Raw genomic sequence first — 67,958 nt, 5'->3', positions numbered from 1 at the left:
GGACCAAGGTCCAGACAGCTGCCTGGGTAGGGAACAGCCCCAGCCTGGGCTCACATTTTGGAGGATTTTGGATACAGACACGTCTTCAACTCTTTTGTGCATGTAGGCCTTGAATGAAGTGAAGACCATTTCACTGCTGCTTGTGAAATGGTAATGTCAAAGCTAATAGGTGAGATCTCATCTGGAGGGTCCAGTCTTGGCACTGATTTGGGAAAATCCTGATGACGATGCAGTGGAGAGCACAAAGAAGCATGCTGAAAAGTACTATCAATCTGGGAGGACATATGGAAGGATCTTGGGCAGAAGAGAATATTTATGGAAAGTGTAAGATCAATCCTTCTAAGTGGTCTGCAGGCTGCGTCTATCAGGCTCTGGAGTTTCTCAGGTGATGGATGCTTATCACTCAGCAAGACGAAGCAAAAGTCTAATTAATGACCTTCCCTTTGACATCAGCCCAGTCAATCCAACTCCTCCAGCAGGAAATTAGGAAATGTGTTAGCAGCAAACTCCAGCAGTTCAGTAAGCAGCTGGATCAGAACCATCTCAGACACAGAAGGTCCCTGTGCAGTTGGCAGAAGCGCAGCTCTTCCTGAAGTACTTGTGTGATGTGCATCCTTCTCTGCTGGCCCTGGCTCTGCAGGGTCTGGCTCCAGAGCCAGGGTCTAAGCCTGACTGTAGAGCAATGCATCGCTCTTGCTCTCTGCTCTGAGAAGGCTGGTGGCCACTGAAGAGAAGCCTGGCTCTGAAAAGAGACCACTATCCATTCTAGAGCCACAACACCGTGCTTTGAGTGCAAGTGTGTTTCGGGTGTGATGTGCAGGTGCTGGTCCTGAACATGGGATCTGTAAGATCAAACCTCTTGGAAAAGCACCTTAAAGTTAGGGGTGGCAATGGCAGTGGCGTTAGGGAGAAACATGCTGATGCTGAGGAAGGACTCTGTCAGGCTTGGGCAGCATTGCCCTGGGGAAAGGAGATACAGGAATGGAAAGAACGTTCACCAGAAACCCCTTGAGCCCAGTACGTTACCTCTAGCAATGGGACATGGCAAGGTGCTCCAGGAGAAGACAAGAGAAACCTGCTGCCTCCCACACAGGCCAATTTCTTTATTGCTCATTTCCTTCCTACCCCAAAGCTGTAGGTTATAATTTTACCCTGTCTATCCCATTGTAATTTTACTCTTTGTCTTCATCAGTGCTTTAACAAGCCCTACTCAGCCCTTTCATAGGAAGAAGTTTTTAATCCACAATGCAATACGGCTGCTTATTCATTCCTGGCTCCTCTCTACTATTTTCTCTCACAGGAAACGCTTCTGCTTCCCAGTAGGGTGCAATAACAGTGCTTAGCACATCTCTCTGCTGCACTGGTATGAGTCAATGTGAGTTCAACCTTTGGAAAATTGTTTCTTGAAGGCCAGAGACATTTATTTGTCCTATACTTAAACGTCTTTCACTGACACATCAGAGCAACCACAGCCCATCACTTAGCATCCTGAGTGACAGCCCAGCATAACCAAGGGCCCAATGAATGTCTAACAGGATAAAAAAGAACATGAAAATACCCTAATGTCCACAGTTAATAGGGTCAAAGGAAGCTTACTATGGAAAACTTTGTTTTCAGATTACTTTTGACCGCTAGTACAGTGCTTTCTTACCATCACAGTCCCTGTTAGTGTTTTTAAGGCATAAAAATAATTTCCTCCATAACAAATCTTACAATTTTTTTTAAAGCCTGTGTGTCATAGTCCCTTATAGTTTCCTATCTTTCTTCATCTTTCTCCCAAAGCTTGGTTTGAACAAAAAATATTCAGTGTCCTGCACTTCTTTTGAGGCGCTGTGTCCTGATACAGTCTTAATTTTTTCCTTTCTCCACACCCCAGTCATCTTTACAGAAAAATAATCAGATGAGGTATCTTCTGCTGTTAACCAAAACAATAAAAACATTAGTGCCTTTTTGTGCCAGAACCGTTCCGTATTTCGATGACTTGTAACCCAAATTTGCCAAGAGGGTGCAAGCCTAAGAACCCTTGGTTTGCAGCCCCTTCCCAAGGAGACAGGACAGTCGCAGGCCCTGCTGACAGCACCACAGTTCCTGTGTCAGCATGCAGGCTGCAACTCCTCAATCACAGCCTGGCTCTGTGCTTGGGAGCTAGCTCTTTTTTCCAGAGACATATGAGTGTGAAGTCAATTTATTACCAAAGGCAGAGTGGAGACCAGTTCTGCCTGCTTGGTCATATGATGCAGTGAAAGCCTTGGGACACACGGGACACACCACCTGTTGTCTCAGTTAAAGCCAGGTTTGAATTTAAGGACAAAGCAAGGTGAGAGAGGAAGGAAATATGCGGTGTATAAATTCCCAAAGTCTTTCTCTCTCTAGGTATTAAAAAACAAAGGTTTGAAGAAGAGAGAGAAAGTCACTGGCAAGCAAAAATCAGCTTTTAGGAAACAGATTTTGCAACTAAAACTGCTTCTTGGGAGCTGCATCACTAAGAGATGTTGCTGAAGGCTGTGACATCTCCAGAGTAGCAATTACTGCTGCCTAATACCAGCCTTCTCCTCCAGCTTTTTCTCAGTAAGGCCTACAGAGAAGCACTGAACTATGTCCTGTGTGGTATCAGTATGGGCTGCCCCAAGGAGAACTGGCTCTTCCCGTGCCACCTCATGTGGGACAGGTGATGCAGAAACTAAGGGTGATACAGGAGCCAAAGACAATGCAGAAATGAGAGACAATGCAGGCGGGAGAGGAAGTTCAAGAGACAGAGGTGATGTAGGAGGCAGAGGTGTTACTGATTTTATTATCGACTGAAATTAAATTGTGTTTAATTTTAATATAAGTATAGAATTAAGGGATATTTTAGTAAAAATCATTTTACATTTATTGTATTTTGAATCTAGCAACCAACTGCTACTCTAAAATCCCCTGTACAGCCCTGTACCAAGGCTGAAGGGATTGGTCATAATTGTTTAGTAGGAACGGTTAGAACCTGGGTAACAAAACACGAGGTGATTTGTAATCTGATTTATAATACATGTATAGGACTAGAAGAATGCAAGTAGTTGTCAAGGTCCAGGATTAAGGGGAACTGCGGGAAGGAACCGTAACAGCTTGCAGGTACCTGCCAAGAAAACCGTGTCCTTAAGCAAAAGGTAATTCCGGCAGGGGGAGATCGCGACCACCGACTCATGGACCACCTACTCACATTACACCCCAGACCCATTTCTAGACATTTCTAACCTCTACTGCGCAGAATCGGAAATAGGAGGAGAATATGTTAATGATTTCTTGGAAGTTGTATGTTTATGTATGAAGACTTAATGAATATGTATGAGTAAGTTCTATATAAGGTGTATGATTCTGGTGCCTGGCACGTGTTGTTGGTGAGAGCACTCCCCTACACGTCCGGCCGTCAGTAAAGAAGTGTCTGCTTATCTGCATCAAATTGGTGTCGGTAAATTATTTTTATCCTGGATTTCGGTGACAGAGGCACACATGTGCCAGGCAGCACAAGCAGAGGGGTGAGGAAGAAAGCAAGATATGCTGCAGCAGCAGCAACTTGTCTGCATTTATCCCCCTACTGCATAAACGTGGGATAAGTGAGCAGATGTGGGGGGCTCTGCCCTCGCGTGTGAGATAATGTGAGACACAGAGATGAAATAAGATGTTTAATGTTACTGAAATCCAAGCCAGATTGAAACTTCAGCAGTTTTTTCCAAGATGGTGATCTTTCCTTTGACTGAGAGCTCGGTGAAAGGAGTAACCGGGCAGCAAGAGACAGTAGAGTGCCGAGGGCCTCAGGGGAGACACCGGGGGACTCAGGGGAGACACGGGGGAGACTCCCCACAGGGGAAAACCAGGTCCTAATGCAAACGCATGAGCCAAATCACATTCTGTGTTTCTGAGGGATGTACAGCCGTTCTGGTGTTCTGAAAGGGTGACACAGAGCTGGCTCACTTTCTGGAAAGCAGTCAAGCACCAGGTTTGGGCTGTCTTACCCCCAGCATCAGCATGGCTGTGCAGTCTAGTTGTGTCCCTGTGTAATAAACTATTGTAACTAATTTGCTAAGTTAAGCAAGGTGGGTATGTTACGCTTGAATGATTTGTAAATGTTAAACCATAATATCCTGCTGTCTAAAATATAGTAAAAATAGAATATGGTACCCTGTGTGGATCTGAAATGATTTGTGATCACTATAACCTATATTATAATTATGATGAATGTTTGAATATATATGGATAAAATATGAAGTGTGCTATTCGCTTGAAACAATGTAATCGGTTCTCAGAAACCCCACCTAGAGCTGGTATGCAATCGCTTATCACCTAGAGATAATATGTCACCGCTTCTCGGAACCCCCCCACCTAGAGATAACCTGTAACTGCTGCTTGAAGAAAAGCCGCCAAAAGATGGAATCATGAGGCTTTTAAATGATCCAGTAGGAGAAAAGCGCGCCAAGAGACCAAGGCTTCGAGACTTTTGAAAGACCCCACAGGAGGAGGACAAAGACCCAAGCATCTCAAAGGACCCAGTGGAGAAAGAGCAGGACAATCATCTGATGAGAGAGGATTGGTTAAAGACGGTGGCACAGAAGTATAAAAAACGCTGGGTTTTGAACTTGGTGTGCGTGTGGTGGGGTTACGGCTCTCCATGCACCCAGCTCTGCTTTGTCTGTTGTTTCTCACCCTAAATCAATTGAACCCGATTAAATATATATATATATATATATTAAAAAAATGGCTCGTTTGATTATAACACCTGGGAGAAGCGTGGAGTGAGCTGAACGAGTTACACAGCAGTTTAATATTTCCTGATACAACAGAGACTATCCTGGCGAAGTGATAAGTCCATTTTAATATGTGAACTTCAATAATGTTGTGATAACAAATATTTGGAGACTAATGCTGTGATGAACAGAACTCATACATAAAATTTCCAGTGTAAAGGTTCAGCTGCATTTATTGTGCTTAGAGAGAAAAAAGTAACATACAACTCTGCAAAAAAAAAAAAAAAAAAATCCACCAGGTTTTTAAGCTTCAAATGAGTGAAAAGATTTTGATAATACTTTCCAGGAAAAAAAAAAAAAAATCCCAAAAAATAACTATGATGTGGTGGAGATCAAACATGAAGGATCTTTTTCCTCATCTGTGGGATTCCTAGGAACTCGCAATGTTTGGAAAGCAAGAAGAAAAGTCGTTGGTTGCTAGCTGTCCTCTTGTCCCTGGCTGTGAAGAAAAGCCTCCAGCCCAGACTGGGTAGTTTAAAATCCGGCCATGCTCCTCAGCACGGGCTGTGGGACAAAGCCTCAACATGTGCCACTGTGCCTGGGGCTGGAACCGCCCAGCCTGCCGCCCAGCTGCAGATTAAATAGCTCAGATGCCTCACAGTCCCCTGCAACCTTCCCACTGCGCCCCAGGGAGGATCAGCAAGTCTCCTGGGAGCACCTGGGAAAGTGCCTAAGATCATTTCAATGCCAAGAAGCACAAAGACGGGTGCTCAAATATGTATGGGCCAGGACAGAAATGGCATGGCCGGGGGGGCTGTGCACAAGAAGTCCTCATTTCTGAGCTATTTTACTCTTACTGTAGCATTGAAATTAGCTTCTGTACATGATTTCAGTTTTAGCATTTTAAATATGAAAGCTCTCCAGCCACTGGGTGATGCCAGAAGTGTCAGATTCACGTTGGGATTATAATGCATTTTCACAGAAAGCAAAAATCCTACACCTCGTTTTGGGGCTACACTGCACTTAATCCTTGTTAACACCTGGAAACATTCATACTTTCTCCTAAATGCCTCCCTGAGCTTTATGAGATAATTTGCACGCAGTGCAGTTTCATCTACCCATCTCTTTTTTCCTACCTTACCTTCAAACATGGCCGTATTGACTGCCCGTTCCTCCTGTTGGGGGAAAAAAAAAAAAAAAAAAAAGAGTTTATTATAACCAAAGGCTATTGTAACATATGGACACATGCTCTGCTTCTCCAACAGATCCATCTCAAGAGGGTAAGGATGGAGCAAAACAGCAGACTGTTATGGTTTCTGGTGTATCTCTGGTGTAAATATTTTACTATTAAATTTAATTGGAGGAAGTAATTGAAGAAAAAGTTTTTTGCAGGAAACCCAGTCTGGGACTGAGCCTGTCCACACTGGATGGCCTGTTCAGTGTGGACAGGCCAAACTACGGGATTACACAAGGGCTAAGCCAAGCCCACAGCATCCTGCATGCCCCTCAGCTATGCCTGCAGCACAGGCCAGCCTTGTGCCAGCATCTGCCTTACTATCTCTCTTTTCAAGAATGCACAGAGCAAGCATACTCAGTGAGGCTTTTCAAGATACAGCTGCACTGAAATTGCTTGGAGGGTGCTACAGGTAGTTTAGGACAGAGAACCCTTGCAGAATTATTCTTCTAGCAGTTTTCTCAAGCTTTGGTTAAACTTTCAACAAAGTTCAGGAGAGTTTCCAGGAGCAATGTGGGCTGTGGATTGATGCTGCTGGTCTTTCTGCCCCTGCAGCTCTCCCTCTGGCTGGCTCCCACTGGGAGCCAACTACCCCAGTCTTCAGTTTTGCCCAGTCCACTTGTGGGACTCTGTATAAGATGATGAGGGAAGTCATGCAGTTTAATTTCTTCACTGAAGAGGTTTATAAAGCCTGGATCTGTTCTCTCCGGTTCACAGAGCCACAGTGACGCCCAGCCAGCCCAGTCCCGAGGCCAGGCCCGGGGCTGCAGCCGGCTGAAACATTCCTTTGGCAGAACCATTTTGAGAAGGTTCTCTCACCATAGCCTGGAGCGTGGGAGTGAGCCCATCCCCAGAGCTGGCTGGAGAAGAAGGGGGTCACTGTCAGGCCAGCTCACATGCAGCAGTCAGGTGCAGAGCCCTGCAAGGGGTGGCATTGGCACAGCTCAGGCGAAGCACCACGAAGCCCAGGGCTTTGCGCCATCTCCGCTGCCAGCGCAGAGTATTGCGCAAAGCATCCCCCATTGCCCAGAGCCCTGGAGCCTCGTGCGTGAAGAAAACTGGCTGGCTGGAAGTTGTTCTCTGAGTATTAAAATGGGTTTGCTCCTGCGCTGGTGAAAGCTGATACAGAAAATGTGCGTCCTTGCCATTTCAGCAGGCTTTGACTACAACCTACCTGCAAGAAATCAGTCCACCTCATCATGTCTCCAACACCGCTAAATGTGAATCAGAAGCATGGCAGGACATGAAACAGTTACTCTCTAACAGGATTTTGCCAAATTAGGGTTCTTATTCCTATTCCCAAACTCGCTGGGATACACTGCTTTGTTCTCTTTGATTTGACACAGGAATTCAAGGTCAGGTCTCCATCACTGTAAGTGAGTACCATGACCACCGACTACAAGCTGCTTTGAGTACGGACTTGGAGTAAAGGCAAGTTTTTCCTGTTGTTGGTGGGGGATCAGTGGTTGTGCAGAGGGATCTTCTTGTCAAGAAGCAAAGAGTGGGAAAAAGATGTTTGGGGCAATGCAGAAGGCATGCCCTGGGAGTCAAAAATCCAGAGTGAAAAGTGTAAATGGTTTTAAATGTATACAGATGACATCTGTGTAATTAATTACCCTGATTTAAGTTACGCTGAGGTGGTTTTTTTTTTTGTGTGTGTGTAGATAACGCCAAAGGCTAAGCTGTTATCTTAGAGGAATGTTTGTGTCTGGAGATTCATCCTCACCCTGCCAATAATAAACCTTCCCTGGAGTTTCTGAAACATTAATTATAGTTTTGTAACGTGCAAGTTTTGCAACCAGCTCAAGGTAATTCTCTGTAACACTGAGCTCTGACAGAAACAAATTAATCGCTGATTTGAAAACTGACAGTTGCCTAGGCATGAGTGCTCAAGACTTTATTATGTTTGTTATGTATAAATAAAATGGGTCTCACCATACTTGCCAGCCCGCCTGCCTACATACACCCTCTGCCACAGCTAGTACCTGGGAAGAGACAGTTTACCCCAGCTAAAAAGCAAGTGCCAACAACCCCAAGCAGAAGGAAGAATTACAAGAGAAGATCTCAGATGCAGCTGGACACTGCTGGAGAGTATTTCATCCAGGGGCCTCCTGAGCACAGGGCTTCCCACTGACACTGCTCCCCACTCTGGCCTTGGCACGTCCCAAGTGCAGGGGGCTGATTTGTAACAGCATCTCCTTTAGATTCATGGCTTTTTTCTCTTCCACATCAAATCCTTTAGCTCAGATCATGAAACAAGCCTAAAGGGACAAATTTAAACCTTAAAAAAAAAAAAAAGGAAGATTTTTTATTTCCAGATTTGTGAAGTTACCACATTGGACTAAAGATAAAAAAAAGAAAGTGATTTTTAGATCATACATAAGAATATAGATTCTCCTTAAGCCCTCTTCATGTCTCTGCTGTATTGAGAAGGGGAATGTAGCTTCCCACCCAGCCACTCTAGGGCTGCCTCTCCTCCTTGGCCATCTGGGATGGAGCTAACTTCCCATTGGCGTTATATCTCTTAATTAGCACAATCCTTCAAATTATGGTGGCTTTCCTGCAAGCCACAACTTGTTCAGGTCTGTGGCAGATCTTTATAACTTGTGTAAGAAATTACTAGATACAACTTACAGCTGCTGAACAGCTTCTCAGAGAGAAGTGCTAAAAATACAGGTGGTAACATTTGCAATATTGAAAGTGCTTTCTTAACATCCTTTGCCCTTTTGTGGGTCTCAAGGGACTGGCTATCACCTCCAAAAGGAGAAAGGTGATCACAGCAAGTCAGAAAGGAAGGAAGTGAAGCTATGAGTGTCAATTAAAAAAAAAAAAAAAAAAAAAAAGAGAATAAATATTTTGCCCATGGGAGTGATGACAAGAAAAAAAAGAAATTTAAGGAGATGAGAAACAAATGCGGTATGAACAATGCTGTACTTCCAGTACCAGGTGTAAATGGTAAAAATATCATGTCACAGGAAAGACAAACTCAGGAAAGACTTGTCTTCGATTACAATGCGAGGGTGACTTATTCACAGCTGAACACAAAATGCTTCACAGCATCACAGAGCAGCTGAGGTCAGAAGATACCTCCATCTGGTCCAGCCTCAAGCAGGACCACCTAGAGCCCAGGAAATCCAAACAGCTTGTGAAAACCTCCAAGGATGGAGACTCCACAACCTCCCTGGGCAACCTGTGCCAGCGCTCTGTCACTCTCACAGTGATAAAGGGTTTCCTGGTGTTCAGAGGGAACCTCCTGTGTTCCAGTTTGTGACCACGGCCTCTGGTCCTGGCTCTGGGCACCACTGGAAAGAGCCTGGCTCCATCCTCTTTGCACCCTCCCTTCAGGTATTTCTAGACATTGAGGAGATGCCCCTGAGCCCTCTCTTCCCCGGGGTGAACAGTCCCAGCGCTGACAGCCTTCCCTCACACTTCCTTCTTCGTCTTGGTGGCCCTTGGTCGGGCTCTCGGGGCTCTCTCCGAGCGGTGAGCCCAGCACAGGATGGCATCGCGGCCGCTCCCAGATCCATCACCGACTGGGTAAAGCGTTAAGCACAAACCACAATTAACGGGTTTTTTTTGAACTGTAGGACTTGATAGCAGGCACCCGGGAATTTTATCAGCTAAGGAAGATGCCGAGCAATTAGCAGTCAATAAATACTAAGGGTCTACGCCAGCTCCGGGAGCAGAAATCTGAGGCCGTTTATGAAAAGGAAGCGGCTGTTTCAGGTCAGTTGGTTCCCGTAGGCGAAATCCCAGCGGTGCTGCCACGGGACACAAGGAGCAGGCAGTAAAGCGGCAAGGAGAAAAGCCACGAGCGCCTTTCTAGAAGACGCGTTTGGGTGAGAAAACGTTAAAAGAGAAGCGCGGCTCTTCGTAAGGCGTGCGGGGCCCGCGGGACAGGCCCGTGAGGCGCCTCCTGCCAGGGCGGCAGGAGCCACCCCCGAGGGGGAGGTGGGCACCGGCGCACACGCCCCGGCCGCCGAGGCGCCGCCGCGGGCGGGGGAGGCCGGGCCCGGCGGGGCGGGGAGGCCGCGCCAGAGGCTCCCGGTGCGGCGTTGGGGGGGGGCGGTCCGCCGTGCCCCGGCCCGGCCCCGCCCCGCCCCCGGCCCCGCCCGCCGCCGCCATGTTGCGGCCGTTGGTGCCCGGTGCGGGGTGAGGCCTGCGCGGGGCCCCGGCGGCGGCGGGGCCCTCGGAGGAGCCGCCTGCGTGGGTGAGTGTCGCCCGCCCGCCCGGCCGGGCCTGGCCGCGCCGGGGCCCGCCCCTCCCGCTCGCCCTCCGCCCTCCCCGCGCCCTCCCGCCGGCCGGGCGGGTGCTGCCGCCCCGCGGGCAGGGCGGGCGGCCCCGCCACCGGCAGCCGGAGCCCTGCGCGCCCGCCAGCCCTGCCCGCCGCACTGGCTCTTCCGGCCCGCGGGGCGCCCGCCGCCTGCCCCCCCCCCCCCGCCCTCGGCCGGGCCCCCGGCGGCGGCCCCGGGCACGGCTCCGGCCCCGGCCCCCGCGGCGGCTCGGCCCGGCCTGGCCCAGCCTGGCCCGGCGGCGCCGGGACAAACTAACTTCGACGGGGCTCGCCCACGTGCGGCCGGGGGCGGCGGGGCCGGGCCGGGCTGTCAGCGCGGGGGGGGGCGGCAGGGCCCGGGCGGCGGGGGGGCGGCGGGCCGGGGCGGCCCCCGGGCCTTTGTCTCGGGTGGGTCGCGCGTGGGGACGGCGTGGGCTGGGGGGAGGGGGCGGCCGGGCTGCCCGGGCTGGGCCCCCCCGCACCCCCCCCGCAACCCCCTCGCACCGTTCCTCTGGGACGCGCCGCGCTCCCGCACGGGCTTCCTGAAACTTTAACGGGTGTTAAAGCGCCGGCTCCCGCTGCCGTTTGAAGCCCCCGGCTTAATCTGCCACCGGCAGCGGCTTCCCCGTTCCCGTGCCCTCCCCGCAGGCCTGACAGCCCCTGGGCCGCCGCTTCCCGCGCCGCCTTGCCCGCTGCCGGTTGGGGTGCGCTCCCCGCGCTTCCTCGGCCCCCCCGACACCCCCGAGCCTTTCCCTGGCAGGCGATCCCTGCCCACCTCTGCCTGCGCCCCTCAGAACAGCCCTGGGCAGGTGTTGGCCCTTGTACCACACTCCCGTACTGCAGATTTATCAGTACTGACTATTGTTATTTTCCTTTATTATTTAACTCCAGTGTAATTGTGTGTTCGTGCTTTCCTATTAGGTGGCAATCCTGAACCTTCTCCTTGAGCAGCATGGTATGTGCTGGTTTGAAAGCTGCAGAGGAGCCGCTGCAGACCTCTGAAAGTCCCCAGCAATAACACTGCTAGTGCAAGGTTTGTCTGGTGCGTGTGTGGGACGCTGGTCCTGGGGTGCCTCCTGCCTGTCTGCAGAGTTTTGAAGCTTAGCCACAGCCCTGGGCTTTCACATACTACCTCAAGCGAGTTCATGGGGTTTTTTTTTTTGGGTGGTTTGGAGTCCTCTAGGGTGAGGTTGGTTTTGCACCTTGAAATATATGCATTCTACTCTGTAAGTCCTTCTCTGCTTATTTTATTCACCTCTTCTGTTGCTTTGCAAATCTCCACCCCATGTTTTCATAGGCAAGTAGAAAGGAAAATTGGAGTCCAAGCTTGGGTTCCAAGGCAAGTCCTTTGCACAGGAAGGATGGAGTAAGGATGAAGGTCTTTATTTTCAGCTCTTCATGCAAGCTAGTTTCCAGAAGGCTTTGACATAATTTCCTTTAATATACTTTTTCTGTTTGTTATCTGAGAACAGAAATAAATGGTGTTCAGTCAAAATTTTAAATTTGTGTCATTGAAAAATCACTTCTATTGGCAAGATACTTGGTCTTCTCTAGAATCTGGGTCCAATTTTGCTTTATTTTGAGAAATTGTAGCTTTGTGTATGACACATTTAAGATGCAGTTTTGTGGAGAAATACTTGGGTAGAGACTTGTGCTCTCATAATAGCAAAGAGCATAAACTAGTCTTTTATAGAACTTGAAGATGTACATGAAAAAAACCTTGCATTTTCAGAAGCTTTCAAGAACAGCATATTTTGTAATGCTGCAGATACCCTGGATTTATTTTGTCTTGTATTTTAAAACACTGCTGCCTCCAAAAATGTGGATAGGTGTTCAAGAGTGACAACGGAAGAGTCAAGAGTGATTGGCAAGCTCATCTTTATCTATATAAAACTTGAGCATTCCAAGTTATGGATGAAATGTCTTCCTTGTGTGCCAGAAATTTTGGGAGCTGAGTAGTGCCTAGCTCTCTCCCAGCTGGCACAAGTTTTCCCACCCAAAGGAAGAGGAAGTTTCGGGTCTACACTCTTTGCCAACTGCAGTAATCTGTGATGTTTCAGAAGCCCTTATCAAGTGCTGTGGTGATGTGAAGCGTATGGATAATCTTCTGGGCTTCCAGGGACTTGATGTGCAGCTGCTCTACCTTGCTGAGGGATGTGATTGTAAATTATTGTACAGCCCTCTGTGGACATTAATATTTGTGGTTTAATTTAAGAACAGGAACAAGTTTAAGCTAAACCACAGCGAGCCACTCTTAAACCAAGTAAATCTCCATAGAGTGTTTTGCAGGAGGTTAACCAAAGCAACACCTCCGGGGCTTGTCTGTAGGCATGGCTGAACTAAAGCTCAATGACCAGTACATCCTCTTGTTCTGTGCTGAAGTGATTTCTCCTGGCCCAGCTCTGTAAATTGTTCCCTATATCAGCAGTCTGGCAGGAGGGATTGCCCTTGATTTGGTTTTAATGTCACACTTGACAAACTTTTAAACTCAATTGTAAATGATGAAAGCAGCCTTAAATTGGTGGCCTTTTAGCAAGGTATCAGGCAGCTTCTTTCTCTCCCTGCGCCTTGTCCCAGGGTGGCCCTCTCTGCCCACACCTCTGCTCCCAGCAATCCCCTCTCCTCCTGGTCTCTTGCCATCCTCCCCCTCTCCCTCGCTTGCCACTGGCTTAGGCAGCGCTGATGCAGCCCAAGTCAAGTGCGTGTGGCAGGACTTACCTGGCCTGTGAGTGCTCCTTGCTGAGTAGGAACTGGTGCTCTGCTAGTTGAATTGAAGCTCTTTGGCTTTTTTTTTTTTTCTCCCTTCCCTGCATACAGCATGCATCAGTTCACATAAATTTGGGGTTTAAATGGAACATGTATTAAAATAATGGCTTATTAAATATTTGGGAAGTCTATATATTGAACCAGCTTGAAAATATTTTTTGATTAAATGGGAAAACTGGTATCCCTGACAGTAATGAGCACAAATGTTCAAGTAATTCTGTGCTGTCAGTTTTCATTATGCATCTCATCAGAGCTTGATTATTGCTGTCGTAGGTCTCTATGGTGAGCGTCTAAGTCCCCACTTCCCTTCTGGAGGGCTTATAAAGAGAGAGCTGGCTGGAAACATCATTTCTTGTTACAGTTTGGATATGATCCTTTATTCTGTCTTTGGGCAGTTTTGCCTCGCATTGTTACCTAATTAAGGATTGCCCCTGTTTCAAATAAACCCTGCTTGGTTTACCATGCTTTGAGCTGTTGTATTGAAATATTTACTGGAGACTTCTATTATTTAAGTTGCTTTGGGTAGGGAGTCATCTCACTTTTCAGGCCTGTTTCTCTTGGGTCACCTGTTTACTGCTGACTTTTTTTCCTTGAAGGAGGACTGAATTCTTCAGATGTGACAACCTGTTGATAAATTTGCAGTGATTGTTGCCTATTAGCTCTAAAAAAAACCCCCAAGAAACCAGTACTAATGTACTTCTGAATCTTTTGTTGAGGCTCATGAAAATGGCTGCTTTTGGAGTACGAATCATCTGACAAGTTGTCCCCTGCATGAGCTTGGTGTCACTTAAAAGGTCATGTTTGAACCAGCTTTGTTCTCGGGGGATCCTGGGAGAAGGGGATGCTGTCTCCCACCATGTTGCTCGAAGCACCAGGAGCAGCTTGGCCCACAACCTGGAGAGGGTGGGTTGTGTTGCAGGACAGGAGCGAATCACTCCTGTCACTTGTCACCTGCCCCTGCCAGCTCAAGCAGAATGGGACCTGAGCTTCTGCTGATTCTCCAGGGGCAGCTAGGGCAGGAGAGGTCCCTTCCCTGTGATGCACTGCAAAATGGTACAGTTCTGTAAAAAGCTGGGTTAATATCTTTGCGTATGAACAGTCAATCTTGGAATAGTTAAAATGGAAGCTGAAGTGTCTGCTGCTGCAGATGTTTCTTACCTTCGTACCCTGCTGCATTAGCATTTTGGGCAGTTGTGGGTTTTGTCAGATAAGGTGTTTATGCAAATGAGTCTTACAAAGCTTGTCCTTGGGGGAAATGTACCTGACAAAGTATCTTTTTGCTTTTAATTGTAGCTTTCATCATGGGGGACATGAAAACCCCAGACTTTGATGACCTCTTGGCTGCTTTTGACATCCCTGATCCAACTAGCCTTGATGCCAAGGAGACAATCCCATCAACTGGGGAGGAGAATGAGAATCACCTGAAGTCATCGGGAATCTGCATAGATGAGAATGTGGCCTTAACCCACTCTTTGCCTCCATCCGATGCTCCTGTTGTGAGTGTGATTGTGAAGAACACGAGTCGTCAGGAGTCCTTTGAAGCAGAAAAGGAGGGGAATCACCTCGGGACTGGTCTGTTACACAATGGGTTTCGTGGGTCTGATCTGCCATCGGAGGCCCACGCTTTAGTGCACAATTATGGCAAGTTTGAGTCAACTTTCATTAATGGCGACAGCTCAAGAAGTTACTCTGATAAACTGGACCAGTCCAAGTCGGAGCCTTTGCCAACATTTAGTCAGTTTAGCCCGATTTCCAGCCCTGAACCAGAGGACGCGTTCAAAGAGAACAGTATTGGTGATAAACCCAAACATGCCCAAACTCCGTATTTTCCACCACCTTCAGTGTATATACCGACAGGAGCTTCAGTACTGGATCATCTTAGGAAGGTACCAGAACCTGAATTAAGCATGTTTGATCAATACTGTAAAAAGGAACAAAAGATGGAAATCCACTGCCAGCCAGAGAATAGGCTGGAAATGAGCAGGAGAGAACAGGACAAAGCAGCAGAGAGGTTTGCGGAGTCAAGCAAGGACTTGGTAGATACCAATAGCTTTCTTGGAGAAGGCTTGGTGTTTGGAGACCTCCCTCACAACAATTTAGGAGAAAGTAAGGGGTCTGTGCCTGAGCTGAACATGTCTTCATCAGTACCTCCTCGCCAGAGGTTAAAGCCAGCTCATTCAAAGTTGTCATCCTGTGTGGCGGCACTAGTAGCTCTTCAGGCCAAAAAGGTTGCGTGTATCCCAAAAGGCGATCAGCCAAGTCTTACCAAGGAGCCTGGTCCTTTCAAGGATGGGACGAAGGGAAGTCCAAAAATGCCCAAGTCACCAAAGAGTCCCCGAAGCCCCTTAGAGGTGGTAAGGAAGGCCAGCAAGCAGCCTGAGAGTCCTCGAAGCGTGTGCAGCGACAGCAGCGGGAAAGGCTCTCCTTCCATGGCAGCTGGCTCTCCACCAGCCATTCCCAAAGTTAGAATAAAGACTATCAAGACATCCTCTGGTGAAATTAAAAGAACTGTAACTAGGATTTTGCCAGAAAATGACGAGTTGGGCAAATCTTTGGAAGAGTCGCCTGTGGAAACCTCATCTGCTGAAGAGTTTATCAAATCTTTCCCATCACCTGATACTAGTGCAGTTATGGAAAGTGAGGCTAGCAAGAATTCAACCAAAAATGGGGCTGCTGTGGCTATCCAGCTGTCAAACGTAACAAGCCCTTACGCAGACGGTGTGAAAGCAGATATTGTTTCAAACAGCACGTGTGCCGTGTCCTTATCTCCACTGCCAAACTGCAGCGGCGGTGCCATAAAAGTAGGTGTGAAGCGACAGCAGCAGGGTATTGTGGTGCAGCCGTCCAACGTGACCACCTCCAGCCTTCTTCCCAAAGCCGTGCACTTGGCAAATCTCAACTTAGTCCCACACAGTGTTGCTGCTTCTGTTACGGCCAAGTCATCCACACAGAGGCAGAATCAGCCTCAGGTGACACAGATGTCTGTGCCGCTGGTGCACCAAGTCAAGAAAGCTGCTCCCGTCGTCGTGGAGGCGTTTAATAAAGTACTACACAGTGCCAATCCAGTGCCAATATATACTCCAAACCTTAGCCCTCCGCCTGACACCAGTATTAATTTACCTGCCTCAGGGTATTGTTGCCTGGAATGTGGGGACTCATTTGCCTTAGAGAAAAGCCTGACTCAACACTATAGCAGACGAAGTGTTCATATTGAAGTCATGTGCACTCAGTGTTCAACTATGCTACTTTTTTTTAATAAGTGTAGCTTGCTTAAACATGCAAGAGATCATAAGAGCAAAGGATTTATCATGCAGTGTTCTCAGCTGCTAATGAAACCAATTTCCTTAGACCAAATGTTTTCACCTACAAGCTCTTCAGCCTCTCTGTCTCCTCAGACTTTGCACTCACCCTCTCCTTCCCGCAAGCCCAGTGCTGCTTTGGGAGGTGGGGTCGGAATTTCTGCTAGCGCTCAGCCAGCCTTGCCTCTTTATACGGACCCATTGAGACTAATCCGTCATGGACTTAAGTGTTTAGAGTGTAACAAGCAGGCGCAGGATTACGTTGCTTTAGCAGCTCATTACCAGAGAACCTCAGAAGATAACGAGAGACTGGTAAGTTGTCATTTTAATGTTATTAGTTAAATCTCTCTGAGTTTAAAGAGATTGTCCTCCAGGGGGAAAAGTAGGCATCGTAGTGGCAAATCAATCTCTTTGCCTTAAAATGTGTTTGTGGGGAGGATTTGGGACAAGCATGAGCCCAGATGTGTGCACATGAAGAGACGCTCAGTGTTGGTTTTTTTGCCCTCTTGTTTACCTTTTGCCAACAAAAAGAGGGTAGTAAGGAGACTCTGGAGATCCTAGAGCATTGAAGGAAGGTGTTGGAGATCAAAGATCACTTGGATGAGGCATGCACAACTGCTGTAGGGGAGGACCAGTGCAGCATTACCTGAAACAGGTTTTTGTGCTCTAAGCGTGGTTAGAGGAGATCTGACACAATTTAATTTTATCTTTCCTAGAACTTGTGCCAGAATTTTCCATGTAACACTTTGAACATTGGGTGCTGTTTTTACTGTTAGTGTGATAAAGTGTATATTGGGACAGGACTGGCTGAGAGGGAAGCAGTGTAGTATGTGGGGTGGAAGGCTATTTTTGGCTATTTTTGTCCTTTAGGTGGGAGAGGGACAAGTCAGTGCCATGTTTCCATAGGAGGGCTGAACAATCTTGTTAGTGGCTTCCTGTCTTGTTCCAGTGCTGCCCTGCTTGGATCTCCACTGCCTTCGCATATCTCCCTCGTAGGTGCAGATGGGGGAGTCTGAATCCCCTTTGAAACTCCAGCTTAGGTTTCTACTGATGAAGAGGAGGAGATGCTCTTCGTTGGGTGCCAAGACTTTGGTTTTGTTTTTTATTTTTGAAGATACAGTCAATCCTGTTTAAGTATAAACCAAAATGAAGTTGAACAGGAGGAGGAATCCTTTCTCCTTATCTCTTTAGATGTGAAAGCTCTCCACGCTGGTCTGGCTGCCAGCAGAGCTGGCAGGCCCCCAGGGCAGTCCCCTCTGTAAGCTCCATGAATGAGGACTCCATGCCAACATGAGACATTTGGGGAGATGACTGCCAGTCTCTGCCATGGCCATTGTAGTACCTGCATGCTCCAGAGCCTCCCTCTGCTTGTTAAGTGGCTTGCAGGAGAATTGAGGTTGCTGTGGTACAGTTTAGATGCTTTGTTAACTTTCTCTTAAATTCATCATCGAAAAAAAATAAAAAAAGGATTATGCCTGAATGGTTTTTATGCCATGAAAAATGGTGAGGCCAGAAGGGATCAGCGCAGCCACGTAATCATGTTTCTTGCCTGAGGTAGACCAGTGAGCACTGCACTCTGTCAACACTGTAACTTATTTTTCAAGTATAATACATTTTTAGAAAATGTCAGCAGTCTGGAATTAAAACCTTCAGGTGAAAGGGGTACAGAGAGTGCTCCAAAGTGAGCTAAAATGTTAATCAGCTGCATTAAAAATGTATTTCCTATTTTTGTTGTGGAATTATCAATTCAAGAGCTCCTTAAAGAGAGAAGAAATGTCTGATAGTAAATATTTTTAGCTTGTAATGAAATAATTTATTCTGTACCTTAACCAAAAAAAGAGTTGCTTCAAGTTACGTCTGCTAGATGTGAGATTATTTTTGTATTTTTCTGAATAGAAGCATTGGGAAAAACAGGAAAAAGAGGCAACATTAGAGCTTGTAAAACCATGTCCTCCTTGTTTGATCTTCCCATGTTTGTACTCAATGGGATGCATGCATTGCTCTGGAAGTCCTTTTCCAGTGTATCTGCTGTCCTCCAGACTGCCCTGTGGTGCTCCATGCTGTTCCTGGAACATCTGTTTCAGCAAAGCTATTACATTTCTAAAGGAAATAAGAGTTGTGCCCATATGCCTGTAATTGTGTGCCTCCAGATTTAGCAGTAGCTAATGGAAACCATCCCTCTGCCTTCTAGCAGTACCCAGGGTATTTGGTGTCCCTGGGCTGAGCAGTAAAAGGATGGGTGAGATCCAGTGGTCTCACAGGGTCCCTGCACGGATGGGTGCCGCGGTCCAAGGCAGAGGGCGTGTGCTGGAGTGTCTTGACATCATGTGTCTCTCGAGTAGCACGCTGTGTAGCTCCCATCAGTAACGAGGCATGAGAAGCTGAAGATTTTGCATTATCAGGGGCATTAATGAACACAAGTGAGTCTGATATGAAACATGGTGTGAGAAGGAGGTAGGTAAGGCTGCTGGACTATGCATCATAAACTCCTGGATAGGAAAACATCAACCGGCCAAGCCCATTCTGAGAAGGTGCTGTCGGTATCCCTGACTTTGCATTAATGAAGCTAATTTCTTGGGTAGCTATTTCTATTTTGATCAGAAAAAAGAGGAATGTTGGTAGAAGCTGGAGATGATCAAGTGACTGATTTCACAAACCATTTCGTAGGTGGTAGAAGTGGTTGAAAACTGGTTTCCATCTCCAGAGTTGCACCAGGTCATTCATTTTTTGGGGGCAGTGATAGAAATATCATTGCTGAGGAAAGCATTGATATAACACACCTGTATTCAAAACGAATCATTCAGTGCCCCCAGTAATGGATCAAAACCACTGTGTCCGCACAACAAAAGGTGTTGATTTATATACTGGTATTTCTTATTTAAAAAAAAAAAGGGTACAAAACCAGTAGCTGTGTACCTGTGCTTGATCCAGAGCTTGCTGCAGGACAATCTGCCAGGATGCAGAGGTGGTACTAATCGTTGTGAGAAAGCTCAGACATGAACCATATCCCCAGATCTCAAGAGACTAATTATCTAGTATTTATCATAATTCTGCACATTTGAGCAAAAAACGGTGTGTATTTCTTCCTCCATACCTGATGTTTTTCTCACTGTACTGAAATACTGGTTTAGAAGCAACTGTATGAGGTGGGGGGGAAGAGATTGTTATAATTTCTTAAAGCTAACAAAAAATTGCCCTCTAGTATTTTGGAAATTTTTTTAGTTTTTAATTTCTTACACAATCCCAGAATTTGGACACAGAACTCTTTGCCATACCTCCTTGAGAAAGTATGGAGTATCTTGATACTTTCTGTATAAAGCTATGGCTTGATTTATGCCTTTTAAAGAGCCTCGAGAAGTAGAAGGGCAGGTCCCCACTGTATTATGGCCTAAACATTATAATTTATGACTATTCAGGTGCCTGATACCAGGTTGTCCCAAAAAAGAGGATTCTTAGGAAGGATAGGTGGATGTATAAGGGAAAGAGTATCTTTGGCTGAACACAAAGGGTAAAATGATTTATCTGCAGCACCTGGATTCGTACTAGAAGACATACTGACCTATGGAAGATAAGCTAGGTGGATTTTTGATCAATGTTCTTGGAAGCTCTTCTGTTAAATGACATCAAATCTGGATTATTAACCATGAAATGCATGTCTAACATGACCATAAATTGAGAAACTGAGCAGGCTTTGAAGTGCTCAGTTACAGTGCTTTTAACTCAAACACCTTTTAGACCTGATATGGAATGGGTCTGTCACCTTGTTAAGAAGGAAGGGTTGTTCCAACAGGGTTGGTGAAGGAAAGAGCGAGCAGAAAAAAGACTTATTTTTCAATATGATGTTTTCAGTTATCCAGAAGGTGAAAAACAAGAAAACTGTGGTAAGAGTCAGGGATGATTGGATGGGAGAGGAGGAACAACCTAAGCCGACTGCTCCATGAGAAAACTTATCCTGTATTGGTACTTAAGATTTCTCACTTTAGTTGGAGTTTCTTACCATGACTTTGTGAATTACTTTGACATCTTCATGTTTCCCATAGCTGTTTAAAAAGTGATTGTTGTTTTCTGTTTGTTTGTTCCAGTTGGTGGCTTGGGAAATACTTGGTCTTAAGTTTCTGAATGGCCTTGGGTAAAGTCCATAGTAATAGGACAGATAACGGGTAAATAACTTTCCTAGGTGTGGCCAAAATTAGAATGAGTGGCTGGGTCACAGTTGTTTTGGAAGAAGGAAGAAAGATAGAGATGTGGTGTGGACAGCAGGGAAAGGAGATTTGGAGCAAGTGAGAGGAAGAGAGGGGAATGATACTGTGGTTGAGAAGGTAGAGTGGAAAGACCTATAGAAAAATGATTGAGATCTTGACCTTAATATTACATTTTAGATTTGTGGCAGCTCCATTGATTGCACTTGTTCAAAGTACAGCAGGGAAATCCTACCTGGATTATTTCTATATTATTTTTTATGTAGAATATGCATAAGATGAAAACTGTTAATCTCAGCCAGATACCACAGTGGGATCTCTGTGGTTTACGGTGAGGATACAGGGTTTGCAAATTGTGAAGCTAATCCACTTTAGAAATAGAAAGAACTGGATTTACTGCATGTATGTTTTGAGTGGATCCTCCTAATGGATCAGAGTTACTTTGCTTTTTTTTTTTTTTGAGACTAGCGAGGCCAATTTTGCAGTATTTGCAAGTTTGTGAATCAAGTTGCTCAATGGGATCTGTTTACTGCTTTTTGATCGCAGAAGAAGAAGAAAGCAGTGTGTAAATTTGCATATCTGGTAGGTTGGATTTTGTTCAAGCTAAAAGCTGTGTTGCATATAGGTGTTGTGCTTGTCCAGATGTTCAAAAGGTGATAGCAGATGTTCTGTGTAACTTCAGGTCTGTTTGGTTTGACTACAGTGGTTCTAGAGCAAGATTTTTTTTTTGGGGGGGGGGGGCAAGGATAAATAGGTGTAGTTTATGCCAAATTAATCTGATATACATCTTCTGTAATTCTTTTTGGAGCAGAGAAATGAGTAGATCCTAATCTCCTTGATGTTCAATGGGATGGCTGTTAGAGTGCCATGTGGGGAATGGCTGTACAGGAGAAGTTGAATTATGAGGTTGGAACAGAATCAAGTAAAAGGGAGGTAACTGCAACTGGGAACAGGTTGCTTGTAAGACCTCCCAAGGGATGTCTTTAGCATACCTCTGCAGTTAATGTGTATATTAAGGACCTTGGAGGATGACTGTGTAGATAAAATTTGTTGAACCAGCAGGGTAAGAAATAATGGAAAATTGGGAATGTTTTACAGGAGGACCTAGATGATCTTGGAAACCAAGTAGGAATGGGATGAAGCAACTGAAAAGCAGGATGCATGTGTTTGGTCACAAGAAGACTGAATAGCCAAGATAACTTGTGCAGGGGATTTATGTTAACCTGCAGTACTAGTCAGGTTGCATTAATACTCCCTGTCACTGCTAGAAATAACCAGACTGGAGAAGTGTATTTTATTTATCAGGTATAAACTGGAATAAGTGAGGGAAGAATAACCAGAGAAATGGAAAGGTGATCTTGTGAGGGGAAATTAAAAAACCTTGATGAGTTTTTAGTTTGGTGAAGACCTGGTAAATTAGGGTGAGTCTCTTTCAGTACTGAAACAGACACAGCATTAAGGTGAGGGTTGTAGCACCTTTTTTTCCACCAGAAACTAGATGTGAAAAAGAGAGTTTCCTGTGCTTGCAGGGATTGCCCTGGAGAGTTTGTCAGCGTCACACAGGTTTTTTGTAGCCTTTTCAGGGCTGGGATCAAATTACAGGAGATGAACAAAACCCATGCACCTCCTGGTGCTTTTCCTTAAAGAGTGAGAGTGGATACACTTTGTATCTGCTGTGATGTTTATAGAAAAGAGCTTTTTAAATTTAGGGGCAACAATGATGCAAGAACAGACTGAAATAGATTTACACCAGAAATTGGAGGGCGGTCTGTAATCATCAGAGGAGTGAATTCTGGAAGAGGTTTGCAGCAGAAGTAATGAAAAAGACACAAACTGGTTTTGAGATGGAGCTTTTTTTTTTTGTAAGGCCAGACTAATGCACAATAATATGTGCAAGAATTCAGAGTGCTTCCTGACCCTCTTGGGCATAATTGTCCATCTACTGGTAACCAGAGATGTTTCATACTATTTTTTTTTTCCTTTTTTGACTTGACCACCCAAAATCCACCAAGGTAGCTAGGAACTTCAATAAAATACAAAATGTAAACTAAGGACCTCTAAATTTTCTTGCACCTTTGTGCCTTTGTTCTCTCTCTTTTTCTTCTGTCATCCTTTATTTGTCCAATAAGAATTTTTCAATGAGTGGTGACGTATCCTGTTTATGCACCACCTACACTGGAGTCATTTAAAAGGAATTTTATTGCTGCCTTTTCTTTTTCTTCTTCCTTCTCCCTCTTAAATCAATGCTTTATAATTTATTGGCTAAAACTTGCCAGAAGCTAGTAGGACCACATGCTGTACTGGTAATTTCCCAGCAGCAAAGTAGCATGCAAGAAGGACAGCAGCCATATCTTTGCTGTTTTTGCCTCTTCCTTCTCTCTGCCCTCCTCCCTTCCCTGCATGTTTTAATTTAGAAAACAAGAGGACTGAAAATCAACAAAAATTCCCTTGTCTCTGTAAAGCACTGTTTTCTCCCTCTCCGAAACCAAGGGTGATTAATACAGTTCTTAGGTACTAGCAAGGACAGATTTTGTTTTATATGGAAATTTTTCCCCTGGATTTTGTAGAAGCAAAAAGGATGGAGGATGTTATGATGAAAGCATGTTGAGGGAATGGAGCTCCAGGCAGGGATTGCTGAGAGCGCAGACAAAGAGATGAGTGGCAGGATAGGAGCTAGAGCCTGCACCCTGAGGCCAAAACAGAGCATCTGGATGAGGAGGAGGAGAGGCTAAGGAGGAAGAAAAGATAGGGTGTGGCTCTGTAGTTTAAATCAGTGTGTGATCTGCTGCCACACCAGGCAACCACCCTTTCCTCCTCCCCCACCCACTCCTGCTCCTGCTCGCCAGGCCCTGGTGGTCCTGCAGCCCCCGGGGGACTGAGACCAATGGAGGAAGAGAGAAGTGAGCATGGGTGCAAATTGGGGGCCAAGATGTGGCTGAGAGCAAGGAGGGGACAGCTAGAGACAAAGGCAGAGTCTGTCTCGGGTAGGATGAAAACTGAGGCTGGAAGCTGGTATCTTCTGACACCAAGAGGAAGGCTCCTGCTCCCCTGTTCCTCTTCCATGTGAGCACCTATGATGCTGCCGAGGGCAACCTGGAGAATATCAGAACTGACTGCAGAGCTCTGGGGGTGATGGGCAGGGGCTTGAGAGCCCAGGTAGTAGTCTGCTCAGTCCTGTCAGTGAGGGGAAACAGTGTGAGGAGGAGGTGGCCCTCTGAAGTCTCTAATGCTCATGCATGGAGCATGGGGAATAAACACAAGGAACTGGAGATCTGTGTGCAGTCATAGGACTCTGATCTTTTTGGCATCACAGAGAGGAGGTGGGAGGGCTCACATGACTGGGGTGTTGTGATGGAGGGACACAGGCTGTCTGGGAAGGACAGGCCAGGAAGACAAGGAGGGGGAGTTGTTCTCTATGCGAGGCAGCAGCTGGAGTGCCTGGAGCTCTGCCTGGGGGTGGGTGAGCAGCCCCCTGGGAGCTTATGGGTCAGGATGAAAGAGGTGGCTGGTGTAGGTGATGTTGCAGTAGGTGTCTGCTATAGGCCACCTGACCAGGAAGAACAAGTGGAAGAAGCTGCCTGCAGACAGTTGGAAGCAGCCTCACATTGACAGACCCTGGTCCTCCTGGGGGAGTTCAACCAGCCTGATGTGCTAGTGGGACATCCCAGCAGGATGTAAACAATCCAGGAGGTTCCTGGGCAGCATTGATAACAACTTCCTGAGCCAAGTGATAGGGAAGCCAATGAGGGGAGGTGCTCTGCTGAACCTCATACTTGCCAACAAGGAAGGGATCACTGGGGATGTGAAGGTCAAATGCAGCCTTGGCTGCAGCAACCATGAGGTGGTGGAGTTCAGAGTCCTGAGGACAAAAGTCAGTATCACAATACTGGACTTCAGGAGAGTAGACTTTGCTGGCCTCTTTAGGGATCTCCTTGAAGTAGTCCTGTGGGATAAGGCCCTGGAGGGAAGAGAAGTTCAAGAAGGGAGGTTGATATTCAAGGGCCATCTCCTTCAGGCTCAAGAGTGGTCCATCCCAACAAACACCAAGTCATGAAAAAATGCCATGATGCCTGTGTGGATGAGCAAGGAGCTCTTGGCAGAGCTCAAAAAGGGAGTGTACAGAAGATGGAAACAGGAACAAGTAACCCGGGAGGAATGTGGAGGCACTATCTGGGTATACAGGGATGATGTAGAAAAGCCAAAGACTACCTGGAATTGAATCTGGTAAAGGATGACAAAGGCAACGAGAGGGGTTTTTTTAAGTAGATAAGTAGCAGAAAAAAGACTAAGGAAAATGTGGACCCACTGCTGAATGGGGCAGGGGACCTGGTGATGCAGGACGTAGAAGAGGCTGAGGCACTGAACACCTTCTTTACCTCAGTCTTTACTAGTAAGACTGGCCTTCAGGGATCTGAGGACTTGGAGACCAGCAGGAAGGTCTGGAGCAAGATGTGTCCTTGGTAGAAGATCAGGTTAGGGAATACTTAACGTGGACATACACAAGTCCATGGATTCTCATGAGATACACCCATGACTGCAGAGGGAGCTGTCAGTGATGCCACTCTTGATAATCTCTGAATAATTATGGTGATTGAGAGGTACCTGAGAACTGGAGGAAAGCAAATGTCACTTCTTTCTTTGGAAAGGGACAAGAAGGAGGATCTGAGGAAGTACAGGCTGCTCAGCTTCACCTTGTTCCCTGGGGGGGGTGTGAAGAAGCAGCTAATCCTGGGAGCCATTTCCTGGGACCTTTTGAAAAACATGAAGGTGATCAGGTGTCCTGGTTTGAGCCCAGAGGGCAACCGAGCACCATGCAGCTATTCACTCACCCCTTCCCACCCAAGTGCTGGGAAAGAAAAAAATGAATCAAAAAGGCTCAAGAATCAAGATAAGGACAGGATAGGGTGTCCCACCCGTTATGGTCACAGTCAAAAGACAGGTTCCTTAGGGAAGAAAAAAGAACATCACTTTAGTTCAAACACTAACAAAACCAACACTTAACAGACAGAATGGGACAGGGAGAAGTGTTACCATATCTTAAAAACACCTGCCCCCATCTCTCCCTTCTTCCCAGGATCAGTTTTGTTCCCAATATTTCTTTCTCTTCACTGGGGCAGGGGATGGGGGGTGCAGTTAGTCTACTACTTCTTCCTGCAAGGGAGAGGGGGCAGCACCCTTCTGCATTCTTCCTCCTGCTCCACGTGCCATCCCTCTCATGGGAGACAGTCCTCCACAAACTGTCTCTGCCATGAGTCCTCCTGACAGGATGCATTCTTCTCAGGATGCTTTGGTATCTCAGGTGTGCATCACCCCCATGCGTTGCAGTCTTCCCAGTGCCAAACTACAACAGCAGGGGCTGCTGCTTCTCAGAGTCCTGGGGGTCCTCTGCAGGCAAATCTTTGTTCCTCTGGTGACCTCCATGGTGGCAGCCCTGACATCTCACCATGGGATACAGGGGGATTCTCTGCTCTGCTGCACCCTCCTCCTTTCTTCCACTGGCCTTGGTGTTTGCACAAATGTCCTTTTTCTAACTCCTGCTCACAAATCCCAATCCCCTCTCAGGTTCCTCTTCTTAAATACAGTATTGCGGAGGTGCAGCCACTGTTGCTAGTTGGCTTGTCCTTGGCCAGAGGTGGGTTTGTTCTGGAGCCAGGGGAGCTTTCAAGAAGCTTCTCACAGGGGCCACTGCTGTAGCCCCCTCCCCTGCTACCAAAAACCCTGCCACACAAGCCCAGCGCATTAGATCACCAAGGGGAGATCATGCTTGACCAAGGCAATAACCTTCTGTGATGAAAGGATTGCCTTGGTAGATGAGGATGGAGCAGTGGATATTGTCTGCCTTGCATCCAGTAAGGCTTTTGATGTTGTTTTCTTTATGATCCTCACAGAGAAGCTGATGAAGTATGGGCTGAATGAGCAGACAGTGAGGTGGATTGAAAACTGGCTAAATGGTTGGGCCTGGAGGGTGGGATCTGTGGTGTGAAGTCTAGTTGGAGGCCAGTAACTAAAGGACTACCCCAGGAGTCAATACTGAGTGCAATCACGTTCAATATCTTCTTTAATGATCTGGATAATGGGGCAGAGTGTACCATCGGTGATTTTGCAGATGACACAAAACTGGGAGGAGTGGCTGATAAGGCAGAGGGTCATGCTGGCACCTGGAGTGACCTTGACAGGCTGGAGAGATGGGCCAACAGGATCCTCATGAAGTTTAACAAGAAGTACAAGGTTCTTCCTGTGGAGAGGAGAAACCCCATGCACCAGTATATGCTGGGGGCTGCCCTGCTGGAAAACATGTTTGCAGGAAATGCCCTTGGGGTCCTGGTGGACACCAGGCTGACCATGAGCCAGCAATATGCCCCTGCTGCAAGGAGGACCCTTAGTGTCCTGGCTTCATTAGGAGGAACATTGCCAGAAGGTCAAGGGACATAATCCTTCTCCTTTACTCAGCACTGGTGAGGCCACACCTGGAGAGCTGTGTCTTTACTGGGTTTCCCAGTACAAGAGAGACATGGGCATACTGGAGATGGTCCAGTAAAGGGCCACAAAGATGATGAAAGTGCTGGACCGTGTCACATATGAGGAAAGGCTGAGAAAGCTGGGACTGTTCACCCCGGGGAAGAGAGGGCTCAGGGGCATCTCCTCAATGTCTAGAAATACCTGAAGGGAGGGTGCAAAGAGGATGGAGCCAGGCTCTTTCCAGTGGTGCCCAGAGCCAGGACCAGAGGCCGTGGTCACAAACTGGAACACAGGAGGTTCCCTCTGAACACCAGGAAACCCTTTATCACTGTGAGAGTGACAGAGCACTGGCACAGGTTGCCCAGGGAGGTTGTGGAGTCTCCATCCTTGGAGGGATTCAAAAGCTGTCTGGTCATGTTCCTGGACAACCAGCTCTAGCTGGGGGGGTTGGACCAGATAACCTCTGGAGCTCCTTTTCAACGTCAGCCATTCTGTGACTGCCCCTTGGGTGCCAGGCACTCATTAGATTGGCATAAACCAATCATGAAATCCCAGGAAGCAAGAACCCACTGGTAATGGTGGGGCCTGAGAGAGGCTGTTGGGAGGGGTGAGTGGAGGAGTTGAATGTATATCTTAGTTCTGGAGCTGGAGCTGAAATCTTTTAGTGTGGATTAGCAAATAAACAATCGGTCAATTAAGAGAATCAGTGAAAAGGCAACGTGATGGGTGATGATCATAGCAAAATGGCATTTGAACGGCTGTGGTACTGTCTTTGATGGGATGCAAGGCACAAAGAAGTGCAAGGTGAGAAAAAGAGGCAGAGATGGAAAGCTGCAAGATGTGCATCACCACTGACATGGGCAGAAGCCAACTCTGCAGGGTGGAGGGAAGACCAGAGGGCTTTAATATTGCCATCATAAGAAAGGAGAGGGGATGTACCATGTAGCCTTAGGGGCTACACCAGTGACTTGAAAGTGAGGATGTGAAAATGTGTTGCAACCTAATAAGTGATCATTTTAGAGACTGGGAGTTCAGATTTCAAGTCACAATGCAAGAGGCAAAGAGGTTTGTTGGTGGGTATGGTGGGTTGATCTTGACTGGCCACCGGATGCCCACGCAGCTGCTCTTACTCCCCCTCCTCATAGGCCCAGGGGAGAAAATAGGACAAAAAACTTGTGGGTTGAGATAAGGACAGGCAGATCACTTACCAGTTACCATCACAGTCAAAACAGACTTGACTTGGGGAAAATTAATTTAAATTGTTGCCAACAATTTAAATTGTAGCAGAGTACGATAATGAGAAATAAAAAGAAAGCTATATACACCTACCCCCTCCTTTCTTCCTGGGCTCAACTTTATTCCTGACTCTTCTACTTCCTCCCCCCAAGTGGCACAGGGGAATGGGGGTTGTGGTCAGTTTATAACACTTCATCTCTGCTGCACCTTCCCCCGCTCCAGTGTGGACTCCCACCCCCAGGAGACCATCCTCCATTAATAGCTCCATCGTGGGTCCTGCCCCTGGGCTGCACTTCCTCATGAACTGCTCCCGTGTGGGTCCTCTCCACGGGGTGCATCCTTCAGGCACAGGCTGCTCCAGCGTGGGTCCCCCAGGGGGTCACAGGACCTGCCAGAAAACCTGCTCCAGCGTGGGCTCCTCTCTCCATGGGGTCACGGGTCCTGCCGGGAGCCTGCTCCAGCGTGGGCTCTCCACTGGCTGCAGCCTCCTCCGGGGCACATCTGCTGTGGCCCTCCATGGGTTAGAGGGGGCCAACCTGTGTCACCATGGTGTTGATGAGTCTGTGGGGGAATCTCTACTCAGCACCTGGAGCACCTTCTTCACCAGCCTTGGTGTCTGCAGGGCTGTTTCTCTCTCGTCTTCTCACTCCTCTCCCAGCTGCTGCACAACACTTTTTACACTTTCTTAAATAAGTTATCCCAGAGGTGCTACCCTCCCTGCTGATGGGCTCAGTTTTGGCCAGTGGCAGGTCCATCTTGGAGCTGGTTGGAGTTGGCCCCATCCGACACAGGCGCAGCTTCCTGTGACTTCTCACAGAGGCCACCCCTGCTCCCAAAACCTTACCGTTTAAACCTAGTACAGGGGGTCAGAAGGAAAGATGTGGAAACTGAAATTCTTGAGATTACAGCTGACATCATAAAGGCAAAAGAGCTATAGAATGAGAAGCTTATTTGATGCAACATTGTCTAAGATCTGTGGTGCTAGTGTATTTTTCCATTGCAATTCCACTTTGTTTACTAAAACTGTCAAGTTTCTAGGTCTACACTGACAGTTTAACCAGGGATTTTTCCACTTACAGAAAAATGTATTTTATGTTTATTGAACAGCCTTGCTTTCCAGGGAATAATGTTTTAGTCCAATGCCTTATTTTATTGAGGCTTGAGCACCCTGGTGTCTTGGGATGATTTAGATGTTGGTCTTGGTGAAGGTCTGAGGAGGATCTATGTTTTGGAGTGTTGGGCTGTAAGCGAGGTGTAGGAATACAAATGAGAGTGAACAAGGTCAACAGAGGATGTGGGGTGCAGTGATGGGGCTGAGGATGAATAGATATGATAGGGAGAGGGGGAGTAAGCTGGGAGTAGCAGAAGTGACAGTGGATGGAAGGAGCTTCGGATTGAAGGGTGTCTTGTGGTCATGGCCTTTAGGCTGAAGGCCAAGCAGACTTCCTTAGTGGCTTTGGCTCCTTAGGCTGACATCTTAAAATAGGCAACTATAACCAAAGAAACAAAAACATCTTTGCTGTGCTTGGGTATGACATTGTAAGAGTATATAGGAGTTAATTATGATAAAGGTCTATGTTAGGGCCAAACTTGACACATATTCTGTCACTAAAGCTTGAACACATTGGTTTTAGGGTATCAGTTGGGTTCTAGATTTTTTGTCTTTAAATTAATAATCTTGAGTTTCTGTTGTAGTGGGTTTTTTATCTATAAATTGAACATGCTAATGCGATAATGCCTATTTTTTAAAGAGAGCCTGGGGAGGAGTATAGTTTAGTTATCACGATGGCAGCAAAAGAAATTCTGTTTGCCACTTTTCCTCATCCTGGTAAAATTTTGTGTAGCAGCATTGTAAGCTGTATGATTGAAATAAAAATCCTCCAAGCATCTGGATCTTGACTGTAGCATGGCCCAGCAGTTGTACTGGTGGGCGGTGGGGAAGGGAGCATGGAGTAGCAGAAATGAAGGTGTTCAGACCAGCTGCTACACGTGGGAGCATCTACATTGAAGGATGCAGGTTGCTGGCATCTATTCCAGTGAGGCAGTAAGTGAAAGCTAATGTGAAGTTAAAGGTTAACTTTAAGTAGTAATTTGCTGCGCTTTTTTTGTTGGTTTTTTTTTTTTTTTTTTTAAATAGCAGAATCATCCTGCTAATACCTAACTGCCTGCAGTCCTTTGGCTGCAGAAGTATCAGCTGCCCATGCAGCCCTGCCTAAAATAGAAAAATTAAAGCTTGCAAAAGGCTGAATTTGGGAAGGACTGGAGCTTTGGGCAGTGGGGGATCTTTGGTTTGAATATGTAAAGGACAAGCGTTCTTTAAAACATTTATATTCCAAAAATACCATTTCTGTTCCCCTCTAACTCTTTCACTTTGAGTCCTTAGTTGTTTTTTTTTTTTTTTGTAATTTAGACATTGTTAGGCTTATGAATTTTTTTCTCTTTCATAGCCCTGATCCCATGGCTTAGGGTCAGTGCAGCCCCATGTTTTTATCTGAAGCTGCATAACGATCATATCAAGGCAGACTCTTGTGGTCTGGGGGTGTCTCTCAAATAAACATGAACTTTATCAACATCTCTATAACAGCAAAGAAACACTAAAACCAATGTAAAGTTTTTTTGCTTGTGCTGAAGCCAGTTCCCTTTCCTCTTGCACATTGTAAGTGAAAGTAAAGTTTTGTGTCCTGAGTTAATCTTTCTGTGGTGCATTGGTGGGGATTGTGCCTTTGCTGCTCTCAGGCTTTATCTGAGCAAGAAAATTGGCCACAGGAATTTTGCAGTGATGCTTGCATGTGAGAAGATGGGAGCTTGCTCTGACTCTCTGATTCAGGGTGCTTTGCACTGCTGGTGGTTAGAAGAAAACATGCTCGTGAATGGATCAAATTTGATGCCGAGTTGTGTAGTCAGTCCTTTCAGTGAAACAGGTTAATGGTGCTGCCTCTACGCAGGCACTTCCCAGAGCATAACTGTGTGTTAACTATAAATTTCCTGATTTGCAGATACCTCTGTGGCCACAGGGTTGGGTTTAATAGATGAACTTTTTTTGGAGCGGTATGTTTTTTCAGCCTTCACTCTACTTCAGCAAGTATTTAAATTTTTTTCCCCTTCTGAAGAAGCTAATAAGTAAAAATGGGAATAAAATCAAGTATTCTGAAGTGGCTGAGCTTCTGAGCATTTGTGTGTGTGTGAATGTGACTTCTGGAAGAAGAGCCCAAATGAAATGTAGCAGGCAAACCGGAATTAAAGAAAACTTGTAATAAATAACTCTTGATTAAAGTGTAGGGTATGGGAGTATATGAAAAACACAGACATTACACAACTCAAAATCATATCCTGGTAACATGCTTCAGAAATAACTGACTAATGAATGTCTCAAATTGCTGCCAGACTTCTTTGAAAAGTCATGGAAAACTAGGAGAGAGATAAAAATGTGACATCTGGAACCAAGTTACAATTTCTCATACAAAGCAGAGGAGTTGCAAAAGAAAAAGCCGCTCCATCTCCAAGATCAAGCCTTCGGTGGGGGAGACCACACGCGGCTGCCCGCTTGCTCCTGACAAATGCAGCAGCTCTTGGCATAACATGGATGAGCAGCCCCTCCTGTATTACCCCTGGGCACGATTTCTGGCCTTGCATCTTCTGCAGGTGTTAAGAAAAGTATTAGCGTGAGCCTAAAGATGCCAGTTATAATTTCTTTCCCCTCCACTGAACCTTTTTCAGCTCTACTATATTCTGTGTTTGATTCAATGGAAAAATACAACCTGCCATTTTATTACCCAGTCACTCAGTCCTGTATGGTCTTTTTGCAGTTCTTCATGGTCAGCCCTTATGTGTAACATGCTGAGTTACTGGGTTATGATCGTCAATCTTTGCCATTGCACTGCTTGTTTCCCTTTCCCAGATACTTTGAGACTATTCTGAAGAGCTCAAATCCCATCAGAAATTTTGGGGACCTTCTTCTGTCAAAGAACCAACTGTTTATTCCTTTCTTCTAAACACTTAGTTATCCAAGAAAAACCCTTCCTCTCTTATGCTGTGGCAGCTTAGTTTCCTTAAAATCATTTAGTGAACAGTGTTGCAAAACCATTTTGGAAATCCAGGTAGCCTGACCCATCTGCCGGTCAGATCTTCCTTATCTACATGGTGGTTGACTTCTCTGGAGAGCTTGGATGGGTTCGTGAAGCGGGAAAACAGTTGACTTTTCCCAAGTACAGAAGTAATGCTGGTTAAAGATGACAGTTTTTCTTATTCTTACTAATTTATCTTTGTGACTCACTGGTTTTCATTTTGTCTGTTTACTCCCTGACTTCTTGACTCTCCCACTAGACAATCTGAACTCAGAGACTTGGGCTGTGTTTTCTGTCCCCTCCCTGCAGAGCATGGCGGGAATCCTTCCAGCTTCTTCCCTGGCATCTGCAGACGCAATGAATTCATTTAGCCTTATCCTCGCCGACTCTTGCTTTTTATTCCCATGTTGTGTGTACGCACTCTTTGGCAGGCTTCCTGCTCTTGTGGAGCCTGAAGAAGATAACCACTAGTTTTGATGCTTTTTGCTAGCTGTCCCCCAAACTTTTCTGCCTGATGTTAGCATTTTTGGACCCTGCTGAGCCAAAAAGAAGAAGGTGACAAGAGCTCACTGCTCCTCTGCTGTAGCCTGCACATCCCCAGGCAGTAGTGCCCAGGCATGAAGCCCATTAAATATCGGGCGGTTTTGTCATGTTTTAGATCCAGCACAAGCGCACACAGCAGTGAAAATTCAGGTTTTTAACATGTGCTGATTGCCAGGGTGCCTTTGGGGGCAGTGGGCAAGGCATGCTGGGGAGGAAGAGGTCAGCCCCAAACTGCCTCTTTGCAGAATTAAAATCAAAACTAAATTGGCTTTGACAAGATAGGATCTGGAGAGAAAATGTTTCTCACTAAGCTGTGAGGGCAAAGGTGCTCTCAACTTGTGGTTGTGCTGAGTCTGCCTTAAATACGAGGTGGGATCAAAGCGAAAGGAGTCCTATTTTAACAATGCCAAGAAGTTAAAACTTCCCATTGCAAATCGAAACCCGCTTAGAGAAAAAAGCCATAAAACACAATAAAACTGCCCTGAACGTTAATTTCTTCTTGCAGGTCTTATTTGGAGATTTGAGAGAGCTTTGGAGAATTTAAGGTCCTGCTCAGCTCCTTGGAGAGAGGTCCTGGGGTTTTTCTATTTCCCATTTTCTCATTCCCATTTCTATTTCACAGCTCAGACCATGGCTCATTAGTGCTGTTTTTCTTTGCTGAAATTAGGGGGCTTCTTCAGCATTTGGGGAAGGGCTGAAATACTCTTGAGGTTATTTGAACTGCATTTGAGTGCATACATGGGGGTCCTAAAATACAGTTTTCTTTCACCCGTTTCTCTCTTTCCTGGGGAAACCTTTTCCCCTCTAAACTTAAGTTGCATAATATCTCAGATTGTGTGTCCAAGACTTTTGATGTGTTTGGCAATTTCTGCATTTGTCTCCTTCAAGAGCCTAATTTTTTTATTTCCCTCTCCCCACATGAACCTTTTCAGGTTTGACATAGCTTTGTGTGTTATTATAAATGATGCTTTCTATTACCTGCAGTGGTTTTGACAGTTCTCTGATGGATGTTATGTAGTAGAGCATCACAGAGATGCTGCAGGAATAGCAATGATATGGAAAATGGAGTTGGCCCTTTTTTTTTTTTTTTTTTTTTTTTTTTTTGGTCAGATTTAGGGGCTTCTGTCCCAGGTTTCTACCCTGGTTGCCAGCAGTGATGTCTTCAGGACTAGGTTTGGTCCATCTGTGTGGGCACATGCTACATTAAAAGCTTTGTTTGACTATGTAGATACACCCTCTGGTACAACTTCTGACCATCTTGTGAGCCTGGTAACCTTCTTTAACCCTAGTGGAAGCACTACCTGATTTGACAATCCATAATTGTTTGCTTGCTTTAGTTCATTGTTAAGACAGAGTTTGGAGCAGAGGAGTGATTTTGCATGGGTTTATTAATGACCGAAGAGAGTTTGAGCCCTTAGAGGGCTCAAGGCTGGAGGGCTCATATCTACTCCAGCTCTACTCCTTCTTAGGTATCAAGCAATATGCATCCTACAAAGGATGAGTAGTTGCTCCTGGGCTTTGAAGGAATACAGAAGAGTCAAGACACCTGTGAAAGGGAGCAGAAGTTTGACAGCTGCTGAAACTGGGACAATACATCCACATAAAAAACTTTACATGTCAAGCAAATGATGCTGCTTCTGCAAAGCATCAGAGTGTGGCCCTTCTAAGGGTAGGGAAGAGAAATGCATTTCATAAAGAGTACAGAAACTGGGAGGGAAAGAGTCTTTTGCCTAATTTCTAGTTATCAAGATGTTTCTGTAAGGGTATCATAGCACACATGGTTTGTGGTTTTTGAAAGTTTGGATTTCATCTGGACCAAAGAAATTTTGCAAGAGACACAACTATGGTTTTGGTGGGGAAGGCTGTTGCACATCAGGACTGTACTGTGTTCAGCAGTAAGGGTTTCGAGTCGGGTTGTAATGGAGTTTTTCCTGCTTTCTTGGGGCGATTTTGTTGCAGGGTGGGGTCTCTCTGAGAAAAGGGCTTTCCTTCTCAATGCGAAAATAAAAGCACTGACCAAACAGAACATCTTCAGAGGTAAGAGATGAAAGATTTTAGGGGAAGAAAAAGAAATAAACCACAGAGGACATGGTTTAAGAATAAATACAGTCATCAGGGATTGTGGAAGTTATTAGGATTGTTACGGAAAAAGATGATAAGGAGGTTAGCTGAAGAGCTTCGTAGAGTTAATGGTAACACTAGAGAAAGGGGCTGGGGCTTTCTCTAAACCTGAAAGTTTTCTAGGGTGAATTAGGGGGGAGCAAACAAAGAATAACTAATTAATGTAACCTTTCTTTCATCAGACATGTCAAGTGTGCCAGATGATGCTGCCCAACCAGTGCAGTTACTGTGCTCACCAGAGGATCCACGCTCACAAGTCTCCCTACTGCTGTCCAGAGTGCGGAGCCGTCTGCCGCTCTGCCTATTTCCAAACTCATGTCAAGGAGAACTGCCTGCATTACTCCCGCAAAGTCGGATTCAGGTTTGTGCAGCTCCAGAGGGTCCATGCTGAGATGGCGAGAGGAAACAGGAAACTGGGATTTAGATCTTTGGAAATGCATCTGCCTTACAGCAGAAATGAAAGAGGATGTAGCCCAGGCCTGGCGTGGTTTTCTGCATGACAAAACACATTTGAAATGGGGAATTACTAAATGGATTTAAGAGGAGGTTTCTGAGAGCAGAAATGATTTTGAGGCAGCTTTAAGCTGAAGGACACGTGTTGAATTCAAGTTGCAAGCAGGCATCTCTGGATTGATAATTTACAGCAAACGGATTGCAGATCTTAATCTTCCAAATCTCTTTAAGGTTTGAACTTATATTTATGTCAGTTATAATGGACTGGGGGATGTGTGCCTTCATGAGAAGCTCATAGATTATTTTCTTGTATGCCCCTACAACTCTCCAAACACTTCTCATGAACTGAGACAGATGGAGAAAGGCTCCCAAGGTTCTGGATGTGGTGGTGTGTTTGTGCATGCGTTGTCTTTTCTCCAATCAAATTGATTGCTTTAATAAAAGACATTGTTTTCCCTACAAGCCTTTCCTCTTTGGCATGTTTAGATCACCTCAGCTGCAGCACAGCCCTTAAGACACAGATGATTTGCTTGGGAGATGAGACTAGGTGACTTTTTATGATTCCTTAAAGTTATGTTTTTTCTGCAATTGATACTTGGAAATTTAAAATGAATAGGGCAGTTTCTGCTCTTGGAGCTGATCTTTTAAGATGTCTGCAAATTCAGGAAGCCTTCACTGTGTGGTTTGTTCTGAAATCACACTTAGGTTTTCAAGGGCTTTTTCTTTCAACCGTGAAGACAAGAGGCACATAACAAACCAATTCTGAATTTAATTATATACAGATAAGGTTTTTTTAATGTGGGATCTGACTTGAGGGAGCACAGCCCACAACAAAGAATTAATTCTGTTGCAAATTAAATGGCTGTGATACTCAGACTGTTTGAAAATGAGTTAATCTGAGAGAAGGAGGAAAGCTGGTAAAAAAATATTTTCCCTGAGACGGAAAAATGGGAATGGAGTAGATGTCAGAAAACTAATCACGGGCTTGGTGCAGTTCTTTGGACTTCACTGCCACCTGAGAATCCCAAATGCAGCAGAATTTCATCACACAGAGCTGCTTGCACAGCATCCCCATGCTCATCAATTCCTTGATCAATAATGTGTGTCAGGGTTACGCTGTCCTGAGCTGCCTTATGTAGGAAGCTCAGTGTTTTAGCAGTGATCCGAGGCAAGTCCTTTCTCCTCTGTTTCCAACTGATGGGCTCACAGTGTACAACGGAGCTTGGTCCTGACTCTTAAGTGTATGACCTGGCATTTTTTAAAAACATTATTTGTTCCAGATGTATTACAGTAATATATTTATGATGCCTTAATCCTTGTCAGCAACGAAAGCTTCCATCCGTCTACAGATGTCATTAGCAAGTATCTGCTTTCTGTGCCAGGGGCATTAATGAAGATCTAAACCACGACAGAGCTCAAGAATGATACTTTTGGATATTTTAGCTTTACCTGGCTTCTCTAGAAGCTAAATTTCTTTAACTTCTCCTCTAAATGGCATTTGCTTATCTGTGAAAACTGAGTCCACCAGACAGGTGGACTTCTGGCTGCGCTATCCTTGTTATCCTGCCAGTCTTGCTGTGGGGTTGATGCCACTGGCATTGTTGAAAACAGAAGAAATAAATTTTAGTTGCAGAACTGTATCTAGATAATCCATGGCATCTGCCCTGCGGTCACATAGTGACTTTACTTCTTTTCTTTCACTTTTGTTACTTGCAGAGCTGAAAAGCTGATCAGTTCTTTTAAATCCTTCCCAGGATCAGCTTGACTTGCTGCTTCTCACTATATCCCTGTTTTTCTTGAATTTCTGATGCACAAGTTTGGTTTTGTTTTTGGGACCAGTCCTTATCCTGTCTCCTTTTCTGGTAATACCCCAGCGCATTCAATTAAGTTTGGAGTAAGATTGTTTTATTTGGGTTTTAGTCATGGCTAGTGATTGCACTGAAAATGAGAATGGTCTTCCGTAGTTAAAAATGAAAAATCAACAAGCCTGTCCTAAAGGCTCCTTTCCACTTGGCTCCAAGTGTTACCTCCCCACATTTTCCAAGCACCTTCCAGCTGTTCCCACTGATTTAGGACTTATTTTCCTGCTCGGTGCCATCTGGAGAGTTGAGAGGCTGGAAGGTGAAGGCACAGGAAGCATTCAGAAGGTTAAGGCAACATCTTCTAGCTTTATCTTCTCTCACAGGATGCTTTCCAAGACTTTTACACCACCTCTCCTTGCCCTGAGGCTATCCAAGAGTCTTCTCTTGTAAGTTATTCCCCCATGCTGGGGAGATGATAGCAGAATTTGCAATTTGCAAAAATTACGTGGCAAGCCTCTGACATCTTCCATCCACTTTGTTCTGCTAATTAGTTTACTTTATCAAGCTTTGTCCTTCTGGCACTGGGATTTTGATTACAAAGTGACTGTTGTTTAAACTTCCATTTACTGTAAATTAAATAAACTTGCGATCATTTGACCCTGAGTTACTACTTAGTTCATCCCTAATTCTAAATGAAGTACTTACCAAAACCGAGCATAATGCAGAACCACCCCTTGTTAGTCCAGGGTGTGTTTGTGGAAGAAGCCCATCAGATATGCCTGGATGTACCAGCCAGATCTTACTGTCAGGATTAGCATTTGTTCTTCCATTTATACTTGGGGAATGTATTCTTCCATAATAACACATTTCCTGGTGTTACTATTCTAGGTCTCTCTCCCTTTTTCACGTGAGTGAGGATCAGGCTTGAAGGCAGAGCTACCTAAGCAGAATGTTTTCATGCTTCCCCAAAGATGACGCCAGCTGTTGTCACTGCTTCCCTCTCTAAATTTAAGAAAACAGCATTTCTGTGTATATTCTGGGGAGAGAGGGTTTGGCTCCTTTGGGCTGGCTTCTGTCTAATGATCTTTTGAAGTGTAACTTCAAAGCGTGGGCTTGTTTCCTAAACGCTGTTGGGAGGCTCGTTTGGAGGGAAGGATAATCTAGCGGCTTGTTTGTTTTTGATACGGGCTTGGAGCTCTTCCAGTTGCTCGATAGCTGGGGTCCATCTGCGACAGCAGGGCCCGTGCAGCCGTGCTGCAAATGCACAAACCCTAATAGCACCACAGGCAAACAGCAGATAGCAGAATGAAGGGAAAAATGTATTTATAAGGCAGCTTAACTCCAGGCTCACTGGAGGAAGTTATTCCTTGTATCTCTCTTATCCTACTAGCACAAGCGTTGGCCCCCTGGACAGCCCAGCTGAGCTCCTCCACTGTAACAGTCCGTACGTGCAGCGCTGGCTTAAGCGGAGATCTGCTGTTAGTCATTTTGATTGAATCTTCTTAGGAGAGGCTATTCTGGTCCTGGATCAGCACAGGTGCTCCTGTGGGAATGGTAACCCCAGTGGCCGAGGCAGGCGAGGGCAGGTGTCTGCGTCCTCATGTGCCCTTGTAGTGTTGGTGTGTGGCTGTTCTTGGAGCACAGCAGGCGGGTGGGTTCTCGGGAGAAGTATTAAAGGTAAATATAGTAAGGCTGCCAGTTGTTGCCATCTTGGGGGAGTATCGGGCAAGGTGTATCACAGGTGTGTGTTAGGAGGAGAGGCAGGCTGGGACCAACAGAGGGACCCTGGCTCTCCTCCTGGCCCCAGGTCTATGTTTTCAGCTGCCAAAAAGAATCCTTTGACTCCACATGCAACCTCTGCTTCTTTCTCTCTCTCCTCCTGGAGCATCCACCCAGCTCCCAGACAAGCACTTTCCAGGCAACACCTGTGTCTTAATGATTTTAATGAGATTAATCAGTTCCTTGGGTGTTTCTGTTGCTGTTTTCAGTATCTTTGCTGTCATTATTTTCTAGTGCTTAGTGGAGTGTAAGAAGCAGTTGTATGGGGTTACTGAAGATCTCATAGCTGAATATTCTTTTTATTTTGTATTGAGGACTAATTGGTATTTATGCTGCTTATTGCTACCTAGAGATCTCCTCAGATACTTTTACTTTAGTTCTTCACTTGTTCCTGTGGTGGAATTGGCTTTCACAGATGCAGGGCTGGCATTTTGCTGAACCACATCTTCCTTTATTCTTTCTCTGTTATTTTAGTCTCTGAAAGCTTCTTTTATAGACCCTGTTTTCTTGTTGCCAACATCTGCCCAGAGGAGCTGTGGCTGGCCCCTCCCTGGAAGTGCTCAAGGCCAGGTTGGACGGGGCTTTGGGCAACCTGGGCTGGTGGAAGGTGTCCCTGCCCATGGCAGGGAGGGTGAAGGTGGATGATCTTTAAGGTCCCTTCCAACCCAAACCATTCTGTGTTTCGTTGATTCTGTGCAGTTGTGAGATCTGCCCAGCTTGTGAATTCCTGTATTATATTCCTCCTTGACTCTTCTGTGTTGCTCCTGAAGAGACTAAATGAGGACCTGCCATAGTGTGGTGCTTGCCTCCGTCTGTGCTGCTTTGTGTGTGTTGGACGCACACTGTGGCTGTAACTCGGCTCTGTGCATCCCCCAGGTGCATCCATTGTGGAGTTGTCTTCATGACTCTTGCCATGCTGAAAGTGCACATCCATGAGAAACACTGCGAAGTCTTCCACAAGTGTTCTTTTTGCCCAATGGCCTTCAAGTCGGCCGACAGTACCACGGCTCACATGACCAGCCAGCACCCAGCAGAGTCTCACAAGACTACTCAGTAAGTATTTTGGGTTTATTTCTTCTTCTCCTTCACAGGGTAGCTCCAGGATTCCCCCTTTCCCTCCCAATTTTTTTGTGTTTTTGGTTTCTGTCCTTGTATGAGAAGATCTGTCTGCTGGCAGGGGTCTGTTCCTAGCCACAGTGTGTTCTCCTTGGTATGAACATGGTCTCCTGGGTAGGAGGAGAGGAGTTTGGGCAGGGAAGAGCTGAAAATCCATGAAAGGAACTTAATTGTTGCCTCTTTGTCTGGCAGGACCTACAGTGGCACCTCTTGGTAGATGGCTTCAGGGCTTCAGGGCCACTGCTGCATCTGGAACTTGAAAAGAAGAGGAGCATTGCCCCCAAAAATCACTAGAGAGAAGCCTCCTGTTTTTTCGACTCTGTAGCTTTCCCCTCCAAGACTTGAGCTAGTGCTGAAAATGTATGCTTTAGGGGAGGAACTTTGGAAGGTGGGATTGAAAGTAATGTGTAGCTAGCTAGTATACTTTGAGTTTGTTCCCATCTGGCTGCACTTACCGACACACATGCGTAGGTAGTTATGCATATGCACAGAAGTAAACTTATTTTTAGAAACCTGTGGTAAGTGCCTGAGGCATTTTGTTGTTCTTCCCAGTTGAGTTAATGGTCAGTTGTCCTTGTGGGTGTGTGTTGACAATGCACTGAGAGGGTAGCCCTCCTCGGAAGCCCATGCCTTTCTGAAGTTGCCGAGATAATTTTTTCCACTGTCTTTTTAAGATAAGTAATCAAGAGACACTGAGTTTACTTTTCTTAATTGTTCCAGGGTGATCTACAAATGCTCTTGTGAGACAGTCTTTAACAAGAAGAAGCTGCTCCAAGAGCACTTCCAGCAGAACACCAACAAGTTGTTAGTGGGAGTGTTTAAGTGCCCACAGTGTCAGCTGGTGTATATGCAGAAACAGCAGTTAATGCAGCACGTTAAGGTAGGTAACTCCCACCACTTACTGATATGAGGTCCTGTGTTTTGAGTTCATAGAGAGTTTTCATCCACTGTGTGAGGAAATTGGTTGAAGAAGTGGAAAGTTCTTGAGGAATGTATTAGCAGCAGACTACAATGATTTACAGTATTATCTGGAAACATGAGTGGAGCATTTTGTGGTAGCTGGTAGTAATGCAGGCAGTTACTCTCATCTATATATAATTTAACCTTATGACAAAGGCTTGTTTTCTACAAAATCTTTCTGGGTTTTAACTGTTCTATATTAAATCCAAGGAAGTGATTAAACCAGGGTGGGATCTTTATCTTTGGTTGGGGGACAGGGAGAAGTGTTCTCTGCCCACAGTGTTACTCAATTTATACAACAAAAGCTGAATGTCCCTTTTTTGGGTGCTCACCTAAAGAGCTTTGGCCCCTTTGCAGCTGCCTTGGAGAGAGGCTGCATGGCATTTAACACCCCTCTTCCCTGGCTGCTCCTCTTGCCTGCAGAACCACACCAGATTGCAGAGGGCCCTGACAGACACAGCAGTGATTGCCCTGAAGTAGGAGCCTTGGGAGGTGGGACCCCTGCCGTGGGTGTGTCCATGCTGGCACCACTCAGGCTGCTCCAGAAGAGGGTTTGAAATGGATAGTTGTGTGCAACCCCAAAACTTGGTGGAAATGGTGGTCTGGAGAGTGCTTTGAACCTGCCCTCCCTCAGTAACAGCTCATGTTGCATTAAACACTGCAATAATCTCTCTATCATTTGTCACTCTTTTATACATATGTAAGGCTGAGTGTTGTCCATTTGATGGTGGTTTCTAGTAAGATGTGTGTGAGGACTTGCAGATCTGTTTATCTCATAAACGTGTGAGTGCCTCAATTTTCCGTTGTTTTAGTCAGTGTGTTTCTATGTACAGTGTCTAACAACTCTGCCACAGAAATCCTCTTGGAAGATTTCTTGATAGCATTCTGAAGAAAGAGCTTGCAAAGTCTTATTTTCCTTTGATTAGAGAAAAAAAGTGACATCTTTTTTTTAATCAGTGACTTTATTTTGTTTATACTTACACTTAAAAACCAAGAAGATTCATCAGCTCACTCCAAAAAGCAAAACCCATTCAAAACTACTTTTTTGTTCTCCTCCCCCCCCATGCCTTTAACTTGCAAATCTGGAAATGCTTTGCATGCAATAATGAATTAAATTTTGAAGCCCTCCTGTGAAGTTGATGATTGCTAATCTTCCTGTATTATAGCTAGGAAAATAGAGCTGAGATTAAGGCTGGGACCTTCAAAGAGGCATTCAACCCCAATGCTAAAAGCAGGGCTTGAGTTGAGTTACACAATTTGTTGTAGCTCATTTGCAAATCCCACCCTCCAGGAACTTGCCTGCAGCAGTTTGTGCACCAGCACCCTGACATCTCCGCAACAAAACAGCGAGGCTGTATTTGGCCATCAAGAAGTCTTTGAGATGGTAATTAAAGAAGGCTCCTCTCCTATCAGATCCTGCTCCTTTATGGAATACAGAGTTTCTAGGAGGTGCTGTCTAATGTGTCCGTACATGAAAAATAAAGATACAGTGTGCCTTATCATCTTTCTTGGCTTTCCATTGTTAAAGCGTAAGTAGGAGTTAGAAGGGCTGGTTCCTGTTACTGATTCTGCAGAGAAGTCAGTTCATTTTTCTGTGGTCCTTCTTTCCCCCTCCTCCAGTGGTATAATAACAGGAGAAATGGAGTAATGGGTACTAATGTACTCTTAGCTCAGAAAACACTTGAGATTCCCAGATGGGGAGAAAGGTGAACTGTTGGTGTTAACTTAAATAGCTGGCAGTGCTGTGGAGCAGCTGCCACTGCCTGGCCACTGCACGTCAGAGCTTCTGCTGACATCAGCTGGATCAGGTGCAGAGCACACAGGCTTCTCAGATCAGACCTTGTGTTTTGAAGTTTGTTTGGTGTCTAACCCACAGAAAGACTTCCAAAGGCCTGGGGCCTTCGTGTGTTGAAACTTTACCCGTTATTAATTACTGTGCACAATTAAACCTCTAAATTATCCTTTTGTGTGGATGAACTGTTGTTGTTCCTAGGGGAGTTTCTTGAGGTTTCTTTGGTATGTTGCTATTTTACTTGCTTTTGCTTTCCCACAGCTCTTCATTTCTGGATTATTTTCCTTATGTTCAATTTTCTTTGTTAAAATAACTTTTTGGGGGACTTTGGATTTTGGCCTGTTGAACAGCCAAAGAGCCTGGAGACATATTCCTTGTAAGGCTGGTTTCTGGCTCCATGCTTGCTTTTATGTGTCAGGAGCAAAGTTTTGAACTGTGAAAATGTAAATAGCAAGATAGTGAGGAACTGAAGAAGGTAGGTTGGAGAAACTGAGAGGTTGTCTCTTCCCACCCCTTGAGCAAAGATGAAGCAGCTTTGGAGCCCCCCAGATAATAGCAAACATTTCATTCAGAGCTTACCAAATCTCTGCGTTTTTAGAGCTTAGGCTCTTGTAATAATGACAATTAACATTTCTCTTCCATTACATATTCTCTCTTTAACCAGAGTTCTCAGAGCTCACCCAAAATGTTAAAGAGGCAGCACCGAGGAAGTGCTGTTGTCATGCAGGAAACATAAATAAAAGCTTCATGTTTCTTTGGAAGATCTCTTGCTGGGGAAAGCACTGCAGCCAGCTTCAAGGGGAAATGGGAAGATGTGGGAGCAAGCCATCAACATACTGTTTTGGGGGTGGGAAGCTTAAACTGCTTATTTAAATAATAGATGTTATTTATTTATAAATAAAGGTGTATAATACGAATTATGTATAAATGTTATGTGTGATTCCATTATTATTGTTATCCAGGGTGTTCATGGAGTCCCACAAAATCCTGAGGAGCTCTCCAACTTTAGACAGAAATCTGAGAAGGCATCAAGGAACCAGGTTCACATCCCACCAAAGGAGCTGTCGGTAGCCAACGGGACTTCCCACTCTCCTCTGCTGAGGAAGGACATGAGGGTGGAAGGACACAATCCCGAATCCAAGTCCAGACTGAGAAGAACTGGTTGGACTTGCAAGGAATGTTCACAGTGGATCCCCGATCGGGAGACCTATGTGTCCCACATGAAGAGAAGTCATGGAAGGGTAAGGACTCAGGTGAAACTCTTCAACTAGGTAACAAGATCTTTTCAGCAAAAGAGTCTGATAATCATTTATATTTGGGGCAAAAAGAAACCCAGAATCTATTTGACAGCCCACTGAGGAGTAAGCTCAGGGCCCAAACAAAAAAAATGATGTAGCTGTTGTAAGCACACTTTCTGTCCTTGATCATACTCTACAACCTGCGTACCTCATCCTCTTTGCTGTTCCTTCTCCCACTGCATCTAATGTCAGGCTGCTTCTTCGGCTCATCTGGGTAAGTGAATGGAAAACTGTGTCTTCTCCAGTTGCTGGTTCAACAGTCTGATCTAAACTATCTACACTCGGAATTACAGAGGGACATACAGTTCCTCTGCATGATGTACTGCTTGGTAGGTATCACTACATCTAACTGGGGAAGAGTAACAGACTTGCAGTGCACAGAGCAGTCGTTATAAGAACTGTAAATCTCAGTTTGGTTGGTTTCATCCAGTTCAAGCCTTGTGTTGTCCTGACCTACTTCTGTCAAGCTAATCCTTTCTCTTTGGCAGAACATAGGCCAAGATGCATGCAGCCAGATTTCTTAGTACTTTGGCATCAGGACTTCTTGTTTGGTATAGTGAGTCACCCTTCTCAAGTCCCATGAGCAGAGACTGTGGAAATCTGGATCATAGTCTTTGATTCCTTCTAGCTTGACTTGGGGAGTGCTGGATTGTCCTACTTGATAAGTATCAAGAGAAGAAAATGGGGGCAGGGTGAGAATGCTGGAATTTCCCATTTGAATTCTATAGAAGTACGAGATTTGCCAAATATTTAAGTTCAATACATATATATATATTAATTAAACAATTCTAAGAAGATTTTAAATGGAGTGCATGCAGATTCTGCGAAGAACTATAGGAAAAGGAGGAGTCTAGTTATGGGGCAGAGCTGTGTAGGGGGATGTGGATATCATATACAGATTACAAGTGGGACTCTGTGATGCTCTTTAACATCTTACCCTTTTATTGTGCTGAATTATGAGGAGAGAGAATGGTAAGTGGACTTGTACTTCACCCTAGGGTCCTGCCTTCTTATGTGTGGCAGAAGGGGCCTTCCACTGAATTACTTCTGCAGAGGGTCCTGTAGTGAAATGAGCCCACAGAAGAAGCACCTAATGCAATTCCTATTAAAAAAAAAAATAAAAAAAATCAAGCATGTGCTTTAGTCCTGGTTTTTATAAGCTGGTACTAGCCAACTGTTGGTCTGAGTATGAGTGAGACCCCAAAATCTCGGTGATCTTTATCAGTGGAAGAGGAGTTTTTTGCACCTGAGAGGTAAGGTCCAGATGAAGAGCATGGAAATGTTAGAATCCAGTCAGTGCCTTCCATCTCCCTGTTATTAAAAGATATTTCTGTTCTTCTGCTAGTCTATGAAGAGATATCCCTGTCGACAGTGTGAACGCTCATTTAATGCCTCCAACAGTCTGCGTAGACACATCCGCAATAATCACGACACAGCAAAGAAAGTTTATACTTGCTGGTACGTACTGAATGCCACTTTTCAAATTTGTTTTCAACGACAGGCTAATCCTTCGAGTTTGGAAGCCCTTTGTAATAGATCATGTCTGCTCCTATCTGCTCCAGGCTATAAGTAACTGAGGGAGAGTGAGAAGAAGAATATGTTAAACATGAGAGACTTGGTGGCTAAAATAAGTCCTTGCTTTTGACTGCACAATGCCCTTTGGAAACTTAGGGTAAGGTTTGATTTGAGATCTGCAAGTGCAAAATGAGTATTATATTGCACACCATTGTGGAACAGCCAATAAAATATTGGGCCAGCCTTTTGCTGCTTCGTGGTTGGTGTAACCATGCATCACTCTTGTGCCTTCCCCATGAAAAAATGGTACAAAAGGTGTGTAAAATCCTAATGAACCAGGGCACTAGATCTTGCCACCACTTTATACAAGCAGAACTGACTGCACAAGCCGCAGGGCAATGGAGAATTAAGCCTGCTGGATTTGCTTGGGAAGATGCACCTCAAAGTTGGAAAATGGATGTGGAGACTTCAGAGGAGCTTTGTAAATCAGCAGTGAATGAAAGTCATTGCTGGTGAACATAATTTAACTGTGAATACAGTCTCAGTTCAGGACAAAGCCCAGTGCTTACAAAAGTGACTCCACAACCGCTGCATCTCATCTGCTGTTGCAGAATAAGTTGTACACTGAGCAACCATGCAGACTTGCTTCCTGTCTCCTTCTGAGACATCCTTCTGAAAAAGAATTAAAGCCCATTTGTGTTGGAAAGGAAGTTTGCAGTGATGTAGGTTGGGAGATTTTTTTGTATTTAACTAAAATTTTGGTATAATGGAAGTGTTTCTGAAGCATGTGCTGTCACTTTACTGCACTTAAGTTACTAAAAGCCTGTCTTGAAGAGTACATTCCTTATGTACTTTATTTCCTTGGACTGCCTAGTAAGCCACAAGAGCTTTCAGTAAATGGATGAAGTATTGGCATCACCATGGGGGCCTGATAGGAATACATTCCTGATGCATTTTTCAGCCAGGACTTCTGAACTCCATTTCTGGTAACTGTGCTCTGACTTGGAACCTCTTGAGAAGATGAAATGTCGGCTCCCAGTATGTTTCATTCTGCTTGAAGTTCGTGGGAGATGGTCTTTGGAGTCAGGATATACCTGATTTGTATATTTCTATTCTCTCTGTATCAGTTGTTTTCGAAGTGGAGTGTATCAGAATCAAAATGAATGTAAGGCCTAGCTGGGAAGAAGGATTTGTGTAGAAATACTTCACAACCTGGCAGGTGCCAGCCTACTGTACACATTAGCTCATACAGGCCCTGGAGTCCAGTTTTTCTATTACTTTTCAGAACAACACGCAGTTGTGAATCCACAGTTTCACCCAAGAGTCCATCATCATGCCATGTTTACAGCAGAGAAGACAGCTAGAAATTCAAGTGAATTGTGGTTGTGTTTAATTCTCAAGCTTGCAGTTGCTCCTTTTCAAAATCTGTTGATGAAGTCTTAACTGGACAGTGGTTGTGCTTTCTTTAATCATTGTAGTGGGAGGCTTACTGAAATCACAGCACTCTTCAAATTAAACTTCATCCTTGAAATATTTGTCCCGACATCTCCAACAGCTGCTCTTTGTTTGATCCAAGGTCTTCTGTTCAGTCTCCCCTTTGATCCCTCTTAGTTTGTCCAGCGTACTGTTCCAAAAATCTCCTCCATGACTGCTCGCAGATCCTCCCATTGCTTTGAATTCCTCCTCGCCTCGGTTCTGAGCTCTGTAAGGCATCACACCTCTGCTGCTCCTTTTCTTTTCCCTTGGTTGATGGTATCTGTTTTTCTTCTTCCCACCAGGCAGTTTGTATCAGTCTCACCTATTACTCCCTTGAGGGGTTTTGACGCATTAACTTTGTATCACGCTCTTCTCCTGGCTCTCCATGTGAAGCATGAGTAAATTTTGTCACTGAACTGACCATTGAGTATTTTTGTGACTCTAGTACTCTCTCTGGTAGGTGTCCTCCTTCTGGCTTCTGACATTTCAAGCTGCAGTTTCCCCTTTGCCCTCTGCCACTGCTTAGGTCTCTGCCTTCTGTTAAATCTGTAGGGAGAAACAAGTGGTGGAGGACTTGCTTGAACACCCTCCTGCCAAGCTTGTCACTGGAGTAATTCAGGTTAGGAAAACATCTTTCCCTGCTCACATGAAAAGAGTTCTAAATTAGGACAAATTGCAAAGTATTCTGATGTTTTGTGTATTTTCTTTCATAATTCATTTGGTTATTGTTATGAGAACTTGCTCTTGTTTTCCAAGTCTCAAGGACAAACTGTCTGGAATGCTTGATTTTCAATGTTTATTTTTGATAAATGCCACTTAATAACCTCTCATCTTTCCTCCATGAGGGAGAAAAATTCCATCATTATTAAATATTGATTTATCATCTAAGTGGCTCCTGTTAAAAACAGAAGTATTCAATGAGCACATCTGCATTTTCACATCATTACTGACTGTTTAATTTCCATCTAGTTACTGGAAGATCAGTAGGAATCTTCTTTTAAAAGATGTCTTTGTGGCCCAAAGACACTTCAACTCCTCTCTGTTCCTTTTTATCCCTTGCTGCCTACATTTCAACTGCAATTTGTGCATTTCAGAGAAGTCTAGTGTTACTTGCCTCATTGCTTGGGTTGATATGTAGCTGATGGACCTTCCCTGTGTCATGCTGGCAGGCAGCAGCAGAATGCAAAGTCAATCTTGGGTTTCCCAGTTGCTAATGGAGACCTCTGTGTGCCTCACCATGCTGCACGGGGTGCTGCGTGTGTCTGAGCACCTGGCACTTATTTCCAGTAGCCCTCAGTCGTCTGGGAGTGAAGGCTGGCACAGCCCCTTCACATCTCCTTTTGAAATGGCAATACTGTTCTCTGGCAGCTCTTGATTCCTACCAAGTTTTAACAGGAATGAGACATTCATGAGCTCTTCTGCCTAGGTTATTGTTACTAAAATTGGAATTGCAGTGGTTTTGTAAGAATTTTAAGTGTGTTATGATACACGTGGTCCTGTGGATGTGATGCTGCACTGGTGCATGGGAACACTGGGTGCAGATCCTGGTGCTGCTCCAGGCCTCCTTGGTGTTACACAGGTCCTGAGGTCCCTCTGTGTGTAGGTCTGTCTCTCATCTGAGAGTCATTTTTCTCCCATGCGTTTTCCACCTTGATGATTTATCTTGTACTTGTGCAGCATGTATCATGGTGGGCCTGATCTCGACTAGTCCCTGTATTTATTTAGTGCTGGACTGTAAGACGTGCCCTACTTTCATTCACATTCATGCTTACTGTGGTAAATTCTAAACTGCTATAAATTTCTCTCTGGAATGATGTTTTATTATTAAAATGATGATTTGCTGCATATTTTGGTAATCTAATAGTACATTACTCGCCAGCTTCTGTCTCCAATGACACCTATTGGTTTGGCACCTAGTGAAAAGCTGCTCAGATGGAAACGAACAGCTGGGCATTTCCTCTAATAAATTTTCTTCCATTTTTTATTTCCAAGGTACTGCACAGATGAAAATCAGACATTTCCTCAGCCGTTCATGCTGGAGAATCACATCAGCCTTATGCACGGCATCAAAAACCCAGACTTATCCCAGATGGCCAAAGCAAAAGCTCCAGAGAGAGACACAGCAGAAGTAACCAATATATTTTCATTGAAAAATAAATGTACCTGGAGAGTAGTTGTTCACTTGGGGTGTTAGGTCGAGCCGCAGCCTTGCGGCAGTCAAGCCCTCTCGTCCATACGGCAGATTTCCTTCCCCTCCTCTCAACTCCATCCAGTTTGCTTCTCTCTGGTAGTGTCAGGAGAAGAACTGAAAGTGCAGCTGAGCTGCAGCAGCACCAGGGCATTTTTCAAGATACTCTTGAATGTGTGGCCCTGTGTTTTACTGGCATTTTTTCACTCTACTTTGTAACCAGGTCTCATTTAGGTTTGTTATTACCCTTGTTTTCCCCTGCCACTCTCTTCATGAGCCTGGCACATTTCTCCTCATTCTCCCTTGTTTTTTCTGCTAGTGATAAAAGATTCCCTTTTTTTTTTTTTTGTAAAATACTTATAAGATCCGTTGCCTACAAAAACTGCATTCTTCCTAAGTAGGACTGTGTAATTTTTTTCAGGAAATGTAACTGTTCAACCAATTTAATTTGGGTTGGAGTGGAAGATTGGCTGATGGGGCTTCTTTGCTCCATTTACTTTAAAAATAGACATAGTTTTTCCATATCAGTGCAATTTATCATTCATCTGTACCCTAGCATTGGGGGATTGCAGGCAAGACTTGACTCCTCTGCCGTAAGGGAACCTGGGGTAACTCACAAATTCACTTCCATGAACTGGTGGCTGCTTCCCCCAAGCAGAGCTGATGTGCTAAACAGGGTTAGATGGTGGCTTCACGTGGCTCCAGCTGGGTCTGCAAATACAAGCCTGTAAGCTGTATCCTAAATCAAGACTACTCAGTGCTGCTGGATAAGGAGTTAACAAAATCACATGAAGGGATGTACGCAAGTGAGCCATCCTCATGGGAGGAGAAGCACTCTGGGATTATAAAACAGAGGGGATGAGTTAATGAGAGATGCCATGAAGAAAGAGACTGAGTGGAAGGGAAAATGTTGAGAGTTAAATCTGAGATGCATTGTCTGGGCTAATGGCCATCCCCTTGTCCCTCAGCTGTCCCTGCTCTGGGGGCTCCTTCCCACACCAACTCCCTGTTTCTGCCCAGCCAGCCCCTCACAGGATGGCAGTTGAGATCCTGCATGTTGGGGTGAGGCGTTTGGGTAGGAAAGGCAGTGCAAGAGAAGTGCCTAGGCATGGCTTTGTTTAGTTTGCATCACGATACTGACGTGTATTCACCCTGAGGTGTCTTCAAATAGTGTGTGGAATTTAGCACCTATTCTGGGCTCGAACAGTAAAGTAACTTTTTATTCTTATTTTTTTAAGGCAAAATCTCCAAAGAGGATGGCAATGGATGAGCTGGGTCAGGCAGAGGCCGCTGCGGGTTCAGACACACCGCCAGCCAAAAAACTGAAAGCGCATTGGAAATGTGCTAAATGCGGATTTGCGACAGACATCAGTACTGAGTTTCAGGAACACATACCTCGGCACAAGACAGACAGCTCCACCTACCAGTGCTTGTTCTGTGGCTTGTGCTACACCTCTCACATCTCTCTGAACAGACACCTCTTCATTGTTCATAAAGTAAAAGATGAGGAGGAGGAGGAGGAGGAGGAAGAGGAGGAAGAGGAGGAAGATGAAAGGCAGAAATTGCAAAGGATGAGTGAGAACGGACACGAGGGGTATAATGGTGACATGAACACTACGGCAGAAGAAGAAAACCTGAGATGTAAAGAGTGCAAAAGTGACTCAGCTCTTTGTGAACACAGTCAGACGTGTGGCATGGAGGGTCCCAGTAGCACCTCGCAGAACAATCATTCAAAGTCTCTTAAGACTTAAAAACAAAAAAACCCTTTAGGTTGGTTGGGGTTTTTTTGTTGGGGTGTTTTTACTCAAAATACAGGGTGGGGATGGGGCGAATCTTTGAAATACTCTGTTGATTACTTGGGATGGACATTGCTTTCCGTTAACTTCTATTTGTAAGGGAAATTTAAAAAAGAAAAAAACAAACCCTGCCATTGCATCCTAAGCACTAACTCTCTGCCAGACCAGAGAGGTGAAAAGGGAAAGCAGGGCGAAAATCCTCGCTGGAGCTTGTCCAACTCCTGAGGATCAAGGAGCACTTTCTGCAGCTGCAGTTTCCTTAAGAAGAGCTCTCTTCCTTTGAGTGTGCACTGCCTCAGCCTCTGCCCGGAGCCCCAGCCTTGCCTTCCCTGTCTTGCTTTCTTTCTCCTTCTATTTATGGCTTCTTTTTTCTCTTCCCATCCTGCCTTTGTTTTACTCATTTTAATTCATAATGCTGTCTCAGCAAAACACGCTTGTCAGGACTGTGCTGGCCGATCTGGGATCTTCTGCGTTACATGGGATGGGTTCAAGCTGTAAGTTGTGCTGATTTTTCTTTCATTGCCTGAATAACAACCTTATTTTCCAAAAGGCAATTTAATGAAATGTCTTGGACCTGAATCATCCTGTAAGAGAATTTTGTAGCCACTGACCTCTGGGGTGAGCACAGCTCAAAGCCACATGTAGTGTGAGGGAGGTGCCCTCGGGGGCTCACTGGCTGCGCTTCCAGCTGCTGTCCCGGCGCGGGGGCTAATCCCAGCAGGGAGCTTGGGCAGGGCCGGGTGGTGGCAGGTTGGCACTGTCCCCAGATGGGGAGAACAGGTCCCTGCCCGTGCACCAGCTGGAGCGAAGCCGTTGGCCAGGTGCCAGGGCTCCCTGCCCGGCTGTCTGAGCGCGCGGAGGCGTTGGCAGGAGCGGGAGCCGCCGTCCCATGGCGGCCAGGGCCGAGCTCCGCCGCTGGCACTTCTTCTGTCGCAGCTCGCCATTGCCTATCGCCTGGGAGACGTTTCTTTCCGTGTAGTCATATTGACTCTCACCTTTCTCACTCGTTCCCCCATCATACACGCGCTTCGTGTAATATAATTCTGTCCTATGCCATTATTTTTTTTATTCTGTTGAGCCAGAACCCTGCTCGTTATTGTTTACTATGACAATGTTTAAATAATTTAAGAACTATTTATCTTACTGCATTCGGATCGCTCACCTTCTTGTCTCGGCGTGTTTTGATACGAACAGTTTGGACTCTTTGTATTTTTTGATACGGTGTACGTTAGCCTAGGGGATGTTTTACCAGGTAGCCTACGTAGAGTTAAGGATAGCAGGGGGCACTCCCGAGCCATCACGTATCTATTTAACCCGCAGCGGCGTCTGTGCCTTGCTATGATGTTTACTTCCAAGTATTGCAAATAAAAGCATCCAAGGGGGCCTGCCTGGGCGTCGTTCTTGGCTGGGGCCGCCATGGCGGGGCGGGGCCGCGCCCGGAAGCGGCGGTGACGCGCCGGAAGCGGAAGCGGCGCCGGGCGGGCGGAGGGGCCGCCGCGGTCGGGGCCGGCGATGCTGTCGCTGGACTTTCTGGACGATGTGAGGCGCATGAACAAGCGGCAGGTGCCGAACCGAGGCGGGGCGGGTTGCGGGGGGCGGATCGGAGCGGAGCGGGTCGGGCCGGGTCTGCCCTGCCCGGCCCCGGGCCGCGGGGCCTGACCGCCCCCCTTCCCCCCCCCCCCCCCCCCCCAGCTGTACTACCAGGTGCTGAACTTCGGCATGATCGTCTCCTCCGCCCTCATGATCTGGAAGGGGCTGATGGTGGTGACGGGCAGCGAGAGCCCCATCGTGGTGGTGCTGAGGTAAATCCCGCGGGGAGGGAGGGGGCGATGTGTGCAGACGGGGGCTCGTTCAGCGGTGGCGCCCCGAGGTGAGGCCTTGGGTGGGGGCTGCAGAGCCGCGGGCCCGGCCCGCAAAGGAGGAGACTTTCCGGGGGGATGGGGCGGCTGGAGGCTCCCGCCCCGTCCCCGGCGGCGAGAGGCTCCCTGGGGACGCGTGTTCTCGTATAGCGCCAGGGAAGGGGATGCAGGGCTGGCAGCCTCAGGGAAAAATAGCATCTCGCCCTAAAGCTGCTGTTAGCTGTCTGGGTTGCATGGTAGAGAGGTGGGTCTGAGGAGGGGGAAAGTGGAGGAAGGACTTCAAAGGAATATGGCAAGAGCTCAACCAGGCGTTTCTGGATCATACCAAAACTCCTGGAGGAATGCTCAGCGGTGTGGGTGAAAGGCCTTGAGAAAGGAAGGCCTTGAAGCAGGGGGTGATGAGCCTGTTGCTTGCGGGGGGGGGGGTTTCCCGTATGAAAATAATGTCAGTGGCAGAGCTCATCTTCTCATCAGGGCTAATGGCACTTCCCGTAGTAGAAGTTGTGGTGGCAGAACATCGCGGCACACTGGTACCTCCTGCCGTGCCCGTCTGCACATCTTGCTGCTGCTACAGAAATAGTTCAAATATGTGGGGAGTCTTGGTTAGCGAAAATGAAGTTGAAATCTTTGAGATACCAGGGAATAAACTCATATAGCAAGAAGAAGTTGTTGAGTTCTTTAAATGGGGACTGGCTTGCTGAAATGCCTGGTGAGCTTTATGATGTGTTACGTTACATCCTGAAAAGCATCTTCTAACTCTTCTCTCGAAGCTGCTTGGGTTTTTTCCTGGCCTTCTAGTAAGCAGTGACACGGCCAGGAAAAGAGGAGCCTTAGCTGTACTCTTTTGTACAAGGATTATCACTGTGTGACAAGCTATGTTTTAGGTGTTGCACGTTGCCCTCGCAGAAGTGCTGTGCAGTAGCTGCTCCCACCCTCCTCCTGCCTGGGACAAAGTCCTGTGGCTGAAGTTCTTGGGCAGCCATCAGATGCTGGTGTGGATATTGCACAGGAGTTTGTTCTGTGACCATGCTGGCCTTTCTATTTGCCACACACCATCTGACAAACTCTCTCCTGATGGCTCGTGAAGTACAGGGGAGATGTTTCACCGCTGTTCCTCCCAGTGAGTAAGACAGAGGCCATTGGGTCACATCCCTTCTTCAGCAGTGTGATCTTCTGTTCTGAATAGCAGCTTCTGCTCCATCTCAAGATAAAACACGAATGTAGCTGGTACTTAAAGTTCATCGCTGTGTTTTGTACTGCATTATTTGTTTGGAATTAAGAAGGTTATGTATTTTGTAACAGTTGCCATTTAGAAGACAGGAGAAGAATAACTTGAATAGCAGTGCCTGAAATGAAATCATTAAGTAAAGCGATGAATCACAATAACAAATTTTTAGCACACCCGTCTGTCTGTTCCAGATGGGAATATAAGAGCCTGTATGTTTTCAGTGCTTTGTTCATGAGGATGATCTATCTACCTGCAAAAACTAAAAATGAATTAAATCTAAAAAGCTTCCCACTGCTGTAGTGCTGCCACTGTAGCCCTGTCAATGAAGGGCTTGGAAGTTGAGAAGATGCTGCTTGTCATCAGGTTTGTTGTTATTGAGAAAGCAGAATGCTTTTCCCATTATGTGTTGTTTTAACCCTGACTGCTGGCAGTGCTCTTTTCCCAACTAATCTAAACTGCTGGTAGTGTGGTGATTGAAAATCTGATTGTAATAGAGGTTAGATACCTGCCTGGTTTCCAGGGTGGTTTTCTTAGGAGCTCTTCATTGAGGTTCTTGTAAGATTTTTCTTAAAGGACTGTAAACTCCAAAAACCTGATTCTGAGTGTTTAAACATTATTCAATTGTTCTTTTCTTTTTCAGTGGAAGCATGGAGCCTGCTTTTCACAGAGGCGATCTTCTGTTCCTCACAAACCGAATTGAAGATCCAATCAGAGTGGGAGAAATTGTGGTCTTTAGGATAGAAGGAAGGGAAATTCCTATAGTCCACCGTGTTCTAAAGATTCATGAGAAGTATGTCAAGAATTTGAGGGGTTGTACTGCAGATGTTTAGTTAAATTGTATTTTTCCCCATCTCCTTGAGTGAACGAATGGGCAGGATGTCAGTAACATATCCAGGTGCTGCAGGATTTTCAGACAGACAGAATCTGCCCTCCTTGGTTTACTTGTAAATACCATCCAGCAGAATGCACAAGCTAGAGAGTCTGCCAGCATCCTGGACTCCCCATGCCACTTTGTGTCTCCTGTGCCATCATTTCCATCCCACGCTGCTGTGTAACATTGCTGTGTTCTCTTCGCCAGTGTGGCTGCATTTGTGTGTGTGAATTCACTCTTGTTTGTGGAGGTAGAACTTATGGAAGAAGGATATTTTTGGTGTAGTGTGCATTATTTTAAAGCTTTATGGTCCTGGTTCCTGCTCTCATGCAGAGGCAGGGTGTTTCTTCTCTGTAGGAAGTTTTGTGGTGTTATACTTGGAGTCTCTGTATGCGCTGTGCTCTCCGTGTACTGCTCATTCTCTAAATATTTAGCAGGTTGTGTGTCTGCAGGAATGAAGCACAGTCACTCTGGTTTGGTTGCTGAACAGGGCTTAGTTTTCCAAGCAAGGCTTCCTCTGCAGCTGCGAGCCTTCCTGTTTTGTGGACAGAGCTGTGACTGCTTCAGGCCGGTCTGTGATGATATGAGCCAGCCTCCTGAGGCTTTTCAGTGAGAACTAAGTCTTGAACTGAATCACTGGTTCTTCAAGTCAGGTCTGAGAGGGCAACAGTTGGATGAGGTCCCAGCATCTGTTTCTGCTGAGTAAATGCCAGCTGCAGTATGGATGAACTGGAGCTATACCGGTGCCCAGAGGTCGGTTCTGAGGTTAGGAGAATCTGTGTAGAGGTGGCATTTGAGGATTGCTGTAGTCAAGTGAGGGCATAGAGAGGGTCCCTTCCCCTAAGCGGTCGTAGCAACCACAGCTGCTGTGACACAGACCGTTTGTCTGGCTCCATGCCAGGGTTGACCAGCTTTGTGCACATAAATAGTCCAGCGGAAGTGCTGGCTATGAGAGTGGCACCTCTCCAGTAGGCAGAACAGATTCTTTGCTGTTCAGATTTATTATGTACCCAAAACTTTTAACAGTGTCAGTTTTCAAAGTACTGTTCTTTGATGCCACTAATTTAAAAATAAGATCAGTATACTTGACAAATTTGATATCTAACTTTGCATGGGCACTTTCTGTGATGTCTTGGGAAGTCTTTTAAGTGAAACATCACTTTTCTCCTCCCTTATTGCATGCTGAAGGCTCCAGTGCTGCTGTTTGGGCTGATTATTGAAGAGGCAAGAAAGGTCAGCGTCTTCTCTCTCTGCTTTCAGCCAGTGCATGGGGAGGAGAAGCAGCAATGTGCGTTCTGTGTGGCAGTTCATCTCAGATGTTACCCACCCCTCTTTTTTAGCCTGGCTCTATCTCAATACTAGGTATTAAGGTATCCAGTGCTTTTTTTTAAAAAAAAAAAAGTAACAAGACCACAGTGCCAGCCCTAGATTCTGTGAAGTAGAGTCATTCTCCAGTATTTTAGGTTTCATTTAAATAAAATGACCAAACACAAACCTGATCTTTATGTTAGGCGAGATAAAACTGAAAAATCAATACTGTGACCTGAAGCTGTGCACTGAAGGCAGGACTCAAGTATCAGTTGCTTCTTTCACTCTTTAAAGAATATTTTTCTGGTACAGTTTTGGTATTAGAGTGTCTTCTGAATGGTTGGAGTTTCCCATTTCTTCATGGACTGAATATGAAAACTGAAAAGTCTGCAAAAGGTGACAGCAGTGTCAAAATGAAGGAAAACAGAACCCTTGCTGTGACTTCTTGGCAGCTCAGGTCCCAGTTCACATCAGTATTATTTCAATGAGAAGATGTTTTTTACTTGCTAGCCCTTTCTTCTTTGTTCAGAGTAAAATTGAGTTCATCCTTTGTCACTAAACACAGAGTCTGTGGTCAGAATTTACTTAGTGGTTTAGGTGCAGGCCAGCCAGACCAGATTTCATTCACCTTTCAGACAGCAGAGCAACTATGCTGTGGGCTTCTTGCACTGGTTCCTGATAGAGCATTGAATCTGCTCAGTAAGGTGGTGTGCTCCTACTCCATCAGTCCTCAGAGCTCAGACTACTTTATCTGCGTCTTTGGGTATCTTCATCTTTATCCACGCTGTCTCTAAGCTCCGAGAATGTTTGTTGTTCCCACACTGTGAGCCAAATGTGCTTTGAAGAAAGATGTTTTTTTTCCCCCCTTTGTTTCCTTCCAAGTTTCTTCTGTCAAGTAACAGGCGTTGGTGTTCAGGCATGATGAATACAGCATGAGCTCTGAGGACCTCCCGCCTGCGTTCCCAAGTTGCATCTGATCTGTCGTTTCTGTGAGTAAGCTGACAGAGTCAAGCAACAAGAGCTTCAGGCCGCAGGGAGATGACAGTGGCCGACCGATCCCTCAGGAGTGGCACCAGCTGCTGCTTAGAATTCTGTGGGTGTTGCTGGCTGTCCAGCCAGCTGGATGGAAATGACTGGGAAAGGATGCGGAACGTGGTGTAGAAACTTGGCCATAACAGCAGCTGTTTCCAGGTCATAGCAAAGACAGTATGTAGCAATAATTCCTCTGATTTCTGCAGATTGCAGTTTCAAGCACAAAGTCACAGTTCTTTATTAATAGCCTCCTTTTCTTTTTTACATGGAGTATCTGGTCACTTTTTGAACCAGTACAAATTTTTGGCATCCAAACTATCCTTCCAGAGAGACATGGTTCAGTTTGCACTGTTGTTAGTTCTGCATAGCACCTTCCCTGTCTTGTTTTAACCTGTTACCTGTGAGTTTCATTTCATGCCCTCTAGGTCTTGTATTGGAAGAGGCAGTGAGAAGCGGTTTGATTGTTGCTGTCTGTGTCATTTGTATTGAACTACCATCATATCTCCCATCAGTTCTGTCTTTTCCAGGCTGAAGAGTCCTGGTCTGTTGTTTCTTGTATGGAAGTGGTTCCAGACCTTGTTATCCGTTTCTGAACCTTTGCCAGTTCTTCTCTCCATTTCAAAAAAGGATGTAGGGGGTTCAGAACTGCACAGAGCATTCAAGATGTAGGCACATCGTGAGTTCATGCAGTATCATAATGGTATTGTTTGTTTTGTTCTGTCCCCCCTTCCTAATAATCTCTAAGTTCCAGCTTGCTTCTGACCACTACTGAGTAGATAGAAGTGTATGCTTTAACCCCTCAGTCTCCTCTTGGGTGGTAGAACAGAGCCCAGAACCCACCGTTTGTGTACGAAGCAAGAGAAGCATCAGCATGAGAGAGGTTAAAAGCAAAGAGGCAATAGCTGCACCTTCGCTAGAGATAGCTCATCCTGCTGGTTCTGTTCTTAAACTCTGTGGGAAAGCTTGGCTGGGGCCAGAATTCATTTTTTTGTTGGCAGTTATTTCCCAAACTGTCTGCTTTCCACTGTATTTGACAGTTTCCCTTTTTCATCCTGCTTGAACATGTAGGACACAATTGCTTCTCAATATCTTTGTGTTAGTCTCTATGTGCTTGTTCTAGAACAGCTTTTAATAAGTTCTTTTTCTCTGACTTACCAGGCTCTCTTGTCTTTCCAGGCAAAACGGTGACATCAAATTTTTGACAAAGGGAGACAATAACGCGGTTGATGACAGAGGGCTGTACAAACGAGGGCAGCACTGGTTGGAGAAAAAGGACGTAGTAGGACGAGCAAGAGGGTAAGTGGGGTTGAAAAAGATGTGGCTTCTACACTGCCCTCCCCCAATGGCCATCTGTTAATCCCCACCTCCTCTTGAACTCTCCCTGCTGGGTTTTTGTGACCTGCCTGAAAGCATTTCAAAAGGTACTGTGGAGAGTTAAAAAAGAGGTAGTTCAGTTCTTAACTTGGCTTAAGCAGAGGCATCAAGCTGTGAGCTGCCTCCAGAGATTTTGCTGGTGGATGGACACCGGTGCAAAGGCAGCGCACGCTCAGGTGTGATCAGAATTTTCATGGAAATTGCAAGGCAGAGTCTTTGCAGGCAGGCGAGATCTGAGCAAGGCAGAGGCTAAAACACACTCTGGGAGTGGTTGTCACTCAGCCCCCACTGCCGTGGCTTCCCTGCTTGGGAGGAGAAGCCCCAGGCCTGCTGGCTGTAGCCATCAGCACGCTTGAGTGACCTTTCGTCTGTACAAGTGCCAGGGCAGTGCTGCTCCCCTGTGTGCCCCTGAATACTGTTTGTTTAAATAAAACCTTTATTCTTGTAGATTTGTGCCCTATATTGGAATAGTGACTATCTTAATGAACGATTATCCAAAATTTAAGGTAAGAGTTCTTCCATTTTCTGCCTGCTTCTCCCACCCCAGCTAAAATGATTTAATGAGAACTTTATATGCACAGGCAGAACTGTTTGCCCTGTGTGTTTACTGTGTTACTGCATCTTTAGATGTGAACGTGCGCTCTTGGGTCTTTTCTTCTTTCTCTTACAGTATGCAGTCCTCTTTTTACTGGGTTTATTTGTGCTGGTCCATCGAGAGTAGCCTCTTGCACTGAAGTACGAGGTGAAGGTGCCATGGATTTTTTAGATGAACGTTTTTGGTAGATGATGGTCCGATGTGCCAGGAGGAAGAAGAAAACATGCATTTCAAAGCTTCTTGCCAGTTTGGGTTTGTTTTGTTTTTTTACTGCATAAGGGCGAATGTTTGTCACAGTATTTCCAATGGTTTGTCACATTTTAGCATTTTTAGTGAGTTTTTATATTAAAAATTTAAGCCAAACTGGTCAGTGTTTGTATTTTGAAGCAGAGCTTCCTCTTGAAGTGCCTACAGGACTGTGTCCTCTAAGTCTGTGCCTCTGCTGGGCAAGCGTGACCTCTCCGTGTTCTGGCTGAACTGTTAAATGGTCAGCTGTGGAGGTGGTGTTTTTTCCAATAGAACTGGAATAAAGATTTTGCGTCTTGCCTGATACGAGCCCTGCCACGTTCTTCGTTACTGCCCTGCGGAGTGCAGCCTCGTTGCCCAGTTTCCCTTAGGGGGTACCTGGGCTTTACTGGTGCAGACTGACTCCTAGAGCCTGTCCTCTCTACAGAACAATAGCAGCTGCTCCTCTCATCTGTTTTGGAGTGTAAGCAGTCCTGAGCTGTAGATCTGTTCAATATTTCTATGTTTCTGTAAATAACACTGAAATAATCTGCTTAAAGGCTACAGGGTGTTTTGGGCAGAAAATGGCAAAGGATTACTTTGTGCATAAACTGTCATTGTGGCACTAAGTAACCAAAGAATTGAAATGAGAAATACCCCTAGCTCTATGGCAGGGATGATCTAGTAGGATGCAATAGTAAAATTTCTTTGGTTTTGGAAAGAGGTTTTAGGTCTCTAATGATCCCCACAGCTGGCCACATCTTGCAGCTCACCTGAAAGCTACAGAAAGGCTGAGCCCCCAGGGCCCTGAGGTCTGAAAGAAGAAACCACTTATAGAATCACAGAATGGTTTAGGTTGGAAAGGACCTTAAAGATCATCCAGTTCCACACCCCTGCCATGGGCAGGGACACCTTCCACTAGCCCAGGTTGCCCAAAGCCCCGTCCAACCTGGCCTTGAACCCTGCCAGGGAGGGGGCAGCCACAGCTCCTCTGGGCAGCCTGTGCCAGGGCCTCACCACCCTCATGGGGAAGAATTTCTTTGTGATATCTAATCTAAATCTTCCCTCTTTCAGCTTAAAATGTTAAGCCTTGTCCAGCCCCTCCACTCCCATTGAGTTCCCATCCTGCAGTCCAGGCAGTGAGCTTGCTGGGTGCCCTCTGTGCTGTCCTAAGGACCTTGAATTCCCCCATTTCATGTTCACTGCAGCCAAGGCTGCCCTTGAGCTTCACACTCCCCAACAAGCCCCCCTTTGTTGGTGAGAATAAGGACCAGTACAGCCCCTCTGCTCCTTGGCTCCTCTGTCACTTGGAGGAGGAAGTTACCATCAACGCATTCCTGACCCTCCGGGATTGCTTGTGCTCTGCTGTGCTGTCCCTCCAACAGATACCGGGGTGGTTGAAGCCCCCCATGACCAGGGCTGGTGAACATGGGGCTGCTCCTCTCGGTTTGTAGAGGGCCTTCAGTCTTCCTGGTTGGGTGGCTGGTAGCAGACCCCCACTATAACATCTTCTGTCCCTGCCCTCCCTTTAATCCTGACCCGTAAGCCCTCGGTCGGCTCCTCACCCCTCCCCAGGCAGAGCTCCCTGCACTCCAGCTGGTCACTGACACAGAGGGTGAGCCCTGCTTCTCCTCTCCCCTGCCTGTCCTTCCCAAAAAGCCTGTGTCCTTCCACCCTAACCCTCCAACCGTAGGAGCTGTCCCACCACATCTCCGTGATGCCAGTGAGATTGTAGCCCTGCAGGTGTGTGCATGTCTCTACCTCCTTGTGTTCATGCTACGTGCATTTGCACAGAGGCATTTAGGTTGGGCTCTGATGGAGCTGACTCTCTGGCTGGAATTCCTTTGTGCTGCTCCTCAGGTGCTCTCCTGCTGCCCTGGGACCCCTCTCAGGGCATCTATTGCTGCCACTGGCATAAAGCTGGTAGCAGTGGGATGGTTCCCCACCCACAGCAACTTAAGTGTAAATCCCTCTTCACGAGCTTGGCAAGCCCATGGCTGAAGATGCTCCTCCCCTTCTCTGACAGATGGGCCCCAGCAGACCGGGTTTCTCAAAGCAAGTTCCATGGTCCTAGCAGCTGAACCCTGGCTGTGGCACCAGTCCTGTAACCAGTGGTTGATCTGCTGGAGTCAACTGGCCCTTTCAGAACCCTCACCTTTGACCTTGAGGACTCACGAAAAAGCTACCTGTGCTCCAGAGTCCCTTACTGCCACTTCCAGGGAATCACAGAATGATAGAGTCATGAACTGGCAATCCTTCCTGACACTCCTCAGAGGGCTCCTGGCTGCATTGTTGCTGCCCATGTGAAACAGCAGCAGTGGGTGACAGCCAGTGGACTGACGTGGCTCGCAGCCCCTTGGTGACAGCAGCCCCTGGGAAGAGCCCAGCTGGCTCTCGAGGGTGGCAGGTCGGCAGGCGGGCGGGTGCCTCTGCACCTCTCAGAAGAGTTGCCTACTGCTGTCGCCCTTTGCCTTGTCTTGGTTGTGCTGGTTGTTACACGGAGAGCAGACCGGGCTGCGTTACTCAGCTCCAGCGTCAATCCTGATGGGATGGGTCTTTCCTCTTCAGTCTGCAAAGCACCGTTGGCGTGGTTTGAGCCCAGAGGGCAACCGGCACCACGCAGCCGCTCACTGCCCCCTTCCCCCCAGCACTGGGAAGGAAAAAGTAAAGAAAAGGCTCAGGAATGGAGATGATGACAGTGAGGGATGACTCACCCTCATGGTCATGGGCAGAAGGCAGGCTCCTTAGGGGAAGAAAGGAATGTAAATTTAATTCGGACACTAACACCACCACCACCACCACCTAACAGACAGAGTAGGACAGTGAGAAGCATTGCTACATCTTGAAAACACCTTCCCCCATCCCTCCCTTCTTTCCAGGCTCAGTTTTCCCGATATCTCCACCTCCTTTCCCCCACCTGCAGTGCAAGGGGCAGGGAACTGGGGGATGTGGCCAGTCCCACCACTTCTTCCTCCTCGGGCTGGGGGGGGAACTCCTCATTCTTCTTCTCTCACAGGAGACAGTCCTCCACAAACCCTCTCTGACGTGAGTCTGTCCCACGGGCCGCTGGGTCACCCCTGCATGCTTCAGTCCTCCCAGAGCCCAGCTACAGCAGCGGGGGCTTCTTCCCAGAGTCCAGGCCTTCTTCAGGCGCAGCCGCCTGCTCCAGTGCGGGGTCCTCCATGTGCTGCAGGTCCCCACCTTCTCCACTGGTGACCTCTTGGTTAGCAGCGGGGGTGGCCCTGCCATCTCTCTTCTCTGACAGACCTTCCCCCCTTCTCTTTCTTCCACTGTCCTCGGTGTTCACACAAATGTTCTCCTTGCAGCTGCTTCTTACAACTCCAACTCCTCCTCCCAGGTTCCCCTTCTTAAATACATTATCGCAGAGGTGCAGCCACCATCACTAATTGGCTCGGAGGTGGGTCCAGCTCGGAGCCAGGGGAGCTCTGAGAAGCTCCTCACAGTAGCCCCCTCCCCTGCTACCAAAATCCCACCCCACACCCCCCCAGTGCAGAGCGGTTCTGCAAAGGCACATCAGGCTCGCGGGGAGTCTCCCTCCTGCAGGTCTCTGCTGTTGCAAGGTTCCATTGCTCTGCATTATTGCCCCCCGCTCCACTCCGCATGTGCCGGTGGGGCAGTTTCTGGCCGTGGGGCCGTGGGCTGTGGGTCCACTGCAGGCTGGGCTTGGAACCAGCTGTTCGACGACTCCTCAGCCTGCTGATGCTACGCAGCCTTCTCACCCCCCCCGGCAGCTCAGCCGCCCGCCCGGGTGCACCTTTCGCAGGCAGGTCTAAAGAGAAAGGTCTGGGCACTCCCCGCAGCCTGGGGCCTGCACCGCAGCCTCTCCCCTCGGCAGCTCCGTCTGCACGGAGGCATCGCCCACCGCTGGGGTGCTGGTGCAGACCCCGGCCGGAGCTGCAGCCTTTGCTCTCAGCAAGCACCTGCCATCCTGCCCGCGGGGTCAGGCAGGGTGAGAGCCCTCTCCCTGTGGGCATGGTCACAGAACAGTGCCCCGGTGCTGCGCTGTGCGAACTTCAAGCCTCTCCACTCAGCCAGTGGATTGTCCCTCCTTCCAAGAGCTGCCCTCACACAAACTGCCACAGCGTGCCCTGTTTGCCCACCCTGGCTGCTGGCCATCCCTGGGGCTGCCCTTTGTGGGAGCAAGGGTGGCCACCATGACTTCTGGCCCTGTCCACACCTCATCAGCTTTGACTGTCATGAGAACTGACAGCTCCTGGGGGTTCCCGCAGCTCAGGAAACCTCCCCTCGCCTGCTGTGATACCCCTCCTGCTGCAGGACGAGCCTGCACCAGAGCTGGTCCCCTCAGCAACCTCGACTTGTCACCACATGCAGCAGCTTTTTTCTAGGCTCCTCACTGGGGATAGTGCTCCTGCCCGTGTAGATGTGGTGTCAGAGAGCCCAAGGAAGAGGTACAGGGCAGAGACTCTGTAGTTACCAGCTTTGACATAAATTTGTGCCACCTGCACTGAGTGACCATTATAACTCACCTCCGTGGTGTCTGTACTGACTCACGAAAACATTTGATATCCCCTTGCCTAGGGCAGATCTTCACAGGAGCTGGCAGTGGGGGTACCGGTGCCGTTGCTGCCTCCATTCGAGGCTGCCTGACTCCTCTTCTGCAGCTCACTTACTGTCCCCTTGCTAGGGCAGCTCCCCCCGGGCAGTGGGAGCCTGTCTCCTCCCTGTCTTGTGCTCTCCTTTCAATCTTGCAAAACCTACAGATGGTTCAAAGCTACTGTGTGTTGCTTCAGGTGCATCTCACCACATCCTCTATTCCCTCCTCCTCATGACTGCTCAGAGATTCCACAGCAACGGGGGTCATTCAAGATGATTACTGCTGCCATGCACACAGCTTGTGTAGGGTAAAAGTGGTCAGGAAAGACAAAGACAAAACCCAACAGGGTGTTATGGTCTATTTTCAGTTTCTGCATATGTACATCTTCAGGATGGTCAGGACTGTTCCGTCTATGGAGGTGAGTTGTGCTCTTAGTTATGTCCATGGGACCATTCTGCTTAACGCTCAGTAGCTGGGCTGACCTGTGGTATCCCAACACGAGCTGGTTTAACTGGGAGGTTTGTGCCCTAGGTAGGATGAAGCAAAAAATCATGTTTTGTTTGGGGCACTGCAGTCCATGAACAGGTCCAGGCCCTAACACTGATGTTTGGGCCTGTGCCTCTTCAAGTAATCATAACTTAGTAATAGAAAATGGTAATAAAATCCCTATCTCCATCTCCCAGTGCTGGAGCCCTTGAGAAGAGAATTTGGACACAGAGTTTCTCCGAAATGCTTGAGTCACGGATGAGATGTTTTGTCAAAAGTCAAACCTGGGCAGCAGCGAGGGAACCCGAAATCTCTCTCTGAGCTGCCGTCACCATGGAGCACTTTTCCCGAGGATTTGGAGCCGCGTGTCTGCCTTTGCAGGTCGCACTGAGGCTGAGTGTTCCCAGGTTTGCATTTAGCTTAAACTGGCTTTGTGCATAAATTGATTTTTAACTTGGGCTCACATAAAGGTTGAGTTGAGCTCTTCTGAAATCTGCTAATCAACACCTCCCAGGGAAAACTCGCTGAAAGTGCTGCTGTTGCTGTTCTTTGAGTCCTCTCACTTTCACACCCTTTGCAAAAATCTGAGCAAGCAGCGGCAGTTGTGTTACTTCACTGTGTTAATTTAACAAAAAAGGCTAAAATACGAAGGATTTATGATTACAGAGCAAGGATTAGCTCTTAAAGAGCATCTGCTGAAACCCCAGTTCTGACAGAAAAGAAACGGTCATTCTGAGGCGTCTGGCAGTAAGAGCCACCCGTCCTGCCGGGGGCAGCAGCACCCCTGGGGCTGGTGGCAGGTGTCGGCACTCAGCGGAGCCAAGGACACACGCTCCCTGCCAACAGGGGTGCAAACCCACGCTGGGGCACTTACAGGAAGGTGTGCTTTCCCAGCCGTGCTCTCACATGATGCCGTGTGAAGTAACTGAGCAGGAAGCGCTTAAAAACCTGCCACGTGGTTGCAGCAAAGGGTGAGATGAAGGCCGCTGCAGCCCAGCTTCAGTGGGCTGCTCTCTCCTGGGTTTGCAGATGCTTTAAGAACAGAAACAATTGCCCTGAATCAGGGGCTGCTGTGTGAGATTTGGGAATTCATCTCTACAGCCTGTGTTCTGCCTATTTTCAGCTCAGTGTAGCTGAGAACATGGTTCTGTGTTATCTGCAGTCGTGAAATGAGGTGTTGGCTCTAATTAGAGCGAGGATAAATAATCCACTCACAGCTCAAACACCCACCACCTCCCGCACTGCCTCCCACATTCCCTCCCACACCCCTGTAACTGCCACAGTGGGAAGAGAGGGTGCTGGGCACAAGCTGGAAACTGATAATGTGGGGGCAGGATGACAATGAGTTGTTGCTGTCTCTGTCCCCGCCAGACTTATTCTGCTTTGCTGAGCAGAAAAGCTACAGAGCGTGCAGGATCTCTGGTTCAGCTGGGTGCTAATGCTGAAATGTTTGGTGAGCACTGCTGTGCTCCCACAGAGCCAGGGGTTTTGCTGTTAGAACTTGATGTGTCTTTGGTTTTTATTTCAGTTTTCTTCTTCTTTTTTTTTTTTTTTTTTTTAAAGGTGAAGCTGTCTGGCCAGCTCCAGCAAAGCCTTTGAGACTTGAGGCTTAGGAAAGTTGGAAATCTTTGTGTCACAACAGGGATGGGATTTGTTTGTAAAGTATGTGGGTGTTGACAGGTCTGGTTTATAAAGGAAAAAAAAAAAAAAGAAAAAAATCTGGCAGGACTAAAATTGCTTCTGTCTCTGCTGTGGTTACAGCCAAACAGAACAGGTTTTCTGGTAGGCAATTTCATTGCTTAATTACTGTTCAATCACATCCGCAGTTCAGGGCACAGATTCCTTCATTGGCAGGAGCTGTTTCACAGAGCAAAGCGATGCTGGGCTGTTTCTGATTGTTGCTAGAATTTTGTTGGGTGACTTTTTTTCGTATCAAAGCTAAATGCATAAGCAAAAGCACGATGGATGTGAGGTGAGCTGTGAGGAGTAATGTACTGGAAGTTGAAGCTACTTGAGACAAGGGCTGTCTTTGCATGTTTACGATGCTTGAATGCATGGCTGTTGGTTAATCGGTGATAATCATCCAGATCTGACACTGCCCATTGCTTAGCAGTGGTTTCTAGGGCTCGGGTTTGTAAGATGACCAGGTGCATGATTTCTTTAATGGGTAATCTCATGGTAGTTTTCCTGCCCTTAAAATCAGACAGGTCAACCTTATTTTTCCCAAGGAGAATCTGCAAGGTGAAGTCTCGTCCCTGCGTGGTTAGAAGACCACTTCCTGCTGGAGAAACTCATGAATGCAAACCCGGCGTGCAGCTCCCAAACGGGCCAAGAGGAGATGAGTGTTGGCTTAGTCAGAGCAAGTCACTGGGGATCGCTCCTGTGCTGAAGCAGGGGGAAGGCAAAGCAGATGTTCACCTATCCCAGGCTGAAGACCCACGCGATGCCAGTGACTCGGTGACTGAATCGATGAGGAATGTCCTGGTTCCAGACTGCAGGGTGCACCTGGGTGATGCCAGAAGGGCACAGCCTTTGCCGTGCCCGTCAGGGACCGTCTCATTGCTGACTGCTGGGAGAAGAGAAACAGCACCTACAATGTGTTTTGAGCCAATTGAATTGCTTCCTGCCCCTTTGACCTTCTCCCCTCCCTTTGTCACCTGGACCCTGGTGCTCCAGCTTGTGCAGCCGTCGGGAAGCCGCAGGTCTCTGCAGAGAGAGCCCTGCCAGCCTGGTGCGTGTTGGAGGCAGGAGGGGCGCAGTGGCTTTCCTGGCAAACCTGCCTTGTTGGATCCACTCAGCCGTGACTGGGTAGCTTCACTGCTGGTTGATGGTCTGCCTGGCAGTGAGGAACCCCTCTTCATGGTAGCAGCTTTTCTGCTGCTGTGTGCTCATCCCTACTTACCTCTGTTTCTGTAAAAAAAACACCAGCTCTTTCATGCGTAGTCCTGCCTCCCCGTGAAGCAGGGCCTGCCTACGTGCTGAGTCCTGCTGCTTGAGCACATCGTGTGTTAAATTATTCCTGCCAATGGGGCAATTCATACACATGTTCGGTTCTAGCAGGTCCTTTGAATGCTTGATCTAGCAGAGCTCCCTAAATCTTGGGGGAAATCAAGTATCTCCACAGAGAAGAACTCTCTCAATAGGGATGGACTAGATAATGCACCCTCTGTGATGCAGGATGGAGCAGACCTGCTCTGTCTCTTGTTCCCTCTGCCCAGCTCCTCAACTCTTCACTTTTTTGCTCCTTCTCTTTAATAATTTAAAACCACTTCCTGGAGCTCTCTCTGCCACATAACTTGATATTACCTTTCTTTTCC

At 46.6% G+C, this 67,958-nt stretch overlaps 2 protein-coding genes across 8 annotated transcripts; both read left to right on the top strand.

Annotated features, from left to right (window-relative positions):
- The first annotated feature begins 10,060 nt into the window (after positions 1 to 10,060).
- On the top strand, positions 10,061 to 52,470 carry ZNF592 (zinc finger protein 592). Its single transcript, XM_074917771.1, has 10 exons — positions 10,061 to 10,162; positions 11,147 to 11,258; positions 14,285 to 16,602; positions 35,095 to 35,273; positions 39,823 to 39,999; positions 40,783 to 40,942; positions 43,777 to 44,055; positions 45,458 to 45,570; positions 49,096 to 49,231; positions 50,530 to 52,470. The coding sequence occupies exons 3-10, from the start codon at positions 14,293 to 14,295 to the stop codon at positions 51,040 to 51,042; spliced, it is 3,867 nt and encodes a 1,288-aa protein (XP_074773872.1). The 5' UTR covers positions 10,061 to 10,162; positions 11,147 to 11,258; positions 14,285 to 14,292; the 3' UTR covers positions 51,043 to 52,470.
- Positions 52,471 to 52,545: 75 nt separating this feature from the next.
- On the top strand, positions 52,546 to 59,717 carry SEC11A (SEC11 homolog A, signal peptidase complex subunit). 7 transcript variants are annotated; one of them, XM_074917369.1, is made up of 7 exons: positions 52,546 to 52,650; positions 52,780 to 52,889; positions 54,815 to 54,964; positions 57,913 to 58,050; positions 58,562 to 58,681; positions 59,208 to 59,265; positions 59,430 to 59,717. In XM_074917369.1, the coding sequence occupies exons 1-7, from the start codon at positions 52,600 to 52,602 to the stop codon at positions 59,478 to 59,480; spliced, it is 678 nt and encodes a 225-aa protein (XP_074773470.1). In that variant the 5' UTR covers positions 52,546 to 52,599; the 3' UTR covers positions 59,481 to 59,717. The 7 variants fall into 7 exon arrangements, with proteins under 7 accessions (XP_074773470.1, XP_074773468.1, XP_074773471.1 ...); XM_074917367.1 differs by having other exon boundaries at positions 57,898 to 58,050; XM_074917370.1 differs by lacking the exon at positions 57,913 to 58,050.
- The last annotated feature ends 8,241 nt before the right edge of the window (positions 59,718 to 67,958 follow it).

The sequence above is a fragment of the Athene noctua genome, chromosome 13 (assembly GCF_965140245.1).
Source record: "Athene noctua chromosome 13, bAthNoc1.hap1.1, whole genome shotgun sequence".
Lineage (NCBI taxonomy): Eukaryota > Metazoa > Chordata > Aves > Strigiformes > Strigidae > Athene > Athene noctua.
This window is presented reverse-complemented; position numbering and strand designations above follow the sequence as displayed.

Bases quoted from the DNA above. Each gene is read 5' to 3' on its own strand.
- ZNF592 (XM_074917771.1), top strand. From the start codon at position 14,293: ATGGGGGACATGAAAACCCCAGACTTTGATGACCTCTTGGCTGCTTTT. The intron at 16,603-35,094 runs GTAAGTTGTCAT...TTCTTTCATCAG, and splicing joins CAGAAGATAACGAGAGACTG to ACATGTCAAGTGTGCCAGAT. The intron at 35,274-39,822 runs GTTTGTGCAGCT...TGCATCCCCCAG, and splicing joins TCCCGCAAAGTCGGATTCAG to GTGCATCCATTGTGGAGTTG.
- SEC11A (XM_074917367.1), top strand. From the start codon at position 52,600: ATGCTGTCGCTGGACTTTCTGGACGATGTGAGGCGCATGAACAAGCGG. The intron at 52,651-52,779 runs GTGCCGAACCGA...CCCCCCCCCCAG, and splicing joins GGCGCATGAACAAGCGGCAG to CTGTACTACCAGGTGCTGAA. The intron at 58,051-58,561 runs GTAGGCACATCG...TTGTCTTTCCAG, and splicing joins CTGCACAGAGCATTCAAGAT to GCAAAACGGTGACATCAAAT.